We start from the raw sequence: 71,756 nt of genomic DNA, 5'->3' as shown, positions 1-71,756 counted from the left end.
TCATACTAGTATTGTTAGTGTACTAATGTTTAAAAGGTGAGAAGAGAATATGGTTTGGATGTCATTAACGTTTTCCTGCCAACTCCCAATATTGTCCTTAATGGCCAGGATACGATTGTTCCGGTTTCTTTGAATCGCTTGAGAATGGAAATATTTAGTGTTTTTGTCTCCCAGCGTAATGAAATTATTACGCGATTTTTCCTTCCACATACTCTCTTGCAGTTTGTAAAGCTCCTCGAGCCTCATACTAAGGCCAATATATTCTTTGTTGCATTTACATTCCTGCAAACTAGCCACTATCTTATTAATGTCGTTTTCAATATTGCCGAAAACATTCTTATTCCATTTGGTGAGATGTTTACTTAAGTTTGTGAGATTAGCTTGAATATCGATCTGAGGGTAGATGTTAGAATCCCATTTGTCAGAAATGAAATTCTGACACTCCGGATGAGACATCCAAGTACGAATAAACTTAAAGGGTTTCGGTTGCTTGGGATGGGGCTCGAAACTAGAGAGCAGAATCGGAAGATGGTCCGAACCAATACCATCCAGATGAGTGATGCAAGAGTTTTTGTACTTTTGTAGCCAAGGCTGGTTGGCCAGGGCTCTGTCTAAACGTTCTTGAATCAGGTTATGACCGAATTGTTTATTACTCCACGTATACGGGTTACCCTGAAAACCCATATCCAGAAGTTCAAGTTTCGTGATGATATTGTTAACCTTGGGTGTGTTAGAGTTGGAGTTAGAATTACCCCCACTCTAATACTGGGGGTCCAGAATGATGTTAAGATCCCCGATAATCATCCACGGCATATCTGAACCCGGGTTGATATCTAGAAGCTGTTTCCAAGGTTTCATTTTGTTATTATTATATGGGCTACCATAGAAGCCCGTGATAAAAGAGCGATTATTGTTTTGAGTATCATGAAGTTCCATGTGGATCATATTTTTGTCCGAGAAAAGAATATTACCTTGAATATTATGTTTCCAGAACATCGCTAGACCTCCAGCCTTGTTCACCGGGTCTATGAAGTGACTAGCATATTCTTTGCCTATACGAATATTTTTCATGATATTAAACGATTTGTTCTTTGTTTCAGCAAGAAAAATAATATCCGGATGTTTACGGGATATAATATTGAGTAGATGTTTCTTCGTTGTAAACGAAGAGATGCCACGAACGTTCCAACTTAAGATAGTTGGGTTGATTTCTTGGGGGGCCTGGATACCCATGGAATTCTAACGGCACCCTCTCCTTCAACCAAAACACAACAGAGGGCTGACAAGGACAGAAGCAAGCACAATCTCCCTACTATGGCCGGACACCTAAGCTAGCAAGAAAACCACTAAAAGCCAACCAAAACCAGCTAGAGAACAAAACACCCAAAACTAATCTATCTCTAAAAAGGATTAAGATTAACTATTAAAAGATTAGAAGCATAATCCATCAAATTATAAACCCATAAACGTCACAGTCCCAAGTACAAAAAACTACCACTAATCAAAATACCAACAGCTGAGACTTCTCCTATCTTACAACAAATTTTTTTATAGCTAGTGTAAAAAGGACCCCAAATTTTTCTTCGCTTTAGGCCTCCGGACTACTTCGGTCGGCCCTGCTCTAAGGGTATGTAAAATTAACTCTATATCCGGAACAGTAGCATGAGACGGAGAAATGGCATCGGAAATTTCTTTTATCTTACCAACATATTCAGCCATTGATAACTTGTTCTTCTGAATGGTTTGGAGCTGGAGTGTGAGTTGTGATTTCCTAGCAGTATCCTGAGCACTAAAGGTATCTTGTAATTAGTAGGTAAAAACAAGTCTTTAGAAGTTTGGAAGTCTGGAGCCTGACATAAGACTGATGGAGAGAGGGTGGTATGAAGCCAACTTATCAAAGTTTGATCTCTCCTAGTCCAGTGTAGAAAGGCCGGATTAGGGATGTCGAGATTAGTTTATGGATTACGAATGATAGAGGGGGATGGGGTAGAAGATGGTTCAACATAGCTAAACAAATCCTGAGATTGCATGATGGGTACAACTTGCTTTTTCCAAGTAACGAAGTTATTATTATCAAGCTTTATTGAAACTAATAGAACTAGATTTGTGAGGCTAGGGTAGTGGTAAGATGTTTCCAAACATCCCCTATCTGTTCCACGCGACTAATCTGGTCCGTCAAATAGTGATCCGCAATAACCACAAAATGTCCCCAACAATCTGATCTGCAACAATTGGATGATAATCTATCAGGGAAAAAATCCCAAGTGCGAAATGCGCAACTAAAGCGCCCATACCCCAACCCGCGCGTGTGGCTAGTTCAAATCAAGCAAAGTTGTAGATGTTATAAGAAAATTAACTCTCTTTTTTTGGTAGACGTGAGACTATAGCTAAGTCACTTTCAGCTAGATCGCTTCTAATTTTAAATCCCAAATTTCAATTGTTAATATCTAACCATATGAAATCAACTTTTAGCAAAGGGTGCATCTATAGGTGCACCCCAAAAATTTTCTTGGGACCTTCGAATGTAGGCGCACCTCAGAACGGCCCAAGAGGCGCCCCCCGAGCACCGCCCCTCTTCCTCTTCTCGTCTTCGTTTTTTCTTCTTTATTTCTTTATGTTCAAAGATCTTGCACGAAAAACTTAGAGAACTTGATCTGGAGATTTAACCTAGAGTGCTTGATTCGATTCTAGAGAGCTTGAAAGGTGAGAGACGTGGTCAGTCCGAGTGGGAGCCCTATAGGCAGGGCCGTGCGGTGGGGGGTGCGGGCAGGGCGCTCGCACTGGGCCCCCCACCGCAAGGGGCCCAAAACCTATATAGGTCGAACTATTAGTATATATAAATGACACTATGAACTTGAACGTTAACTGAATTTCAGCTCAGTTGGTAAGGTTTTGACCTCCAAATGATTGACTTGGGTTCGAGTCATGACATTTTTTTGTGGTTTTGTTACCTCGAGAGAATAGTTACTAAACAAATCTTTGTTCTTGCTCCATCACACTCTTTTTAATCATTTATTTATTTTAGGTATTTTCTTTCATCATTTAAAGAGTTTTTTAAGCAATAGAATCTAATTACTAACATTCCAACATAAATTATACATGACAATCATGTCAAAGTATTCAAAAAAAATCATTTGGATTTCATGAGAACTTAAATTTCGGTATGTTACTAAACTTATAACTGTATTATGCTTGATAACTGTATTAAGCTTGATAAGTTGCAAAGTGAATTTTCAATATGATTTTATGTTAAGATCCAAACATTCCACGAGAACTTAAATTTCGGTATGTTACTAAACTTATAATCTAAGATAGAATAACCAAATCTCTTTGTCCACAAGCATTTGTGGATTTCTTAGTCTACAGTTTTAAAAAAAAAAAATTTAACGGAAATTTTTTCTTACGTCTATTTTTATAAAAAAAATTATTGTACGGAAAGCCCATAATAAAATTTTGCACGGGGCCCCCGAATTTTCAGGCACGGCCCTGCCTGTAGGTGTTAGGAATTGACTACGGGCGTATAGCAATTTTCTTCAGCAAACTTTGGCAAAGTCAGGAGCTGGATGACACATGATTGTAAACCACTAAAAGAACAAAAAAGGAGGCCCCAACTATCCGATGATTCCAGCCATATACATATTATGTGGAGAGTGAGATTATGTAGCCGACTGAAATGATACATTCTCCTGGCCAGAGAAGTAGTAGTTGCTATCGGTAGAAGTCAGAGGGCGGATTAGTTAGAAAAGGTTAATGTATCTATTATGAGTGAGAGAGAGAGAGAGATGTATTGAGGTGAGGGACCCAATTCTTTGAGGTGGAAGATAGTTTGGTGTTGGAATGTATGTAGTTGAGTCCTTCCTACCACAAGCACATTGATTCCGTGGGGAATCACACCTTTTCTGCTCGCTCACATGTTGCGTGTATGCTTAATTGGGCGGTGGGTTGCTTTTTTGCTTTTTTCCTTCCCTTATCACAATTTCCATCTCTTGGCTTGTCTGCTTCTGCTTGTGATTTTCCATCACCTGACTAACAACAGACTAAAGCCCAACAATCACCTGACATACTCATAGATATATTTATTGCATAGATTACTATATATTATTACAATTACATCAAATACATTGTTGTGAAAAATTATTTTACAACTAACAAGTTACTTATTATAATTCAATCAGTCAACTGGTTACTTTTTTTTTTTTTGTTGAACTCAGTCAACTGGTTACTTGAATTCTTAAAATTGGTTTTTGTTGTTGTTCGCCTTGACTGGAATCAGTTTCATAGAAAATCTTCTAAAATGTAAAAAAAGTAACGGGTAAAAAAAAATTCCCAAAGTACAACAATTTTTGGGTGAAAAATGTGATTTTTTTTCTATGACGTTCCGACTACTTCTGTGCACTCCAACAGATCGACCGGTGTCTTTCAGAAATATTTCTTTTGGAGGACCATCTCCAAAAATAAAAACATGTTTTCCCGAGAGAGAGAGAGAGAGAGAGAGAGAGAGAGAGAGAGAGAGGAGAGAGAGAGAGCAGTCGAAGGTGGCTTAGGTGGGTGGTGATAGGGGATGAGCCAGGAAGAAGATGTGAAATTTCTTTTAAGGGTCTCTTGCATGAAAGGAAGAAATGGTGATGACAGTTTACGAGAGACAAATATTTACGGCCTAAATAAATCATATAGTGTCGTACTAGTGGAGAATCACTTAAGATTTCGGATAAAATGTTTCTATAATTATACTACTTAGTACATACATTAAAACATAACGAGAAACATCACCTAATCTTACAACGAGCAAATGAATCTATCAAATATCAAAATCAAATCGAATATGAAGAGTGTATGCCTTATTAAATAGGATAAGTTTTTTTCAACAAAAAAAAAGAAATAGGATAAGTTTAAGTATATATAACCCCACCATATAGAAATTGTGGAGAAATATAAGTCAACTAGCAATAACTTAATCATGAATGATCACTAGCACGGGCCTACAATAATTCAGGAAATCCAGTTTCCAAATGCCACAAAGTAAGCCCCATCCGCTCAATCATGAACATAATTCAATACCTCACAACTGTTATTTTGTAACTTAATCATCACCTAATTTGTTCATCAGTTACAGCTCTGCCTATACTAGCTGGCTCAAAAGTAGTTGAAATGATTGAGGTTAAAAGTGTTACTAATTAGTGCAGATTTTTTAGGTCTCTGATTTAGTCTTGGATTTGATTAAGTCATCAGTTTATTTAGGAGTCAAGTTGAGTTGTTTGGTCATTGGATCGTTGAGTTAATTTAGGAGCAAGTTAGGTGTTAGCTGGTCATTAGGAGAAATCTTACTATAAATAGTCATAAACTTCAGCAGTTCTCTATACATCTATACTGCGATTTATTTTCTTCTTTTCACTCAATAATAAATCAGCTCTTATCATTTGTTTATTGTTCATTTTTTTTATCTCTTTTACTAAGTTTATATTGTAAAAATTATCTAGTTTGACTGAATTGATTTGTGATATGGTACCAGAGCCAGGTTGCCTACAAAGTGTTTGATTTGATTACTCAATGAATCTGTGTTATTGAGTCTTACGACTTGAAGTGTTTTTCTATCCATTTAAGATGAATGGTGGTAATGGTGTTTCTGAAGCCTCTGTAGATAAGCTTGTTGGTAACAATTATAGTTACTGGAAGCTTTGCATGGAAGCTTACCTACAAGGGCAAGATTTTTGGGATCTTATCTCTGGTGCTGAAACGATAATTCCAGAGGACACTCCCCAAAATGTTGATTTGCGACGAAAGTGGAAGATCAAGTGCGGCAAAGCTTTATTTGCTCTACGAACATCAATCAGTAAAGATTACATTGACCATGTTCGTGATATGAAGACGCCAAAGCAGGTGTGGGAGACGCTTGAAAGGTTGTTCACTCAAAAGAATACGATGTGTTTGCAGTTTCTGGAAAATGAACTTGCTGGGATGACTCAAGGTAATCTCTCCATTTCAGAATACTTTCTGAAAATTGAGAATTTATGTGCTCAAATTTCAAAACTTGACACGGACGAGCCCATTAGCGATGCACGGTTGCGCCGTTATCTCATTCGTGGTTTGAGGATGGAGTTCATGCCATTTATTTCTTCGGTGCATGGGTGGATAAATCAACCTTCAATTATTGAGTTGGAGAATTTGCTCTCAAACCAGGAAGCATTGGTGAAGCAAATGTCCAACCCGCATCTTTCCGAAGTGGATAATGTCCTTTATACTAAGGACCAAGGGAAAGAAAAATTTCAGCATTTTCCAGGTGATAGGAAGCAGTTCAGAACTGAGGGGCAGTCCAAGGGTAGCTCCAGTGCATGCTATAGGTGTGGGAAGATGGGACACCTAAAGCGGGACTGTCGAGTGAAGGTTGTGTGCAATAGATGTGTTTAATCTGGACATATTAAGCAAAACTATCGTGTCAAAATTACGGAAGCAGATGTAGTACATAAAAGTAAGGAACATGTACTCGAGAGCAAAGTGGAAGATCAACCCAAATGGGAGCAGTGTTTTTCTGTTGTGGCTATTAACCAGCCAGGTAATATAGCCGCTGTTGTGCACCAGACCAACGCACATACAGCTGATAGTGGGTCCATAGACTACAAGAAGGAGTGGATTGTTGATTCTGGTTGTTCACATCATGCCACGGGAAATGCATTTTTTACTTTCAAATGTTCGTCCACATAAAGGAAAGCGTGTCATTATTACAGCTGTTAACTCTGTACATCCGGTCTCAAATGAAGGTCAGTTTCCGTTAAGGATGAATGTACGAATGGTGCTAGTGTTGCTCTTAAAGATGTGTATCATGTTCCGGGATCAGCAAAGAACCTCGTTTCAGTTTCACAAATAACAGATTTTGGGAGGTATGTGCTTTTTGGCCCAAAGAATGTTCATGTACTTGAAAATTTAAAGAGTCTTATTGCTGATGTTCTTTTTACTGGCCAAAAGAAGGAGTCCTTATATGTTTTGTCTGCAAGTGAAGCTTATGTAGCAAAGACAAGCCAGAATTCAAGCGCCTCACTTTGGCATGCTAGGTTAGGCCATGTTGGCTATCAATGATTGCAGAAAATCTCTAACAAGAAGCTACTCGATGGTGTTCCTTTTCTTAAGGAGATTCTTCCTGATGTAATTTGTCTAGGTTGCCAATATGGCAAACTTTCTCACTCATAAAAGTGAAGCTTTTTCAAAATTTATCAACTTTCATATGCTTGTTAAACAGGAATTTGGTTCGTTCATCAAGTGATTGCGTACTGATAATGGTGGAGAATACATCGCTGAAGATTTTCTCACATACTGTGAGAAACATGGGACTCAACGACAAATGACATGTCCGGATACACCCCAGCAGAACGGCGTGGCAGAACGGAAGTTGGCACATCTCACTGCAACATGCTTATCATGGTTGCATGATAAGAACCTTCCTAGTGAGTTGTGGGCAGAAGCTATGCAATGCGCAAGCTATGTCATCAATTGATTGCCTCCATGGCCAGAAACAACATCATCTCCTTTCGAAGCTTTATATCATCACAAGCCCAATGTAAGTTTTTTTCGAGTGTTTGGTTCAGTTTGTTATGTCCATGTGTCAAAAAGTAGTAGAACCAAACTTGACCCAAAGGCAAGAAAGTGCATTTTTGTTGGATATGATTCACATAGGAAAGGATGGAGGTGTATGGATCCCGTTACAAAGAAGTATATTGTTTCTCGGGATGTGATTTTTGATGAAGCATCAACATATTTTTCTGCTGCAAATGTGCAAAGTGATTTGGCTGATCTTGAGCCATTCTATAGTGATTCTAGAGAAAGGGGAAGGACAGGTCATTCGTTTGAGGACCTGCAGCAGCACACTGAAGTTAAGGTACGAAGGTCAACAAGACAAAGGTCCCAACCTGGGTATTTATCTGACTATGAAGTTTAATTGAATAATTGTAGTGTTATCTCATGTTTTTTGATGGGAGATACATATGCAGATGAACCTAAATATTACAACGAAGCTAAAAATATTGTTGAATGAGATGGCGCTATGGGTGAAGAAATCGATGCGCTGCATAAAAATTCTACATGAGAGCCTGTAACAAAACAAAGGGATGTTGACTTAGTTACTTGTAAATGAGTTTATAAATTAAAGAAGGCAGATGGCACCATAGACAGGTATAAAGCTCGGCTCGTTGCACGTGGTTTTTCCCAGCAATATGGACTAGATTACGAGGAGACTTTTAGTCCTGTCGCTAAAATTGATGATGCATAAAATGTCCAGACATTGACTAACGTCTGAAGAGTCAAAGGCCAGACCAGAAGTCTCTTGGAACGACTCGGCTTAAGGTAGCAGGACAGCTAAAACCCCTGATGGACCACCACACATTCCCTTAACTGGGAGGTCGCCCAGAAGAAACCAGCTTTGCACAAAACGCCCTCGGCATGGATAGATCGGCCCTGAGATCATCAAAGGAATAAGGGGGGGTATCCACAGGTTCGGCCATATCTTACGCCCAAAACTGGAAAGATATCAACGTTACGCGACCTAATGACCTAATCCTGGACTTTCCAGAAAGATCTCAGTCGGTTACACATCTTGAAGTGTTTAAGTCCGATTGGACTTCACGTATCTAAAAGAAGAAACTTCTCCTTTAGAGTTTATCACTCTTGCAAGATATCAACAAAGTATCCTTGAACTTAGGAACTTTCTCTTATCAAAGATCCGGGATAGACTCGAAGAGAAACCATAGATACGCGAAAGAGGTAACTTCTATTACGATTTAACAGCAACCGCCTCACCACCTCCACTAAGGACAGTCGGCCTACCTTCGCCTATAAAAGGCCCCCCACATCGTCCTTCAAACGACACGATCTCTGGAGAACAAACACAGCCTCTCTCTTAAAATTAGATCTCTTAATACCAGAAGGATCACCCCCAAAAACAGAGTTCTCATAACTCGCCCTCCAAAAGGATCAATCAATATTCATTCTTTTACTGCAAAGAACACCCTGACTGTCTTGAGCGTCGGAGCGGTTTTCGGACCCTTTGCAGGTTTTCCCCCCTTTGGGAACAGACGAACAGGAGCAAGGAATCAGGAGCTAGAGCAAGGAATCAGGAGCTGGAGCAAGGAGTCAGGAGCTGAAGCAAGAAGTAAGGAGTAGAGAAGCAGAGGAGCGAAGCAGAGTAGAGAAACAGAGTTGGACAGAGGAATCTCCCCTCTCTAAACAGAATATACCATCATAACAGAGGTTGTCATGCATCAACTCCCTTTTTCATGCTGATTTTACTGGGAGCCAATTTTCGACATCAACAGTTGGCGCTAGAAGAAGGGGATCTCTACAGCAAATCCGCACATTCGGTAACTCGAATCCTACTTAATACTTTTTCAGAACTAAGTACTCCTCTGAGCTCTTCAGGCAAACATGTTCTCAGACGAGCACACTCCACGTGGAACACCCCGCAGATCTCGGAGCGCAGATGAGCTCGCGGTGGAACTTGAACAACTCAAGACTGATTACCTCCGAAAGGACGAGGATGCAAAACGATTGAAGGAAAGCCTCCACAAAGCGGAAATAGCCAGGAGGGCTACAGCACCCAATAAAAGGAAAGAAGTGCTCAGGACGTTCGCGAGAAGGCTCTTCTCGCCTAGCGACACCTACGCACCCGAGACCCTAACTCTGCAACCAGGCGACCAGATGCGTCTGGAGAGCATCTTGAGGGAACAAGGAGTGCAAAACCCAGACAAACCTTATACCCCCAAGAACGTTGGGATAGGCGAGGGGTGCGTGGAAGACCCCACCCGCGAGTTGCTCATACATCAAGTGGCGGAACTAACGAGAGAAAAAGATAAGGACCAACTCTGGGGAAGGACGATAATTCGGCAGCCACCTCTCTGTCGGGAAATACTAGAATTCGAAAAACCGGCAAACTTCAAGTGCCCCACGCTGGAACACTATCACGGCGTGGAAGACCTGGGAGTATTCATCAACAACTATGTTGCGGGGATGAATCTATGCACGACCAACCGAAATATATGGTGTGTGGTATTCGCCATCATCCTAAAAGGCCCAGCTCAGGCATGGTACCAAGCTCTAGCCCCGGGGTCAATAAAGTCTTTTGACCAGCTCGCCCAAGCTTTCTGCGAAGCTTTCCGAGGAAACACCAGCATCAAGAGAGGGATCGACGAGCTGTTCAATGTGGTACCGAGTAATGACTTGAACTCCCTCCTTTCAGTCAGCTAGGAACTTCTTGAAGGTTGAGATGAAGAACTCCTTCTTCTTGACTAGATACTTGAGAAAACTCCTTTTCTCTCTCTCTCTCTGAGATGTATATACTAAACCTCTTTCAGGCTCTCAGAAAAGCTCTCAAGCTGGCTCTCTCTTTAGGTTGTATAATTAGGTATATATAGAAATCCCTAGAAGAGGTATTAGACTGAAACTAGGATTCCTAAAACCTAATTATAAGGCAACACCTAAAATACCCTCTTTAGGGTTACTTGGAGTGGCCGGCCAACATAGCCCTTTATGGGCTCCCTTGGCCTGCCCACTTAGGGCCTAACCGGCCATCACATGCCCCGCCTTATTGCCTAGGTCGGCCATCACATGGCCGGCCTACCTAAAGCCTTTCCGGGCCTCCCTTTTGGGCCCGGACATGTTTGTATCTCTTCGGACTTCTCCGAATCTATCTGGACTTACCAATAATGGATCCAATCCATTTATTTGCCATTCTCCTTCTAGTCAATTCTCTTCATTCAAATCATTACTCTGATGTGTAACCCTTGTAGGATCCGGTCTATGTTAGCCGCGAATCAACTCCTTGATCCGACGATCGTAGTTGGCTTCTAGCTAAGCATTACGACCCCTAATTGGACCGGACTAATGATCTTCCGAGTAAGGTCATTAAGATCCTATTCGCCAAATTGTTCACATTGCATCCTTGGTCGAAGGACACTCCTTCGAAAGGATACCATTCCTTCAGACCGAGGCAATATATCCTTCAGGAGGTGGCCAATATTCCTTATGAAAGTGAGCGCCACCGAAAAAGAGAACGGGAGGAAGTCAGGTTACCCAGGGAACGAGAGCGAGGCAGGAGGCCCAGGGCTGACTTCGCAGCATACACCTCCCTAATGAAAGGAAGGGAGGAAATCTTGCAGGTACTGATAGCGAAAGGAAAGGCTGAACTGCCCAAACCCAATGACGACCGAGGAGAGTTCGGATCCAAAGATATGACTGCGTGGTGTGCCTTTCACAGAGGCTACGACCACAAGACCGACGACTGTCGGCACCTCAAGAATCTGAATGAAGAGATGGTAAGAAAAGAAGAATTGGATAAATACATCCATAAAGAACAACGACCCTACGGATACCGAAACAAAAAGCCAGTAAACAGGGCAGGAATCAGATCGGGATCTGAAACCAACGGGCAGGGCCCTACTTCTAGAAAAGCAAACAAAGGTTCAGAGGGGTCCACCGGTAATGGGGAATATCAATACCATACTAGGAGGACCTACCCTCGGAGGAGCAACCAAAGGCGAGCAGCACAGATATGCCAACCAAGCAAGGAACCGGCCAGTCTTTCTAATCAAGCCTGCCATGGAAGCTCCACCCATTGTATTTACAGACGACGATCTGGTCGGGGTAATAACTCCGCACGCAGATCCGCTGGTAATAACAGCCGTAATTGCCAATTGGAGGATATGACGCATTCTAGTCTATACGGGGAGCTCACAGAGGTCATGAGCCGCACGTGCTTCCAAAAACTCGGGGTAAGCGAACGCCATCTCAAATCTTATAAATCTTGCTTGACAGGATCCGGAGACAATCAGGTCGAAATAGATGGAATAGCGACCCTGCCAGTACTGATCGGCGAAGGAGAATCAGCAAATGCTAAACTTCGCAATCGTCGATAAAATGTACGCTTATAACATCATATTGGGCAGAAACTTCCTGAGGGAATCAGGAGCAATAGTTTCCATGACCCACCTTATGATGAAGTTCCTAATTCCGGGAACGAATCTCATCAGGACGATCAGAGGAGACCAGAAAATAGCCCGGGAATGCTATTTCATCTCCGCCCGGGGCTGCGAGCAAGAATTAACGAATCCAGCCACCATTGGAGGAGACAAAGTGTTCTGCGATGACCCGACGACAGATATGCAGAGCTGAAAAACTAAGGTCATCAGTACCCCTACTATCTTCCTTTTTTGAATAAAGTCATTAGGCAAAAGAAGTAACATTACTAGCTACATATTTTATCTTATAAAATAAAAATATTTTTTAGCACAAAACGCTATAACAGGAGGAGTCCTAATTAAACTCATCTCGCTCTGAATCGAGCAGGTACCCTTGACAGCGAAAGCCACAACCAGGGGACCTAAAGGCAGCCTTGGTAGGTGAGAGCAGCGACCAAGGGCCCTAATTTAAAACAGCCCTGCTATGCAAAGCCACGATCAGGGACAGGATAGCCTCTGTAGCCACGGCAACAACTGAGGGCCCTAAGGAGCGGTCCTAGTTAAACTGAACTTTGCTCGAGTAAAAACCGACCCCTCACCAAGGTCCCAAGGAGAAGTCCCTAGTTACACAGATCGGCTCAAGCCGGCAAAGGAGGTAGCTCCGGTAGCTACGGCTGCAACCCGAGGCCTCAAAAGGAGGAGTCCTAGCTAAACTCAACTCTTTACTCGAGTGAAACGTGGTCTCTAAGGATCCCCAAGGAGAAATCCTAGATAAAACTACCACCCCGATGAAGGTGACCGAGGGTATAAGGAGAAGTCCTTGCGAAACTATTCATGCTTAAAATGAGGAAGACAGCCCTGGTAGCTAAGGCCACGACCGGAGGCAAGGGAGGAGTCCCGGCAAAAACTAGTCGAGCTCAAGCCGACAAAAACAACCCTGCTAGTGAAAGCCACAACCAGGGAGAAGACAGCCTCGGTAGCTATGGCGACGACCGAGGGCCCTAAGGAGAAGTCCTAGTTAAATTAGCCAAGCTCAAGCTGGCAATATCAGCTCTGGTAGCGAAAACCACGACCAGAGGTCTAAGGAGAAGTCCTAGCGAAACTTGCCGAGCTCAAGCTAACGATATCAGCTCTAGTAGCGAAAGCCCTGACCAGAGGTCTAAGGAGGAGTCCTGGTAAAACTAGTTATGCGAAGACTCCGCTGGTATAAACAACCGGGGACAGAGCTAAAAACTGTAAGACTATTCAAAACTTTTTACGCAGGGCTAATTCGGGTTTTATTTTGCAGAAGGAAATAGTAAGCTTAGGGCATGCTAGACTAGATCTGAAATTATTTCTTTTGCAGGAGCGATCGTTCGTAGCATGCTTACTAAGCCTAAGAAAAATTGCATTAATAAGTATAGGGTTAATTACATTAACTTTTCGATTACATATTTAAGAAAACAGGAAAATACAGTTTGGCGGCAAGCTCTTATTCGCCAGAAGAAGAAGAAGATTACGAAGGACCACCTATATCCACCGAAGCCCTAATCAATGACGGCCAGAAGGCGACCACCCCCACCGTGACGAACCAGAAAACCCACAGTAGAAAAAAGAGCAGGTTCGGAAGTGCTGGTAGTACCAGTCAAAGAATAAACCAAAGGATAAAGTGGCCTGGAAGAACTGAGGCTCGAAAGGTGATCGTCATTCATAAGATCGTGCGGACGAAGGACGTCAACAAAACCCTCGCCAGCCACTTCCATGCAGAAATGCTCAATGGAAAAATCATCACTGTTCAGAACCATGTAGAAGGCAACTCTAACATCACCACCAGGGAGAGTTCCGTTAACCATTAAAAAAGGCATGGTGAGATTTAGAAAAGTTATTTCTGCCTTAAACATCTATTTATAGGGCAAAAAGGCCATGATGAGGGAACTATTACAGAAGAAATTACAAAAAGGACACCCAAACCACCACAGGCGCTTGGGTCTATTACAGAAGAAATTACAAAAAGCCCTAATCGTCGAGGGAAAGGAAAACAGATCAAAAAACATGAGCGACTGGAAAAGAATCGTCATGGAGTTTGAGAGAAGAAAAGCGGAAAGGCTGACCGGAACCACCATTAAGAGGTGCAGTTAAGGACGAAGAAGCCCTCTGGGCATCATCACCCTGTCCTAAGCACCTAGGCGGAAGGCAGTGCCGACAAGCCTCACCCTCCTCCAGGCTCAAACATAACAGCGCGTGAAATTATCACGGCCATTATGAAGAAACCCATCCTTTATCACGGTCATTATGAAGAAACATCCATCAAAGCGAACGCTTGGCATGAACTCAAACAGAGGCCTCATCCCGAACCTTTCGGAAGTAAACAGGAAGAAATAACGAAACAACAACAGAAGGAAAAAAATCTCAAAATGTTTCTCAAGCTTTTTCATAGTGAAGAATTGGGAGGCCAAAGCAAGCTATTTATAGTGACAAGAATAACCAAAAGACCTCTCGGAAATAGATAAGAAGCATTAAAGGCGATAGACCAGACGCGCCTCGAAAACACTCAATGGGATAATGACTAGGAAGTGTAAACGGCTCAAGAACTGCGGTTACCAAAGAGGCTTCCGCGGGTTTCAAGGAGACGTGCTTCATTCACCAGTCATGACGCTCCACGCGTCCACAAATCGCAGAGCAGGTTGCCATGTGAAAAGATCTAAAAGGTTAGTGCCAGAAGCACATATTCAGAGAATCAAATCTGTGACGTCATAAAATCACGCGTGGAGATGAATAAATTACTTGCGCAGAAGACAAAACGTGTCTTGGAATAATAAACCACGTGTCAGAACGCAGCCGGATCAGCCCTAGCAAAGATAACACTTAGTGAAAGAAAATCTCCAATTCATGAACATCAATCAGCTCTCGAATACTGACAGGAAGATAGAACTCCACCAAACAGCCATGGTCTAGGTAAGGCCTAAAGAGCTTCACGATACAACTCTGGGACAGGTAATACTTTTGACTTCTGGCCTTCAAAGTAAAACACCCGAGTTACTTCTACTCCTTAGTCTCTCTACTTTCAACTAAGGAGTGGCGGGACTCGTGATGATGCATAAAATGTCCAGACGTTGACTAACGTCTGAAGAGTCAAAGGCCAGACCAGAAGTCTCTTGGAACGACTCGGCTTAAGGCAGCAGGACAGCTAAAATCCCTGATGGTCCACCACACATTCCCCTAACTGGGAGGTCGGCCAGAAGAAACCAGCTTTGCACAAAACGCCATCGGCATGGATAGATCAGCCCTAAGATCTCCAAAGGAATAAGGGGGGTCTCCACAGGTTCGGCAAATATCTTACACCCAGAACTGGGAAGATATCAGCGCTACGCGACCTAATGACCTAATCCCGGACTTTCCAGAAAGATCTCAGTCGGTTACACATCTTGAAGTGTTTAAGCCCGATTAGGCTCCACGTATCTAAAAGAGGAAACTTCTCCTTTAGAGTTTATCACTCCGGCAAGATATCAACAAAGTACCCTTGAACTTAGGAACTTTCCCTTATCAAAGATCCGGGATAGACTCGAAGAGAAACCCTAGATACGCGAAAGAGGTAACTTCTATTACGATTTAACAGCAATCGCCTCATCACCGCCACTAAGGACAGTCGGCCTACCTTCGCCTATAAAAGGCCTCCCACATCGTCCTTCAAAGGACACGATCTCTGGAGAACAAACACACCCTCTCTCCTAAAATATAAGATATCTTCATACCAGAAGGATCACCTCCAAAAACAGAGTTCTCATAACTCGCCCTCCAAAAGGATCAATCAATATTCAATCTTTTACTACAAAGAGCACCCAGACTGTCTTGGGCGTCGGAGCGGTTTTCCAACCCTTTGCAGGTTTTCCCCCCTTTGGGAACAGACGAACAGGAGCAAGAAATCAGGAGCTGGAGCAAGGAATCAGGAGCTAGAGCAAGGAGTCAGGAGCTGAAGCAAGAAACGCGGAGTAGAGGAGCGGAGCAGAGTAGAGAAACAGAGCTGAACAGAGGAATCTCCCCTATCTAAACAAAATATACCATCATAACGGAGGCTGTCATGCATCAACTCCCCTTTTCATGTTGATTTAACCGGGAGCCAATTTTCGACATCAACAAAAATGATAACAGTTCGAACAATAATTTCTTTGGCTGCGCATAAAGCTTTGAACCTGTGGCAGCTTGATGTAAAGAATGCATTCCTATATGGAGAGTTAGATCGTGATATCTTCATGCAACAACCACCAGGTTTTGTTTTCAAGGAGTTTCCTGATTACGTGTGTCGACTTAAAAAGGCTCTATATGGCCTCAAGCAAGCTCTGCGAGCCTGGTATGGTAAGATCGCTCAGTATCTTTCTTTTTGCGATTTCAAACCTTCAAATTCAGACCGAAGCTTATTTATTAAGAGCACATCCAAAATGTACATAATGCTTCTTTTATATGTAGATGACATGATAATAACTGGCAACGACAATGCTGAAATTTCTCGTTTTTAAAGATGAATTATCTATCTGTTTTGACATGAAAAGTTTGGGTGAAGTTAGTCATTTTCTTGGTCTAGAAGTTGAGAAGTCAGATGGTTAATTTGCATCTCAAAAAGGGTATGCCACTAGCCTATTGAGTTGTTTTGATATGACAGAGTCTAAAGGAATGTCCACTCTAATGGAACCATCTCTCAAGTTAACAAAGGATGAAGGACACGTATTGGAAGATGCAACACCTTTTCGTCAACTTGTCGGTAGCTTGTTTTACTTAACCATCACAAGGCCTGACATTGCATATTCTGTAGGGGTTATATCTCAGTTCATGGAAAGGCCTTGTGCTGGTCATTTAGTTGCAGCAAAGAGGATTCTCCGATATATAAAAGATACTCTAACTTTTAGGCTAATATACAAGCATTTATTACCATTCTCTTTAAGTGGTTTTATAGATACAGATTGGGCCAGTGACGTAAATGACAGACGATCCACAACAGGCTATTGTTTCAACACAGGTTCAGCTGCAGTCTCATGGTGCAGTAAAAAGCAAACTACTGTTGCTCTTTCAAGTTGTGAAGCTGAGTATGTGTTAGCCACTATGGCCACTCAAGAGTGTCTCTGGCTTAAGAGGCTCCTTCAAGAAATAACCTTTGTCATCGACCATCCAGTTCCCATCTATTGAGACAATAAAAGTGCGATCAAGCTCGCTTGAAATCCAGTGTTTCATGCACACACGAAACACATCGAAACCCACTTTCATTTTGTACGAGAAAAGGTGTTAACTCAAGAAATTGAGCTCCAGAAAGTACGAACTAAAAACAAAGTTGCGGACATCTTTACCAAAGCGCTTGCCAAAGCCAAATTTGAAATGTTTCGAAGTGCGCTTGGTGTTGTTAACCGTACATCTGCACTAAGGGGGAGTGTTACAAATTAGTGCAAATGTTTTAGGTCTCTGATGCAGTCCTTGGTTTGATTAAGTCATCAGTTTATTTAGGAGTCAAGTTGAGCTGTTTGGTCATTGGTTCGTTGAGTTAATTTAGGAGCAAGTTAGGTTTTAGCTGAGTTATTAGGAGAAAGCTTACTATAAATAGTCATAAACTTCAGCAGTTCTCTATACATCTATACTGCGGTTTATTTTCTTCTTTTCACTCAATAATAAATCAGCTCTTATCATTTGTTTATTGTTCATTATTTGTTATCTCTTTTACTAAGTTTATATTGTTAAAATTATCTAGTTTGACTGAATTGATTTGTGATATAACCAGGGTTTGAGAAACCAAGGTTAATTTAATAAAAGTCATTTATTTGACCCAACTTATTTAAGGAAACAGGAGTCCTCGCGAAAAATAGAAGTTCAAGTGAGAAGCTAATCATACACTATTCAGCCATCTGAAACAAAAAACGATTAATATGCCGACATAATCCCGATCAGGATACTTGGACCGGTCAGATCTAGTGAGAGAAAGTCAAACACTTTCTCTCACTAGATCTGAACCGGCCAAGTACCCCAACAGGTTCGGTCGGGATATTTATCGAGCACAACATTACGGTCACAAAAGATGTACTTAAATCTACACGAGCCAATACTAAATTTTGTTAGCTACGCATAACGAATTTGAAGAAATGGAACCCATCGACTTCCGAATTTGATTGGAAAACGACTCTTCACAAAAAGAAATCAGAGGGAATATTAGAAGAGAGATTGGGCAAAACGCCCAAAACCAGCCCAACAATATGTATCAGGCCCACTGCAGATAAACAGTGAGGGGAAGGTCTAACAAGTCAGGCTGGGGAGTGGAATTTCCGAAACACCCTTCTTCTTTTCGAAATTTACGAAACGGTCATCGAAAAATTCCCGGGAAAAATTAGAAAATTTCTGAAAAATAATTTGACACGCCTCCCATCAGACTGTCTACTTTGCATAAATGTACAAAATTGCCACCGAAAAATTCCCGGGAAATGCGAAAATTTTTGAAAAATAGTCTGACGCACCTGACATCAAACCTTGTACTTTCCACAAATTTACAGAATTGCCATTACAAATTTACCAACTTGCCATTTTCGTTCTTTTTTCCAGATTTATTTCTTTTTTCTTTTTTCTTGTTTATTTTCTTCCACACATATTTCTCTCTCCAATCTTTTTAAATTTCTCTCTCCAATCTCAACAAATTTTGTTCTTTTTTCCAGATTTATTTCTTATCTCTTTCCAATCTCAACAAATTTCTTCATTTTCGGTAGTTTTTCATTGATTTGTACAAGGAAATTTTCTTGTGTACCGGGAATTATTTAGAGTACTGGCCATTTTTTGGATATGTACTACACATTTTTGTACTCGGAATTTTCTTGTGTACCGAGATTGTTCTGTGTGCTGGCCATTTGGTTATGTACTAGACATTTTTGTTCTGGAAATTTTCTTGCGTACCGGGAGTCGTTCTGTGTACTCGCCATTTGGTTATGTACTAGACATTTTTGTACTGGGAATTTTCTTGTGCACCGGGAATTGTTCTGTGTACTGGACACTTTTGAACTGGGAATTTTCTTCTGTACCGAGAATGGTTCTGTGCACTGGCCATTTGGTTATGTACTTTGATGTTTTTAGACATGAAGAAGATAAAATGTGAAACAAATAAGAATGATGAAGAAGAAAAATAACAACATAAAACTTGTAGAGAGAGAGAAAGAACATAAAACTTTGATGTTTTTAGAGATTGAAAGAGATGAAGAAGATAAAATGTGAAACAAAATAAGAATGATGAACATCCAAAAATAAGAACATAAAACTTTTAGAGAGAGAAAGAACAGAAATTTTATGTTTTTAGAGATTGAAAGAGATAAAATGTGAAACAAAATAAGAATGATGAAGAAGATTTTTGGATGTATGAATAAAAAGAAAGAAGGAGTTGAAAGAAAATATAATGTGCGGGATCCAAAAAAATTGACTAAAATTTCGTCAAAAAATAGCGCCAATTTTGAATGTTCAAAAAAACTGAATGTTTCTCTGACATTACGTCATGTACGGGGAATTAATTGCTTCGCTGTCGTCCGTCATATTGTCAATAAAGACGGAAATTTCCCGTAGAGGGGTAAAAGAGGGATAAATAAAATGAAAACCCGAAAAGTGTGAGTTGTCCTGACACTTCGGACCGGAAACGCATTTATGTCCAAGTTTAGACTGAACGCGCATTGAACCCCCAAAATTTGGACCAAATGCTCATTTTTCCATATTAGAACTCCACCTACCATACCAACCTTGGATGCATGCATGGATACCCAATATTGGTAGTTATATTCATCTGCACTACACAAATGAAAGTTACTATGGAACGCATAGCGTCGCCGACAAAAAATAAAAACCTCCGAGAAAAGATACTGCCACGATCCAAAAGGGTCGGCAATATGTTGGTTTCATGACAGTCGTCAGTAAAGTGCTGTTAACACAAAACTGTCGACAATTCTTTTTGTTGACTACAAGGTATTTCCCACAATCGTCGATTGTTACGCCAATCGGGGTTTAATGTGAACAATTCGAGTAATCGAAGACAAGCAATAGGAATAGAAAAGAACAATCAAGAACATAACACAGAGATTTACGTGGTTCGGTTGGTGAAACCTACTCCACGGCGACAACGGAGCGATGATTTCCACTATGATAAGCAAACAAGTTTACACAAGAGATTCGTGAGATTGTGGTACTGATATCTCCTTAGGGTTTAGTTTATATAACCACTAACCCCTAATCCCACCGCCTCACCAACTCTCTACAACCGACTCTCTCTATAACCAACATTATACACGGATAACACTAATCACCGACATAAGCCTAGCTTCCGCATTCCAGCTCTGTGTCGGAGTCCAGCTCTGCCTCACAGCCCTGCTTCGCATACCAGCACTGCCTCAGCAATCAGCTCCGCTAACGGGTCCAAAATTGTAAACGGTTAGCGGGTCGTAAATCGGGTTCGATACCCATCCATATTCGAGTCACTTCTAACAATTCTCCACCTTGACTTGAATATGCTCCTCTTGACTTAGATTCGCCACCATCATAGCTCAGCGCCTCTGAGCCATCGTCGCTCCAACCCTGGTAAGGCTAACATTTGGAAATCCCAATCAAGTCTAAGCAATGCATAAACTTGAAAGTTGTAACTGCCTTGATTAGCATATCCGCTGGATTCTCTGCCGTAAAAACCTTCTTCATCGTGATCTTCTCATGTTCAATCACATATGCTGATGTCGAAAATTGGTCTCCCGTTAAATCAGCATGAAAAAGGGAGTTGATGTATGACATCCTCCGTTATGATGGTATATTCTGTTGTGAGAGGAGAGATTCCTCTGTTCAGTCTTGGTTCTCTGCTCTGCTTCTCTAGTCCAGCTCCTCGCTCCCTGCTCCAGATCCTCGCTCCTTGATCCTTGCTCCTTGCTTCCTGTTCGCCTGTTCCCGAGGGGGGAAAACCTGCAAAGGGTTCGAAAACCGCTCCGACGCTCAAGACAGTCAGGGTGCTCTTTGCAATAAAAGAATGAATATTGATCGATCCTTTTGGGGGGCGAGTTATGGGAACTCTGAGTATTGGGAGATCTTTTCGGGTTGAAGAGATCGTGTCCTGTGAAGGGCGATGTGGGGGGCCTTTTATAGGTGAAGTTGGGCCGACTGTAATTAGTGGCGGTGGTGAGGCGGTTGTCGTAAGGGAAGTTTCCTCTTTAGCGTATCTAGGGTTTCTCTTTGAATCTATCCCGGATCTTTGATAAGCGAAAGTTCCTAAGTTTAAGGATACTTTGTATGTATCTTGCCGGAGTGATAGACTCTAAAGGAGAAGTTTCCTCCTTTAGATACGTGGAGTTCAATCGGGCTTAAACACTTCAAGATGTGCGGCCGACCGAGATCTTTCTAGAAAGTTCGGGATTAAGTCTTTAGGTCGCGCAGCGCTGATATCTCCTCAGTTCTGGGCCTAAGATATGGACCGAACCTGTAGAGACCCCTTTTTTCCTTTCGAGACCTCAGGGCTGATCTATCCATGTCAATGGCGTTTTGTGCAGAGCTGGTTTCTTCTGGCCGACCTCTCAGTTAGGGGAAAATGTGGTGGATCATCAGGTATTTAGCTGTCCTGCTGCCTTAAGTCGAGTCGATCCAAGAGACTTCGGGTCTGATCTTGACTTTTCAGACATTAGTCAACGTCTGGACAGTTTGTGCATCATCATGAGTCCCGCCACTCCTTAGTTGAAAGTAAAGAGACTAAGGAGTAGAAGTATCTCGTGTGTTTTTACTTTATTTGAAGACCTGAAGTCGAGAGTAATATCTGTCCCAGAGTTGTTTCGTGAAACTCTTTGGGTCTTACCTGGACCTGGGTCATTTCGTAGTGCACGGCCTTTTTCTTGATATTCCAGAGGTGATTGGTATCTGCTAAGTGGAGCTCCTTTCTCATTAAGCGTTGTTTTTGCCAGAGCCATCCCAGTTATGTTTTGTCTTGACATGTGGTTTGTTCTCCCAAGACACGTCTCATCTTCTGCTTGAGTAATTAATCTTTTCCATGCGTGATTTTGTGACGTCATAGATTTGATCCTCTGATCATGCGCTTTCTGTGTTGATCTTTTGGGTTACTGCACACGACAGTTCGTTCCCTCATGCGAAGATGCGTGGAGCCTTGCTATTGGGGGATAGAATGCGTCACCTTGAAATCCGTTGTTATTCTATCAAACCTGATCGATCTCGAGCCGTGTGTATCCCTTGGTCATCATTCCTTCGTGTGTTCCCGAGATATGTTTGGTCTTTGTCTTAAATGACACTTGTTTGTTTTTAAGAAGTCTCTTGGATATCTTCTTCCACTATAAATAACTTGCTTTGGTTATTTAATTCCTTATCACCGAAAGTTCGAGAGGGAATTTAAGAGAGCCCCTCTTTTGAGGTTGTTTTCTGATTGTTCCTATTTCTGCCAAAGATCCGAGATGCGGCCTCTGTCTGAGAATAGAGTATTGAAAAAGATTATTCGAACTAAAGAAAATCTTGAAAATAAATATATTCTGAAATACTGAAAAGCTCAAAGCTCCAAAGCAACTCATATTGTCTCAATTTATCATATGTCTTGGAAATTCAGGTCCAGAAGTACCTAATGTAGTATAGACAATATACTATGCATATGCAATGTGGTTTCAGAAAAGTGACAATAATTCATATATTCATGTAAAAGGAATAATTCCCTATTAATACTTTATCAGAGGGAGTATGATATAAAATGTCAACATTAAACTTTTACGCGTTATACTCTTTTTCCTTCGTCAAGGTTTTGTCCCACAAGATTTTCCTTGTCAAGATTTTGATGAGTTAATCAGGCGTACTTGAAAATTCTTTTAATTTTATCAAAGTTATAGTTTTTTCTTTCGTTCAGGTTTCGTCCCATTGGATTTTCTTGAGAAAGTTTTGGCGAGACAACTAGTCATCGAATGATGAGTTTAACACCTATTATGTGTGTAAGGTGGATCGTGCATAAAATATATAATGGCACATTGAAATGTGATTTGTACATCTGTTTCACAAAATATGAGAATTATCTTATCGGTTTCACAAAATATGAGAATTATCTTATCGATGCATAAACTTTAAAGAATTATATGAATGCAACTTGAAATATCAAATGCTACTTATTATATTTTTGTGTATATATACCAAAAGGAAGCTGACAATAAAAAGTTGAACAACACCCTCAACCTTCACGAGGGGGATCAAGTTTATGAAGACATTGTATACTGCATTTTGATACTGTAATCTTTTTCCTTCGTTAAAATTTTTTCCCACAGGATTTTTCAAGGTTTTAATGAGGCAGATTATGCGGGCATCAAAGATGAACAGATAGAAAGAATTTGTAATCATTTCCCTTCACTTTAGTTTTGTCCCATTGGATTTTCCTAGTAAGGTTTTAATGAGGCAATTTCTGATGTGGTGGACATCCAGGTGGAGTGTTATAAATATTTGATTTATGGTGGATGACCACCACACTTTGTAACTTCCACCACCATAAGTTCTCCACCATCATTTGTATTCAAGCACCATTGGTTATATGTAACTGTTGTATTAGATATGTAACTCTTCAAGGCCTATATAAAGAGGTCTCTAGCTAATGGACCAATGTATCAATGTACCATTCTACCAAAGTAGAGAATTCTCTACAAACATGAATACCAATCAAGTTCTTGTCTCTATCTCTTGGCTCATATTTTCATTGTCTTTCTTCTTCACTCCTTTATTTTTCACAACATTTTTTACTATTTTAATTTATGGTCAGCCGTGTCTAATGTGAAATCTTGACTCCGTCCTTGATTTAATATACATTCATAAAAATCTATATTATGTAAAGTATTCATGTTGATATCTTTTCTTTCGTTAAATATTGTGTTTGGAGTAGTTTTCGTTTGGGTATATAATTTTGCTCTTCCTACGTCCAAATCCTTGACCCCCCACTGAAAGTATTCGTAATATTTTGGTGTATGTGGTTCAAAGCTCTTGGTGGACGGACCCAAAAAGTAAAACATACACCCACACCTTGAATACAAAAGTGAGATAAATGAAGATGCAATGGCCAATGGCAATTATGGCATGCTCTAGATTCCTTTGTTTCCTTCTTTCTTCTCTATCAGATCTTCTCCAATATCAATTCCATATCACTAATTTTAATGAATATTCGGAAAAAAAAACCTAAAATAAAGAGCTAGAACCTTCCATTTGTTTTGATAAACATAATATATCACTCATCACCACAATGGCCTGACAACTTTATTAAAACAAGTAGTTTTTAAATCAGTTTAAATTTGATAGTGGAGGTCACTATAGGGGTGAAAATGTCTCATCCCTCTCCACTATAAAATGAGAAGTTCCCTAACACAAACCAACTTGTGAGAACACGTCCTACTAATTAGGAGAAGAGTGTCTTTGTTAGTTAACACTCCCTTAGCTATTTTTTGAAGCTCCTTCTTCATTTTCTGAGCTGCAAATCAAAAGAAATGGTTTGTGATTTCTATTCTTTTTCTCTATTGTTCTAAGTTAAGATTATTTATTCATCTATTATTCATATACTTGAGCTGCATTTATATTATTTTATCAGGAGGGAAAGATGGGTTGGGCCGTGGCCGATTCAGTGGACTACAAAGGTTTTCCTGCTGATAGGTCGAAAACTGGAGGATGGGTGCCTGCTGCCCTAACATTAGGTTTGCAATTTCTCTATTGCTTCCACCTCATTCATATTTATTCATACTATTCAAATCTTGAACTTATAATTTCCAACTTTCAAGGGTTTATGTTTTTCACTATATGCATCTATGAATTTAATTTGAGTGTTTAAGAAATTGATTAAAAGTTGAGAAGAAGGGTTGGTTTGGAATCTTAGTTTTATTACTAATTATTAGTACTTTTAGTACAATAAAGGTGATTGTAGAAACTCGAGAACGAATTATGTTTTCTTTAGGAAATGAAAAGAGAATGTTCTTTCCATTATTTGATTTACTTTTAGTGTTAAGACGACACGAGTTACATAGAAAAAGACATTAAAATAAAAATTACATACTTCCCGTTCAAATGGTATTATAACCAAGAGAGATCTCTAAAACATGTGAATGAAGCTCCCCGTGCATAAAGAAGTAACGTCTTCCACTTAATTATCGGAGTCAGACTCATCTCAATACCATGTAACATACTATTATTTCATTTCTTCCAAATTGTCCACTAAAGAAAAGGCAAAGCAATAGAATGATACCTTCTAAATGTATTCGGTTAATCAATTTTCTAGTCTGGTAGACTTTGAGTTAGAGAAATATACTGGGCACCTAAATCAGATGAAGAAATTAGACAAGTAACTTTAAGTAGCATGATTTGAAAGGAAATAGTTAAATTAGCTAAGAGTTGGTATTGGACGGAACTCAATTCTTACATCCGATTGAACCACAACACGAATATGAAAGAGAATAAACTATTTTTAGCATTAGACGTGGAAACTCGTTTTAAAGACATTTTAACTAAACTTAAGATTGTAAGTCCTTTATTAAATTGTAATAGAAAGCAAGATCTTAATCATAAATGAGATTATTAATTTTCTTTTGTGCCAAGAATTAGGGTTTAAAGTCAACCTTAGTGTTTTAAGTGAGATTATTAATTTTTTATTCTCTTCTCAGAGAATACTAACACAAAACTGGGCCCTCTGTCACTCTGTGTATGGAATAGGAAAAGAAATATTCCAATCTTCTCATTACTTTTTGAAAAAGGTGTTAGATTCTTATTCTGTCTGTGTGGAAACTGTAGTCCCCCATGTCCCAACTTTCATTTGGCACCTTACTTGTCCTAGTTTTCTGCACCATATTAATCTTGTGGGCATCACCCATGGTAGACGACCTTCATTAACTCTCTTTTTGTCTTACCTTTTTCTTTTTTCATCTTAAGTCACATCTGAAATCTATCTTGAGTTTAAGAGAATCTAGAATCCAAGTCTCTTGTTGAAAAATCTAAAGTGCTGCCTATAATTCTTTTGAGCTTTTACAAAAAAACACTCTTGAATACAAGACTCAATTTGGGTTTTAGGATGATGTGACAATATTTAATTCTTAGATATATGTATTGAGAAGAAATTCAATACTCCATTTGAAATTTTTTTTTGATGACTTCCATTTGCGACTCATTCTTAAAAGCAAAACTATCCATCTAGGATGATACCTAAGTTATTTGGGAGTGTTGCATTGGAGGTGGCTTTTGAATTGAGCATCTCAATAGTCAAATAGTGTCGTCAACAGTTGATAGCCCAAGTGGTTCCAAGGTGTTGACATATACTCCAGAAAGTCCTGGAGATCCCAGGTTCAAATCCTAGAGAAGGTTGAATCTTTGGTTTATTTGAATTGCGATTATTAGGACGACATGCGTTGATCGTAGTCAATAGTGTCATCTAGGAGAGAGAATCTCAACCGAGACTTGACAGAAAGGACAATTTGAATTTCTTTTGAGATTTGCATTGGAGATGCTCTTAAGTTAGAGTTTAGGTTGTTTTTGATGAGTGCTTTGATTAATTTTGAGTCGATTTGGTTCAGACTCTTCAAATTCAGACTGATTTCATTTTAATAATTTGGAATTCCTATTTATTACTCAATCAATTCATATATTTGAATCTTCATTATCTAGCAATTTTGACATGATAGGGACAAACAAAATTACTTCCAAACAAGAAAATTCTTTGTTTGCCAAATTGAAATATTAGTAACTACTCTATGATATAGGGAAATTAAGTAGAAAGTATTTTTTGCAACTCTAAACATGATTATCTATTACAATTTTTTTCTAATTCAAGTGCTATAAGTAAAAATTAATTAGTACATATTTGTATTTGAGAATAAACCACGAAATTGTAACTCAGGGTACGAATAATAAAGAAAACACAATTTTTCAAGTGAAGCTTTAGTCTTTTCATCAAACTATTAAAACTGGAAATGGCAAGATATTCAAAAAGATAAACGTTAGTTCTAGATGTTCTCTACACTACCACATTAAGTGAAAGATTTTGTCGAACTAGTGTACAACTGAAAAGAAAACGAGGCGAAGAAGAAGCTTACATCACCGTTACCTAACACCGTTAACCGGTTTAACAGAAAAAACACAATATTGAACCTCTCCTCTCTAACATTACACTTTTAAGTAGTCAATGTTATATTTTAGAATTTGCTAATCAATGCGAATGTTCACAGGGATTGAAATATGCGAGAGACTATCGACAATGGGAATAGCAGTGAACCTTGTGACGTACTTGGTTGGAACAATGCATCTCCCTAGTACTACATCGGCCAATATCGTGACTGATTTTATGGGCACATCATTTCTACTTTGTCTTCTTGGTGGCTTTCTTGCTGATTCTTTCTTAGGAAGATACAATACTATTGCCATTTTTGCCTTAGTTCAAACACTGGTATATATATGAACAACTATTGTTTTCTAAGTATAATATGAACATACAAATTTATAGTTGTCTAAAATGTTGGGTTTTCTGAATTTCAGGGTACAGGCATCTTAGCGATGTCGACAAAACTACCACAACTCCGACCACCTCCATGTGATTTGGTTCGGGGAAAATGTCAACAAGCAAATGGACTTCAAATGGGTGTTCTTTACTTATCTTTATACTTAATTGCATTAGGCACAGGAGGCTTAAAATCGAGTGTTTCGGGCTTTGGAACCGATCAATTTGATGAAAAAGATGAAAAGGAGAAATCTCAAATGGCTTATTTCTTTAACAGATTTTTCTTCCTCATAAGTACAGGAACTTTATTGGCAGTAACAGTTCTTGTTTATATTCAAGATGAAGTTAGTAGAGGTTGGGCTTATGGGATTTGTTCAGTTTCCATGTTTGTAGCTGTATTGATATTCTTATCAGGAACTAAGAGATATAGGTACAAGAAAAGCTTAGGAAGTCCTATTGTTCATATTTCTCAAGTTGTTGCTTCTGCCATTAAGAAAAGAAGGCTCAATTTACCTTCTTACTACAATCTATATGAAGATTCGCCTGAGACAACCAGAATCCATCACACCGATCAGTTCCGGTAACTACGATAAACCTTTTATTCCAACATCTCACAGATATCACGTGTTAAGTTTGTGGTCACCAACCTCAAAACTAATCAGCAATGAGTGGGGAGGACCTAGAAACTATAATCTTAGTTGCAAGATCGCCCTTCTCCCATGTGGGACTATTGGTTGCTAGATTGTCCTTCGATGTGAGACTATTCTCACATCACATACATGCATCATGAATATATAATATAAAGATACATATTGATTTGCGCTTTAATAGTGTATCTCTGATTCATGCATGAACAAGGAATGAGGAGTTTACTCCCATCTTTGAAGTTATGTTTATCCATTAATTATCATTTGAGATCTAAAACTATAATTTCATGATTCACATTGTTAACAAGTTCTTGATTATCTTTGTGTTGTAGTTGCTTGGACAAGGCAGCCATTATAACAGAAGGAGACTTTGACACAATTGGTTCAATATCTACTCCAAACCCATGGAAGTTATGTTCAGTAACTAAAATAGAGGAAGTGAAAATGATGGTTAGTTTATTGCCAATTTGGGCAACTACTATCATATTTTGGACTACTTACGCTCAAATGATTACATTTTCGGTTGAACAAGCATCAACCATGAAGAGATCGATTGGAAGTTTCCAGATTCCGGCCGGTTCGCTTACTGTCTTCTTTGTTGGGGCCATTTTAATCACCCTTGCTGTCAATGACCGCGTAATCATGCCTCTATGGAAGAAATGGAAAGGAGACCAAGGTACCCAACATATAAATTTTATTTTATGATAATTATCTTCCATTATCATCGCTTCTCCGTTATTTCACTTTTGCTAAATGGTTCTTACAATGACTATTTTTTACCCTTTAAACAAGATATAGATATTTGAGATAAAACGATTAAAAAGATAGACTATTTGAGATGTGGTGATGTGGTGCACAAGGGTGTAGACAAGGGTGTAATTTGAACATTTTTAAATTTTCTTAGAACACATAGATACTAATTAACCGTTTACAATTTTGGTAATTACACTTTACGTAATTCTTGAATAGATTATAGGTTACTAACTATAATTTTATTTCATTGTGAAATGTAGGTTTTACAAACCTTCAAAGAATGTCAATAGGACTCATCTTATCGATCCTAGGAATGGCGGTGGCAGCACTGGTTGAGGTCAAACGTTTATCGGTAGCAAAATCCACCAAAAACCCTAATTCGACAGAAGACCTACCGATATCTGTTTTCCTTTTGATCCCACAATTCTTCTTAGTAGGTTCAGGAGAAGCATTTATTTACACAGGCCAACTTGATTTCTTCATAACACAATCACCAAAGGGAATGAAGACAATGAGTACTGGTCTATTTCTCACAACACTCTCATTTGGGTTCTTTCTTAGTAGCTTTTTGGTATCAGTGGTACAAAAGGTAACAGGAAGCAACAATGAAGATGGATGGTTGACTGATAATATCAACAATGGCAGACTTGATTGCTTTTATGGTCTTTTAGCTGTTTTAAGCTTCATTAACTTTGGATTCTTCCTTGTTTGTTCAATGTGGTTTAAGTCTAATGTTGATAAGCAAAAACGTTTGGTGCAGATGGAGAATGTTGGTGAAGAAAAGTGTTAGTTCTTTGATCAATAATGTCTCTACTTGTACTAGTATTGATAATGCATGCATGCATGTGTGCATGGATGGTTTTCAACGTTTTTTTTTGCTTCTATTTTGTTTCTGTTTCTTTACTTTTGTATGTAATTAAGTTGGGATTAACCCGTTAAGTAGTTTTGGTTAATTTTTGCACTTGTTTGAGAGATTCGACAGATCAATAAGTTGATTATTTTCTTAGCTGTTTTGCAATGGTCGTAGGATGTTCGTTATCAATGAATGAATGAATTAATGTTCTACTAAATATATTTTTAATTACTATTGGGATCGGGGCCGATTTTGAATCAGTTTGAGTAGTCAAACTCAAGAAATAGATGTGTCATTGCCTGAATCAAATCGGTTAAAGTAACCAAAATCTGTTAAAGTAGGGATTAAATCAGAAAGAGTAAAAGTTAGGTTGGGGGTTAGTTTACAGTAAGAGAGCGTCCAAATCAAATGGTTTACTTTAATCCCGCAAAAGGATCAGACGATCTGCGCTGGCGTTGGGCTCTCTTGTGGCTTTCGGGCACCCACCAAGGTCGGACGCATGACGTTCTTCTCGAATTGATCTTAATGGTCTAACGTCTACAATTGCAACTGATCAAACTAATGACAGATCAATTATACATCTTTGACAAACGGACTAGTCTTTTGGATGAACCATTACTATAAAAGCGTCCTTAATAAAACAATCATATTCCTAATGCGCATACCTATTCGTTTTATGTAAATTGAACCCATTTCAACTTCAAATTCCATTCGGTTTTTCTAATGTGTGAAGGCTTAGAAGAAGAACAATATAGAGGATTCTCAAGGACATATAGTAGAAGAAACTCATGAAGGAGGCAAGGGCGGAACCAGGATTTTAATCCCGGGGGGACTGACCTTTGAGTTGAAGTAAGCAGATTTTTTGCGTATGAAAGTTATTATGTATTTAACTTCTACTAAATATGCATCAACTACTTGCAAAACTAAAATGTGAAGGCATTGTTAATAGACTGCTTAAGCTTTTAAGTTCATTCAGAAAATAAAAAGAAATTAATACCCGATGGGATGCACAATAGTTTTCTCCTTTGTCTATATGCTCATGTACTAAATTATGGTATTTGTTCACTTCAGTACCTGTCAAAATAACATATTTCGTAAGATATAAACCAATTAAAGCTAGATTTGAAAAAGTAAAACTGGAAAGGAAGATAACTGACTAAATTGAGATCATCGTATAAGAATAAGCAAAATCGAACTAACATTTGCATTCACTATTGTCTTTATGTAAACCAATTTCATTATATATTCAATAAAGACGACTTGAATACCGACAAACAATAAAAAGAGTCACTATCTGATCAAAAGATATAAGAATCACTCAAAGATATGAAAAAACTCAAAAATATAAAAATTACTATGGCCAATCATAAGAATCATTTGTTCCTCGCGATCATTTAAAGAATAAAACCTATGTTACTTGAGTTGTGCCCTACGATCTTTCAAAGAACAAAACTCATCAATTATCGAATCAGAATCAATCTTTTCAGCAAGCTCTCTCTCAATATGAATAATCATACAATCTCTAAGAAAATCATCTTCCATTTTGGTGCGAAGTTTTGTCTTGACGAGTTTCATGGCTGAAAATGCTCGTTCAGTAGTTGTTGTAGAAACTGGTAAAGTTAATACTAGACAAATCAATCTATGAATTAGATAATAATCCTCTGACTTTCTTGTTTCAACCAACTTTTTACTCAACTCCAAAATAGTTGACATATTTTAAAATTCAAGATGTTTGGTAACATCAACCTCATAATGTAACAACTGACACCTCAAAATAATTATCTCTTGACTGCTGAAATCTTGTGGATAATACTTTTCAGCGAGTCTGCAAATATCATCGACCTTAAAGGACTTATAAGCGCCTCTCGGGTCCAAAGCTGAACTAAGAATAAGAAGTTCCATAGTATTCTCATTAAACCTTGTGTTCAACTCTACTAACTGAAAATATATTGCAGCATTAAACAAATCCACACGATAATGATGTGATACAGTAATAAAGTCACGTTGTTGAGAAGAACGAAGTGTGCCTACGAGATAACGAGAGTTCATATCCGGAATTACGATGTCGTGCTTGTTACAAAATGATTCAACATGTTGAATGAAATCATCCCAACCATCTTCTCTCAACTTCTGAAGAAGTATTTTTGTATTTATAACTAAGTTCATTGCATTGACAATATCTTGAAACTTTTGTTGAAGAGCTTAACAAAGCATATCTGTGATTTCCATAACTTTACTCATCAACTGTAATATAAAGACGAACTCAAATGATGTCATTGCAAGATAAAGACCATGAGATTCCCCACGTAAAGCAATATTTGTTGTGGTTTCCATAATTTCTCTAAGAACTGCACATGTTGCACCAAACATAGTAATCAAACTCCTAACGGAACCAAAATGAGAACTCCAACGGGTAGCTCCAGGACGATGCAAGTTACTCATTTGGTTGCCTCCTTTACCTGTCTCGAGTTCACCGATAGCTAACATTTTTGAGATTTCATCTAAACGAGAAGATTGTAACACATCTTGACATAGAGGAGAGGCACAGACAAAATTAACAATTGCATTTAACTTAGAGTAAAATCGCCAAATATCACCTACTTCTTTAGAAGCTCCAACTAATGCTAGTTGTAGTCTGTGTGCAAAACAGTGCACATAATATGCTGTTGGGCAATCTTTAAGAAATAAGGCTTGCAGTCCATTAAAGGCACCCCGCATATTGCTAGCACCATCATACCCTTGACCTCGCATGTTGTCAATCTGAAGGTTGTTATGAGCAAGGACATCAGATATAGCTTGTTTAAGAGTCAACGCAGTAGTGTTTTTAACATGCAACACGTCAAAAAATCGCTCTTTGATAACACCGTCATCATCAACAAATCGCAAAACAATGGCCATTTGCTCTTTAAATGACTCGTCTTGTGCTTCATCAACAAGAACGCAATATTTTGAATTCCCAACTTCTTCACGAATCTTTTTTCTCACTTTGCTAGCAAGAATGGACAATATTTCTTTCTGAATCTTAGGAGATGTATACTTGGCATTTCCTGAAGCATTTTCTAAGACTACTTTTGCAATTTTATCACTTACTGAGGCCAAAAGCTTTATCAATTCAATGAAGTTCCCACGATTTGATGAATTTATAGATTCATCATGACCTCTAAATGCGCATGTTTGATATGCAAGATACCGCAAACAATCAATTGTCGTTTTGAGCCTTAGCCGATTTTTCTCAATATCTTCCTTAGATTGTATATTGATTAATTTGTCGATGTGACGAGATGTGTCTCCTAAATCTTTGCAAGATCTTACTGCCTTCATGTGCACAGAATCATGTTCCCCCATATGTGTTAGGAACGCACATTTGCTTCCGTCGTTAACTCGTTTCCATTTCCTAAACCCTTCAACCGTAAATACTGAACGCTTTGGTGGATTTGATTCAAAAATGAAGCATGGAAGACAAAATGCAGCATCTTTTGCAGGAGAATACTCGAGCCAAGGAAACCGAGTAAACCACGAACCCTGGAATCTGCGGAGTTGTTTCCCAGATTTAGTTTGTGGATACTCTTGAAGGACAGGTTGGTACGGTTCGGCATTAAGATATGCCCTTCGAACCTCGTCTTGTTTATTAACCGGATGTTACCATACTTGAAGACGTAATCCTGGATCACGTTGAAAAAAAGAAGCTTCAACATTTCCTAAAGGTACAACTCGTTGTGTACCACTTCCCCTGTCTTCGACCCTTTGAATATCAAATAATGGAGAGTTAAGAGGTTGCTCATCAGGTAATGAAGTGCCAGCTTTAGATCGGCTTCTTCTTTTGTCTTGTTGTGTTCTCGAGGTTTAAAATACGAATCTATAGTCTTCCTTCGCTTAGTTACTTGAGGAACTTCTGACATCCTATTAGAATGCTAAAAAGTATAAATTTAGAGTTAAATTGGATCAAACTATTAAATAAACAAGTGTATATAAATATAAAATAAATCAAGATATATGTATATATAACAACCTAAGACACATTTACTTACATATCACCATATAAACATAAAATAAATCAAGATATATGTATATATAACAATCCAAGACATATCTACTTACATATCAACATAAAATAAATCGAGATATATGTATATAACAATCTAAGACATATCTACTTACATATCAACATAAAAGAAATCAAGATATATGTATATATAACAATCAAAGATGTATGTACGTACATATCAACATATGACATATCAAAAACAATTAATGAAATCTAAATATTACAAACATAGTCAAAACTATAGACAATCAAATAAACAAAATTAGCTATGTTTAATAGATGCCTATTAGTCATATTATCAAACATTTCATGTGCAGAAGTAAATTGACCAAATTATTGTATGAGTTTGAATACCTAAACTCAATTCTTTTTACAAAAAAGTATAACACATAAAACACATTCAAAATCATATACAAACAACTTGTCAGATTAATAAGTAATTTGATTTTGAATTTGAAATTCCTAAGAAATCTTCAAATTTGAACACAAAATCAGCAAACTATATTCTTAAATCAAGCCTTAAAAAATACATAGAATGATAGAATGGAGTGATAACTTACTAGTATTTGATTTTGAAGTTGAAGTTGAACCCCCAATTTATTGAATTTAAACTTGATCAAACCCTATAAACAAAATAAAATTCATGAAAACCTTCAAAGAATTGTTTGGATAGATAAGAATTTTCAACCCAATACTAATTACTAACCTTCAATTGCATGAACAACAAAGATTGGTCCTGACTCCTGAAATTTATAGCATTAGCAATGAGCCAATGAAGATTTAGTGGAGTTATTCGTTTCTATCCGGCAGCAGTTTCTAATAGTTCATCAAGTCCGTAACCCTCTAAAACTCCAACCCCTAAGAATTAGACAATAGGTTGAAAATACTAAATTAGCCCTCTTTAATATAAATATTACGAAATTGCCACCGGGCAGCAGCCGGATTTAGCCTCTTAGTAGTTTCGCCCTAGGAAGGAGATGCCCTTTGAACAAGATGGCAATGTGATCAAGGATAAGGTGATGAAGATCATTAAGTTCCATCACTTTGTATCATAAAGTTAGCTAGAAACAAACTATGATTCGTAGTTCAAATGGTTGAATTGCGGCTAACCGTGATCAATCCTACAACGAATTACACTAAGAGCATGGGGCTTGATTAGTAGCGGTTAGAAGTGGAAAGGTGCAAGTCTCGACCATGTGGCTGAGAGAACACGCCCTGGTAAAGTACCGAGCATGGGGTCGGTGCACTAGGCCTACTACAGGACCAGGCCTAGGGACGCCATGAAGGGTCGGATAGTGTGCCACGACCATCACAAGACCAACCCCGGCTGCTCTTAGGACAGGTTGGGGCCATGGTCGAGGCCTGAAAGTACTAGTCCTTATCCTACCCGATTAAGAGTCCTCAGGCCATGGGACTTGGGTCAGCTGGATAAGGGTGATCCTTGTACTAGCAGGTAGTGGTGAGAAAAAGATCCGGAAGACCGCTACCCGATCCGTTCGACCGAGACAAAAAGTGTCCATGGGCACCCGATGGCCATAACGGTCAGTAACCGACCGGCCCGAAAGAATTGGCGGACGGTCACAATCAAAATTCTATGTCGGCTGACCGCCCGCTAACCGACCCACTAATAAGGCCCGTCCAAATACCCGACTGGTACTAGTGACCGAATAAACTCGTCTTCATTTTCAGAGGTTGTAGAACATCGGATTTTATAGACTTATGATGGTTGTTCTCTCTCTAAATGTCTCCATTTATATCATTCTCTCTGAATCTCTCAATCCATCTGAACTTTTGCACCGAGCATCGTACTACAAAGGTCTGTATAACTTTGTGTTATGTATTTCTCTGAATCTTTTGTCCTCACTAGTTTCATTCATACTTAATTATATATTGGTTTCTTTCATACTTAATGGTTCGATTCATATTTGTTGTTTGAGGGTTGTTTAATGTGGATGAAAATGAAGTTTACAATTCTTGAAAGTGACCGTCCGAGACCGCCCAAATAAATAGGTGGTCACCAACATTTTGTGTCTGAGTCGATCGATCCGATGAAGTTAGAGTCCGGTATCGACCGGTCTGAACCGATTCCAACCCCTACTAGCAGGCCAAGAAACTCCACAACATGAATAAGTAGCCTAGACCCAAAGCCAAAAATACACAGAGATTTTTCAAACGATCTTGTTCCAACTGAATAAAGGACAGATAGAAAATTACTTTTTCTCTAACCTCTAAGGGAGAAAGTGTACCTCTTCTAGTTGTCTATTAGAAGGTGTTTCGATCTTAAAAGATTTTTTTTTTTGTTATTTGAATTATCAACGTCTATCGAACCCTTGACATCTAAGGTGTAAGACTAATTAAACCTCTTATAACTCCAACCAATAGTTGTAGACAGAAGAACTAATCATAAGAAAAATAAGTGGCTCTTACTTGTGGTTCTAGCAAACCGTTATCAACTGGTATTTGTTTTGGGAACTTGGGCTTATGCGTGAAAAAAGAATATGATAAAGATAAAAGAGTAGAATGATAGAAAGAAGTGAAAGAGTAATATATAGTATTGTTGGAAATAATTACCAAAATAAAAACTATTGTCAAGTATAAGAAAATACAAGAGTTGCACCAAATTCTTTCTATTATATTAAAGATCTTATCTTTTTCTCTATCCAAAAAGTTACTACAAATGGGGTATAAATACCCAAGAAAGATGACCAACAAAGGCAACACGTAACCCCATCCAGGTGTACACCATATGGGTGTTAGCTTTGTAGGAACAACACCTCATCCTTGCATGTAGAATTTGGATAAAATCCTTCTTCTATTAGACACCTCATATCTTAAATCTTAAGTGTATTATGTGGGCCACCACATCATACCTATAGCAACTTGTGGAGAGTTTATGGGCAACTATCAAATCCCTTTATAACAAAATATATGGGCAGCCACTACTCACACTCCCTCTTGGATGACCATCATATAGAGTTTCTGAATGGCACTGGATATACAAAATGCTGCCTCGTTAAAACCTTGCCAGAAAAACCCATTGGGACAAAAACTGGACGAAGGAAAAAGAGTACAGAGTGTAGATATCTAGTATTAGTGATTTGTAAATCTTGACACGATAATATTCTCCCTCTGACGAATATCATACCGTGGACGGTGTAGTATTACGTCATTTGATTATTCAAGCGTCGCATTCCGATACCTTCTACTAGTTTTTCTGAACGTTGTAGTAGGCAGAGACTTTGTAAACAAGTCAGCATAATTCTCACATGACTGTATCTTCTGAATATCAATTTCACCATTTTTCTGTAGATGGTGTGAGAAAAATAACTTTGGCGAAATGTGTTTCGTTCTGTCACCTTTGATATATCCTTCTTTGATTTGGGCAATGCAAGCCGCATTGTCTTCATAAATAATGGTAGGTGACTTTGTAATTTCAGAGAGTTCACATGAAATTCTAATATGCTGATAATAAACCTTAACCATACACATTCTCTAGTAGCTTCATGAAGAGCAATAATCTCTAAATGGTTGGAAGATGTCGCGGGATACTTTGCTTACTTGATCGCCAAGAGAAAGTTGTACCACCACTAGTAAAAACATAACCTGTTTGTGAAACTCCCTTATGTGGATTAGAGAGATATCCTGCGTCAGTATATCCTGTTACTTGTGAACTATCGGATGAATTTGTCGAATAGAATAACCCCATGTCAGTAGTTCCCCGAAGGTATCGAAGGATATGTTTTATTCCCATCCAATGTCGCTTTGTAGGTGCCGAACTGAACCTGGCTAATAAATTTACTGCAAAAGAGATGTCAGGTCTAGTACATTGAGCCAAATATAATAAAGCACCGATTGCACTTAAATATGGTACTTCAGGACCAAGTAGTGCTTCATTATCTTCTTTAGGACGATAAGGATCTTTTATAGTATCTAGAGATCTGACAACCATTGGAGTACTAAGAGGATATGAAGTGTCCATGTGAAATCTTTTCAAGATTTTTTCAGTATATAAATTTTGATGAACAAGTATGCCACTTGTGCTCCTCTCAATTTGTAAACCAATGCAGAATTTTGTTTTTCCAAGATCTTTCATCTCAAATTCTTTCTTCAAATATTCTGCAGCTTTTGAGACATCTTCAACTGTCCCAATTAAGTTTATATCATCAACGTATATTGCAATGATAGCAAATCCAATATTTGATTTCTTGATGAACACACATGGACAAATCGGATCATTTGCATAACCTTCCTTGGTCAAGTATTCACTGAGACGATTGTACCACATTCGCCCTGATTGCTTTAAACCATATAAAGCTCTATTAAGTTTAAGTGAATACATGACACGTGGTTTTCCTTCAAGTAACTTGAATCCTTCAGGTACCTTCATATAAATATCAGTATCTAGATTGCCATATAGATATGCAGTAACGACATCTAGTAGATGCATATCGAGTCCTTTTTGAGCGGTTAGACTGATTAAATATCTAAATGTAATGGAATTCATAACAAGAGAATATGTTTCCTCATAATCTATCCCAAGTTTTTGTAGAAAACCCTGTGCCACAAGTCGTGCTTTGTAGCGAACAATTTCATTATTTTCATTTCGTTTTCTTAGAAAAACCCATTTGAACCCAACTGGATTTACATCCTTGGGTGTAAGGACCACTGGTCCAAAAACACTACCCTTATTGAGTGAATCTAATTCTGCCTGAATTGCATCTTTCCATTTCGACCAATCAGGTCTTTGTCGACATTCCTCAATAGAGCGTGGTTCATAATCATCATTCTCTTTCAGAATTGAGGTTGCCACTGCAAAAGAGAATACCTCGTCGATAATTGTTTCATTTCGGTCCCATACTTCCTTTGACCATTCATAATTTATAGAGACTTCCTCATTGTTTTGTAACACTGCCTCATCAAAGGCTTTACCCTCTTCAAGGGGTATTTGTTCAGAAAGTGTTGGTGTATCATTTATAGTCTCTTCTAGAGAACTATTATTTTGTGATTGGTTCTTCCTCTTTCTGGGAATAGTATCTTTAGAACCAATTGGTCGTCCACGTTTCTGACGTGGCTTAGACGACTCATTTGCTATAACAGTTTCTCCTGGTCCTTCAGGAATATTAATTCGTGCACGAGCATTAGCAGCAGGGATATATGATTCTGTTACCCTTGCAACATCATTAAACGCATCCGGTAGTTTATTTGCAATGCCTTGCAAATGTATTATCCTTTCTACTTATAGTTCTGACTGACTAGTTCGAGGGTCTAGGTAAGACAAAATCTCTGTATGCCAACATAAATCATTTTTTTTGTTATCCGATGTAGACGGATTTTCTCCCCCTAATGGTGGGAAAATTGTCTCATCAAAATGACAATCTGCAAAACGTGCGGTAAAAGTATCACCTGTCATAGGTTCGAGATATCTTATAATAGATGGTGAGTTAAAACCAACATATATACCCAGCCGCCGCTGAGGTCCAAATTTAGTACGTTTTGGAGGTGAAATAGGGATATGCACCGCACACCCAAACACACGTAAATGTGTAATATTTGGTTGATGACCCAAAAGATGTTGTAACGGAGAATAACCATTTGCTCTGGGCCGAAGACGGATCAAAGCTGCAGCATGTAATATTGCAGATCCCCATGCCGAAATAGGCAATTTAGTTTTCATCAACATTGGTCTTGCAATTAATTGTAGATGTTTTATGAATGATTCTGCTAAACCATTCTGGGTATGAACATATGCTACAGGATGTTCAAGATCAATACCAGCTGCCTGACAGTAAGTATCAAAAGCCTTTGATGTAAATTCTCCTGCCCCATCAAGACGTATCTTTTTTATAGGAAAATCTGAAAAATGAGCACGTAGTCTAATAATCTGAGCTAGTAATCGTGCAAAAGCATTATTACGTGTTGATAACAGATTAACGTAAGACCATTTGGTAGATGCATCAATTAATACCATAAAATATCTAAATGGTCCACATGATGGGTGAATAGGACCACAAATATCTCCTTGAATCCTTTCCAAAAATTTAGGAGATTCTATATGAACTTTTGTGAAAGATGGTTTTACAATCAATTTACCAAGAGAGCAGGATTTACAATTAAAATCCATAGTTATAAGAAACTTCTGGTTCTGTAATGGGTGTCCTTGAGAATTTTGGATTATTCTACTCATCATGGTAGATCCAGGATGTCCCAAACGATCATGCCAAAGTGTCACCACACTAGGGTCGTAAAGCTTCTGGTTTACGACAATTATGATTCAATCGTTTTTATCCTTACAAGATACAATCCAGAAGAAATAGTCGACAGTCTCTCTAAATCATGCTTCTTGCCGGAAGTATTTGAAGTAATATATAAATATTTTTCATTATTTTCATCTCTAGTCTCAATGTGGTAACCATTTCGACGAATGTCTTTAAAGCTTAATAAATTTTTCAAAGACTTGGTTGAAAACAATGCGTCATCAATGGTTATTTTCGTACCATGCGGTAATATTATAGTTGCTCTACCAGAGCCTTCAATGAGACTAGATGAACCTGCGATTGTTATCGTATTAGCCTTGTATAACTTCAAGGTCCCAAAATATTTATTGTTTCGAAAGATAGAGTTTGTAGTTCCGCTATCAACTACACATATATCTTCATCATCCTTTGATATTGTCTTTCTGTAATCCATACCTTATGTACACAAAAATAAGACATAAGATTATAACATATTTGTGTTATTTGAACATGACAATATATTACATTAATTATTTAAGAAACAAAGTAATATATACAAATATAACACTATTCTGGGAAAATTTTGTCAAACTCTTCATCAAGTAGTTTGTCAAATTCAGTGGGAGGTAGATGATCAAAGCTACCATCGTATATATCTCTTTCGACTGCTGGGACACAATCTTTTGGAATTTCAATTACTGCCGTAATCAATAGGAAATAACTCAGTTTGTGATTCAGTATGATGAATTTCCACTTCATCAACTAGAAAATCAGACACATCTAATCCAGTGTTATAGGAGGAACCACCTATCTCCATCTGGTTCATTTCTGTATTGGTCGTTGATTTCTTTAACGACGCTTGATAAATATCTACAAGATGTTTTGCAGTTTTACAGGTCCTTTGCCAATGACCTGTCATACCACATCTATAACATGACTTATTTTGCATTTCAGAAGGTTCATTTAATGCCCCTCTTCCTTTGTCTTGTCGGCTAAATGGATGAGGTCTACTACTCGAGTTATTGTAACGTCCTCGACGACCACGGCCGTAACCGCGACCACGTCCACCAGAGTGGTAGCCACCATCTCTGTTATTCCAATTTTGAGCATTCCCACGTCCTCGTCCTCCAGAGTGGTAGCCACCATCTCTGATATCTATTTGGTGATCGTTACCACGACCACGTCCTCTAGAGTGGTAGCCACCACCTCTATTATTTTTGTTGTGATCGTTGCCACGACCACTTCGTCCATAAGATGTCACATAGGTTTCAGATACTTCTGAATAACCTATTGAACGAGTCTCTTGATTTTCATAATAACTTCTCTATTTTGTTCCGCAACAAGTAGACAAGAAATTAAATCAGAATGATATTTAAAATTCATATTTCTATACTGTTCTTGCAGGTTCATGTTAGATACATGAAAAGTAGAAAATGTTTTCTCCAGCATTTGTTCTTCACTAACAGAAAAACCACAATGTGCCAATTTTGTCGTTATTTTAAACAGAACAGAACTATACTCAGAAACAGTTTTATAATCCTGCAGTCTCAGATGCAGCCAGTCATTTAAAGCCTTAGGAAGGATAACTCTTTTTAAATGGTCAAAACGTTTCTTTAAACCGATCCATAACAATAAAGGGTCTCTCATATTTAAATATTCCGACTTCAGATCTTCACATAGATGGTGTCGGATAAAATTCAGTCCAACCGCACGATTCTGAGAAGTTTCATTATTTCCCTCTGCTATGGTTTTCTTTATATTCCTTTCCTCTATGAGATTCAACATCAGGAGCTCAATTCAGATAGTTACTTTCTGTTAGGTCAAGAACTGCAAAATTTATATTAGTTAGATTCGACATTTGGAAAGTAATAACACAACTTACTTTGATCTTCAAACGGTCTTCAAGACAACCCTTCGTCTATAACTGGAATTATTTACCCACTTGTAGAAACGATCGTGCTGGTAACGTAGTATGTAGTATTGTTGGAAATAATTACCAAAATAAAAACTGTTGTCAAGTATAAGAAAATACAAGAGTTGCACCAAATTCTTTCTATTATATTAAAGATCTTATCTTTTTCTCTATCCAAAAAGTTACTACAAATGGGGTATAAATACCCAAGAAAGATGACCAACAAAGGCAACACGTAACCCCATCCAGGTGTACACCATATGGGTGTTAGCTTTGTAGGAACAACACCTCATCCTTGCATGTAGAATTTGGATAAAATCCTTTTTCTATTAGACACCTCATATCTTAAATCTTAAGTGTATTATGTGGGCCACCACATCATACCTATAGCAACTTGTGGAGAGTTTATGGGCAACTATCAAATCCCTTTATAACAAAATATATGGGCAGCCACTACTTATAACAAGGTGGCCAATACGTGGACAACCGTTTTTCTTATACGGACAATTATTTTTAGGGTCGCTGCGAGTCAACTTTGTTTGACTTAGTTGACTTTGATTTAATAAGGGGACAACTCCATAAAGCCTTAAATATTATCCGTTACTAATTTGTGGACCATTAACAAAAACAATTAGTAAAAAATCGAAAACCTAATTGTCTTCTTCTAGTATTAAATTCTTTCAATTTCTAATTCTTGAAACCCTAGTTTGGCCAATTTCTTGAAACCCTAGTTTCTAATTCTTTCAATTTTTTTCTCATTAAATTCTTGAGTCTTTTCGATTGATGTTCTATTTTTCTTGTTTTATGAGAATTTACATATGATGCTAGGGAAGTAAAATTATATACTTAGAATTTATGAATGGATGGCTTATGTGGTTGTAGGGGGCAAATCCTCCTGTCAACTATTCAAGACCATCATCAGTTGAGGTCTGGGAGGAGTATTCTTCTACTCAATGGAATCTAAATAACTTGCCCAAGTTGCAAAGATCATGCTTCCGGCAGTTCATGATAATATTGGTGGCATGATGGTTCCTTGGTTGTATCTTGGAATGATGTTTTCTCTTTGGTGGCAAGATTCAAGTGTAATTTCTAGATAATAGCGATCTAGTTTCAAGAGTATGTCTTCAAACATTTAACTTGAAAGATTTTTTTTTTGTGGAATAACTTGAAAGGTTAAACATGATAGCCCCATAATGTCTGCTTTCCAATGACTCTCAAAAATTTTCTCTCTCTAGAAATTTGGGTGTTGGTGATGAAGAAGTAGTAGAAGAAGAAGACCAAATTTAGGGTTTATGAAAAAAAAGAGTTAAAATAATACATCTAATTTTAAGAGGACTTGAATGAAAATAATAGAGAGTTGTCCACTTAAAAATTGTTGTCCATATAAAATTTTAAATTTTTCTGGTTGTCCACATAAAATAGTTGTCCATATAAGAAAAACGGTTGTCCACGTATTGGCCACCTATAACAAAGAGAAGATTGAGTCAAAAAGAAAAACGAACAAGGGTAGGTGCTAATAGATTGTCGAGCGCATATAGATTCTCGAATTTTTGGGCCACCTAGTAATTAATAACCTCGCCCGTTTAATAGGAGAAAGCACCCGCCCTTCTGTACCTGTCCATAGATAGTGGATTGATGGAGACTGGCCAGTGAGTAAGATCATCTATTTATTACAAGTCACTTTCCATCAAGTTCCAATTGATCTCTCTTCTCTCACTCTCTCTCTCCTCTTCCTAAAGGATGATGAAGATAAGAAGGTTTTCTTCTTACAAGATTCATTTTATTATTCTTATAATTCATCTATTTGGATGTCTCATTTACACAAACGGAGATATATTTGAGCCCCTGATTCGACTTCCTCGTTTAAATCCTGTCCGCTCTACCAAGGTTTTCAATTTGAAGGATTTTGGAGCTAAAGGAGATGGCTTCAACAATGATACTCAGGTATTATGTGATCAAACAGTTTCAAGTTCTCTTTTTCGTACTCAGCTAAATTTCTTTGTTATTATGTGAATTATTAGCTTAATTTTCATTATTATCGGGAACCCATGTTCCATAAAACTGAGTTATTTCAAACTTGAGGACAGACATTGATGTCGAGAAGAAACCCTATTTCACATTTGTAGATATCTGATGGGCCATCAGTTAAAATTCAGAAAAAAACTTTTTTTCTTATTTAATACCTATTAGGTGGAATGGTACAACAATTCTATTTATGTTTGTTGTGTCTTGGAACCCATTTTTTTGAGTCACTAAATGATGGGAAAACTAGATGTTAGTGGGTTCAATTTCAAGTATGTATTATGTAATCCATTTGCCAAATTGTGTCTGAATTCAAGCAGCGGTAATGGAGTTGGTTTAGAGCGCCCAGGCCCCACTCCATTCGCTTTGCTCATGGTGGCCTGACTTAATGCCCGTAAAAGGAACTTTGCGCTAACACTTGCAACCACAAGACAAAAGTATTTTGGCATACATAATAAGGGTAGCGCATTATACCATAAGTATAAGCCGGCTGATAGCTGCTTACTAGCTGATACTAATACGGCTGCTAATAGTGGCTGCCTAGGTCCTGTTAGCTGCTTAAGCCGGCAAAAGGAACGTTCCGCTGACACTTGCAACTATAAGCAAAGACAGTTCTTCTAACTAATAAGGCTAATGCACTATGCCATTAAAGCCGTAGTTGGAGATCATTAACTGTTCCAATTCTAGATTTTACAACATCCCCGTTAGACATGAATATGTGTTTGAGATTGGGACTGAGTGCCATTTTTTTCCTTTCAATTCGACACTCAAATTATATCATGTTGATTTATGCTACATACACTTTGAAGTTTTCTCATTTTAAATCTTTTACATTGCATGTATGGTCGGAAAAAGTAAATGACTTGAACATATAACGTATATTGTACATTTCCGAAAATGTCTATCACTTCACTGACAAATATCTCTCTTAACATTTTTGTCATTTGGTTGACTAATCGTAGGCTTTTAAAGATGCTTGGGAGCTAGTTTGTTCTTTTCCATCACGACCAGTACTTGACATACCAATGGGAACTTATATGGTTGGGCCAATTGATTTAGGTGGCCCTTGTCTATCCAAGGTGACTTTGAGGGTATGTTCCAAGCATTTTACTCCCAATTTTTTGTCTAGTCGACATTTTTTAAGTACTTCCGTATCGTTTTGGATAGACACGTTTGCATAAAAGTTATTGCGTATCACATTATATTTCTGTTTGTTTTCCAAAGGGTTACTTCCCACTTAGACCCTAAAATTTTACCAGCTCACCCATTTTGCTGTTAACATTTGACCTGAAGTTCGTTCGCTCCTCTAGTTAACAGTTATATTAAGAAAATCGTATTTTTAAATATTTCATTCTACATTTACCCTTTGTTTCTTTTTGTAATTTCTTTCTCCCTTCGCTTACCTCCACTCTGTTTGTCTATGATTTTCTTCTTCTTTCTCTTTCCTCCCGTTGACAATAAAATATCCGCTAAAGCAGAAGCCCAGTTTGCTGTGAAGGGGGTTTGTTCGCTACGGATAGAAGAGGACCTATTTCTATGTGAAGGGGATCCGGCGAAAGGGGCTTCTACTCTACCAAATTTTTCGTGTTTTTGATTCTCAATATTATTTCTTGTTGAATACCTCCGCTGACGGAGGTTTTCGGTGGAGAAAGAGACAGAGAAATTAGAAAAAAGACACAGGATATTTGGAAATCATACAATAAACTTAGACTGAGTAGGCCAAATTTTGACGACCAAATGGGATTTAACTTTTTCCAATTATTAACAGATCTCTGGTACTATAACCGCTCCCAAAGATCCTGATGTTTGGCGTGGTTTAAACCCCCGGAAATGGATATACTTTCATGGACTGAAGTATCTTACTATTAAAGGAGGATTATTTGATGGGAAGGGGGAGGAATGGTGGAAGCGCTCATGCAAGATCAACATTACAAATGTACATGCCTTTGGAATTCTATTTTCTTTATTTACAAATGTCCTTTTCTTTGCCTTTTTTATCTTTGTTTTTGATAGTTTTTTGTTTTCTGAAAATGTTTCCAATTTATCTTTGCAGCCATGTAGACATGCTCCAACGGTTAGTGCAACGTTATTCTCCGAGCAAGTCTATTAAGTTGCTCTGAACTCTCGTTATCTCCACCCATTTTTTTTTCTTCCCATTTTGTGTGTCTTTCAGGCTTGGGAACCATAATCACATCGGGATGATTTTTTTCTAATATTAGATAATGATTAATGTGACGCAGGCAATTACTTTTCACCGATGTAAGCATTTGCGTGTCAATAACCTGATGATGGTTAACAGTCAACAAATGCATATGGCTTTCACAAACTGTGCCCGGGTAAGAGCATCATATCTTAAAGTAATGGCACCTGTCAGAAGCCCTAACACTGATGCAATCCACATTAGTCATTCTACTTTTGTTGATGTCAAGAGCACTACAATTGAAACAGGTATTAAACTCATTGACTTAGAACAGCTTTTATGTTTGTACTCTGTTAAAAGCTATAGTATTCACAACCTATTGCTAAATTCATGTGCGCTAACAATAAATTGGTTCACGTGCTCTGTTTAAAAGTCAATAAGCTCATAAGGTTGCACTTAAATAAATTGAGAGATAATGAAGAAGAAAAGGTTTTTGAATTTGTAGTGAATGAGTCAAAACAGAAACTCCTCTCTCTTATTCATAGTTTATTACAAATCAAAGCTCATTGAGCTTAAGACTCCTTATTCTCTTAAGCTTCTAAACTTCCAATTCTCTCCTAAGTAAATTAATCAATCAAAAAGAAAATACTTCTTCATTATTACACATAGATAACACTCCTTATTCTCTTACACTCCCCCAGGAACTAATACTGCAGATCAGGCATGAGTTTGTCCTTAAAACCCTCAAGAACATAATAGGAGAGTCCCTTCGTAAATGCATAGGCAACTGATCAGAGGAAGGAACATAGGCAAGAGTAAGAGTACCACCAGTAACTAGATTCTTTATGAAATGGTAGTCAATTTCAATATGTTTAGTCCTGGCATGAAACACATGATTAGTGGCTAAAAGCTGGCCACTTAGTTTGTCATAAAGCAAATGAAAATGAGAGGATAGAGCAACACCCAATTCAGTGAGCAAATATGACAGCCAAAGACGCTCAACAGCTGCTATTACCAAGTCTTCTATACTATGTCGGAAAAGTCGGCAAGGGGGACTAGTCGGCGGACTCGGGACAAGGCTTAGTCGCTACTAGTCGTATTTACACGGGACTAGTCGTAGAATATAAATATATAATTATATATAGGTATAAATATAAGTATTTGGCTTTAATGAAGTATAAACACTGAAAATTCATCCCTAAGAAGCACACATCTAATTATCAACAAGTTCTACAACATTAATGAAGTATAACACACTAAAAACTAACATTTATTTGTGTTTTTAAAGAAAAAGAATAAAACCTGGATTCTAGAGAGAAAGTTGCAATCCAACAAATCATGTTTAGCAAGACCTCGAAACAGTACGTTTTTTGGGTTAAAAAACAGAGTAGACTGAGAAGAGTCTCTCACGACCTCTATTCCCAGAAAATAGTGTAAACCATCCAAGTTTTTCATGGGTAATTCCTTGCCCAAAGCAGCATTCAAGGAGGTCATTAGAGAGGAAGAACTACCAGTCAATAGAAAATCATCTAGATACAGTAGAAGAATAAGCTCATCACCATCTAACCTGTAGACAAACATAGAAGCATCAGTAGAGCTCTTCTCAAAGCCACGGGTAAGAAAAAAGCCACTAAACCTGTTGAAAGTGTCTTGAATATGGGTCGATATCCAACCAGGTTTGCGACCCAGGCATCTTGGCCTTAGTTAGAGTTGTGTTTGTATTTCTAAGATCTATTATGAGAAGATTTAGAATGAGTGCTGCGTTATCAGAGGATTCCTCAGAATCAGAATGAGGTGCAATCAGTTGATCAATGATTCATAGTAATAACAAACTGATAGTACTCCTTATTTAAGCCATTCAAAATAATCCAAAACAAGTTCTGATTCACTTACCTTGTCATTAATAGCATTCAGAGAATTGGCCACTCCTCTGATGAGACAAAGATATTCAGCTATGGACGAAGCTCCTTTCTGGATTCGTTGAAGTGGATCACGTAGCTTAGTTTTCTTGGCTTCAAATTCTTCAAGAAATGTAAGATCAAGATAGTTCCAGATATCAAGCGAGGTTTTCAACAAGAAATCAAATTTCGAAATATTTCGGTCGAAATGACTGACATATTTCCATTTCCATGCCTATTGCCTACTACTTCTTTATTATACTTAGACGATACTCCTTATTCTGTTACATAAGCACTAAAGAGGCATGAACCACGACCTGAATATATCAGAAGTTCACAGGACACTCCTACTGCCATTATATTTTCAATTCAGGAAGCAAAAAGAGGCTGGGTCAGCTTGTGTCAATAAATAGACATCCACAGTTAGGGAGTACAAATAGTACCTTGTACTAGAGGACTTCTCCAGATACAGTCTGAACACTTAAAACGGCATAAATCCTAAAAAATAAAATAATTCAGTACTTTGAGTCCTTCCAGTTAACCTAACCTAACTCTCCTTCAATATGTTTGATGGTAGTGCTTAATTAATCTCGATTTATGTATTCTACTTTTGCATATGACTTCATACTTCAGATATCTTAGTCGTCTACATTTTTAAAATTTTTTGTCTTAAACTGAATCTAGGAGACGACTGCGTATCTATAGTTGGCAATTCTTCTAGGATTCGAATAAGAGATATTTCATGCAAGGCTGGCCATGGTATAAGGTACTAGTACCCTATAAATTCAATGGTAAATTATCTGACGCATCAAGATTGCGTCTAATTCTACCTTCTATCCTTGTAGTATTGGAAGTCTGGGAAAATATAAATCAAGGTCCCAAGTGTATGATGTGTTTGTTAATAGGGCTTTTCTGTCCAACACTGAGAATGGTGTGAGGATCAAGACATGGCAGGTATCATTTTCTCTTTTGAACTATCATCTTATACTGTAATATCAAAACTTCATCGTTACTAAATCGCTTGACGTCGCTTAGGGAGGTTCAGGTGTTGCTGAAAGGATCATTTTCCAGAATGTGCTAATGGAAAATGTATCAAACCCGATAATCATTGACCAATATTATTGTGATTCTCGCATGCCGTGCCAAAACCAGGTAAGGCACGTGTATTTTCTTGTATTTTTTCCTTCATTTTGGGGTTTGAAGAAAGATTTACCATCGGTTAGTTTAACAAACATGGAGTTTTTAAATATTTTCCCTCTGCTTTGCTCTCCATAACTTGAAATGTTCTTTGTCTACTTTTTGATTAAGCTTACTCTATCAATTAAAAATTGATTGACAAGAAGGGTTTTTATCATGAGTATTGGTTTCGAGAACGATACAACGTATGGGTTCGGCAGACCAAGAAACCCCATAGCGAAGATGCGACGTTACTGCTACTAACTTGTTGTCTTAGTTATTAGGTCATGTATAATTTACTTAGAACTATTTTACTTTTTCATCAACCATTGTTACATTATATAGAAATGTTGATTTACTTGCACCGGTCTTCTATGCTCGTAACACCTTATGCAAGTATGCCCAAGATACATACGTATGGTGTAAACGGCAGACTATCAGATAGAATACAACTATATCCATATCCAAACCTGAATTAGCAAATCCTATAAGCTATCTGATACCCGAATCATATAAGCTATTCGAGGTACCGAATTGTCCTCCCGATTTCAAGTTCGGTATCTGATTGAGAAAGTTCATTACTACAGATCTTTTGTTTATAAACTATGTTAATCTCTATCTCTAACATACCAACAGTATCCATGTTAGTGAACTTAAACAAACTCGTGGTTCCTTAAAATTGATTTTTACTGATGATCGCTGAGGAGACGATTTTGTATCTTTCCCAAGATTGCTTTGTACAGTTCTTATTCTTACTGCCAATGCACTTTGATACAGACATCGGCAGTGAAGGTACGAGATATCTCTTTCGTTGGCATTAAAGGAACTTCAGCTACTATGGAAGCAATGAGATTTGCTTGCAGCGATAGTTCTCCATGTGAAGGCATATTCTTAAAAGATATTGAGCTATCATCATACTCTGGTGGTATTACGAGTGCTTCTTGCTGGGCAGCTAATGGTTCATGTTCGGGTAAAGTATTTCCCCCTCCATGTTTCTCCTGGAACCAAAGCTTTATCGAACAAAAGGTTGCTTGGAATGTTGACATGGATATCTTATAATACCTTTTGATATATATATATTACATATACACACTTACGTGAAGTTAATCCATGTAAATGCAATGTATAATTTGTTGTCACAATGAACTTATATATAGAAGCAATTCTTTAATTTTGAGGAGAAACGACACATATTTGCCTCATTTACCGTCCCTAAAGTCATAGTTTGGTAAAAATTGTTCCCAACTTTTCCGAATTTGCCGACCCATCATATGTTTCCAAAAATGTCAATTTGCAGATCTAGCTTAGATTGGCTTCCACGGTCGAGTTCTTCATCTTTTTGTCGTCATTATCCGGTCATTCCTAGTGATGAAGATTTCTTAATTGTGCTCGATTTTGAGCTCTCTGCTTTTTCCAGTTGTCTTTTCTGCCTTTTGGATTTGCTCTCTAACCTTAGCCTTTCCATATCTTCCAATTATGGGTAACGACTGAACCTAGAAGAAGATGGTTGTGACATTTTCATACTGAATAAATTTCGTGTAATTGATTGGATTTGAGGTTAATTTTGGACCATTACCTCTTGGTTCTTCCTCATCGCCCCAATTTTGTGATGCACCTTTTGGAGCGTAAAAGACATCAACGTCGTGAGTTCGATGTATTCCGCTTTTCTGTTTCTAACCGGACTACTCTTCCAACCATGGTATTTTCGCCGCTTATGACAGTTTTGATTCAGGTTAGGATCTCAGGGTTGTAGATTCAAGCTTTTGGACGGGTTTGCCAAAGTGACAGCCTTACCTGTATGGCAAACATGATGATATCGAAAATTCGTTATCTTAATTATCACACAATGATGATTAAATTTCTGATTGCTTTACCTCCTAGCCCTGATTGCTCCGATGAAGACTCGGTGGGGGGTGGGGTGAGGGGGTACTGAGGAGTCATGATTGTTTTGTTTGATCAGGTGCCTTTTAAGTATTTCAGTGCGAAAAACGGAAGAAAGACAAATGAGGGGCATTTCGGTCATTTAGTGTTGAGGGTATTCTGGTAATTTGGTCAAGAACAATATGCGGATGAAAAGTATAGGCAAAGGTGAACTCAGAGGCGAAAACAAAAGTAGAATCGGAGTCCAGACTAGAAATTTATCGAACGGAGAAGATCATATGGAAGGGAAGACTAGAACCAGGCATCTCAGGGACGTATTTGGGCACGACGTGTACCGGTAGACGACGTAGTGGGTGTCTCACCTTAATTTCTTACGTCGTGAAGCAGTGAAATAGATCTATTGGGCGCGCGATTAAGTATACGACTCAAGTTTGTCTGGTAGTCCCAATTCCAGATCCGCGTCCAGATACGCATACCTTTGATCCGACTGCTAGATTACCATGCTTAGTGATGCACTGAAAACTACGAAAAGAAACCCTACTCGCTTAAAAGTCATTTTTTTTAAGTAAACCTTTCAATAGATAGATAAACTTTCGTCCAATACAAACAGGAAGGCAATACAGGGACTAAAAGTAGATAAAAGTTAACCAAAAGGTGTTTTCCGACTTGAGATTCAAATCGGAGCAGATGTAGCTGTCGCGATCCTGTGGGCCACCTTATTGCAACTCCTGGGGCAAAACTGCAATTCAACCTGGTCGCTTGGATAAATCCACGTATTTCATTTATTTGGTCTTGTAGTCTCCACATGGCGACGGCGTCTAGCTGATTGTTCGATATCAATCCGACGAGAGTGACTGGATCACTCTCTGTTATAGTTTCACTTAATCCTAGAGATGAGGCCACATGAAACCCTAGAAAAACCCTTGTAGCTCGCTGTGCAGAACAAACTTTGGTTCAAAGTCTTACTTCGAGGTGAAGATGATTTCTTCATCAGATTTTCGTGCCACTGTTGCGGTCGATCCTCTTACCGGAGTGTGTGCACCATCTATATTTATTTTCAGTTTTCCTGGAGAGGGAGGGAGCTACTCTTCGAACTCCACAGTAGTGGGGTGGGTAGAAATATCCAAATAGTTGGAGTTATACTTTTTTTTTTTTTATGAGAGTTGGAGTTATACTTGAGATGTTGACTTGATGTATGTTGATGGTAACATTGTTGAATTGGAGATCATTTGTAACCTTCCACCAGATCCAAAGCAAATAAGTGTATCTTACCAGGCTCTTGTTTGTTTATTCTTCCCGATTAAGTAGGAACTTCAGATTATTAATAGGATCTCATGTTGTAAACCCAAAAGATTCTTGAATATGGTGCATTCACTATATAAACGAGTTATCGTTTCCACTTCCAAGTTGCATATCAAACATGTTTGATTAATTGTTTGTTTGTTCTTCCTGATTGAGTTGAACCTTCGGGTCCATGTCTTTCTTGTGCCATAATTTTGATCAGGGTATTTTATTGAGATTATTCTATAGAATGGGTCTGATCTTGATTGTGGTATAGAATGATTTTGCTACAATTTTTGCATGTGGTTGTATTGCACCAAATTAGTTTGTCCTTCCTCCTTGTGGTGGGAATTTGAATCTCTGAAATGGCTTGCACAATATTAACATCAAAGTATTGTTGGAATATGTTGAAGTTCCAAATAGTGGTACTGTTATCAATAAGATCCGACCCCCAATAAATATTGGTCAGGTAAAAGAATATGTGTGATAGGAGTGTGGAATTGTTGATTAGGCACCCAAGGATCAAATTTTATTTTGATATCACTGCCATCTCCAACCGACCACAAAATATTGGACCTCATTATATCTCTTGTCTTGGTATTGATTTCCAAAATGGGGTAGATGGTGATAGTGATGGTTACTTTCCTAGAAGTTATCATTGAGAAAGTATTTACTTTTAAGAAGTTTTACCCACATAGCTTTTGGGATGGGAAACATGCGTGAGACTATCTAAGCAGCAAGTGAGTCCTTTACTTGTTCTAGGGATCTAATTCCCAGACCTCCATATTTCTTAGAAATGCTAATAATCTCCCATATGATGAAGGATATTTTTGGATCTTCCTGGCTATGACCCCAACAAAAATCCTTTCATACTGTTCTAATTTGTTGATTATGAATTGTGGTATTTTCTGGATACTAAAAGGATATGTACAATATGAGTTTTGGACTGATTTGATCAGAACAGTCATACCTGCTTGAGATACCAATCTATTTTTCCATCCAGCCAGTGATTTGTTAAATTTATCCATAAGCCAATCATAACTACGTGTTTTATTACCAGGCTTACGGATTAGAGGTCCTAGATACTTGGATTCATCATTCATTATAGGAGTACCAAGCTCATGAGTGAAGAGTCGTCTCATTGTAAGAGGGATATGGGATCGGAAGATGATTTATCAAAATTAATGGCCTCACTAGAAAAATCCGCGTAACAAGCTAGAATTTCTCTTATAGCATTTGCTAATGTCAAAAAATGGCTTTCCGTTATATCAGCATGAAAAAAGGAGTTGATACATGACAGCCTCCGTTATGTTTGATTGTTCTGTTTGATTGAGTGTTGCTCAGCCTGAAGTTCCTGCTTCCAGCTCCACTTCCTGCTCTGCTTCTCCTTATATCAGCTCCTCGTCCTTGCTCCCTGCTCTTGCTCCTTTCTCCTTGCTCCTGCTCCTGTTTGTCTGTTCCCGAGGGGGGAAAACCTGCAAAGGGTTCGAAAACCACTCCGAAGCTCAAGCCAGTCAGGGTGCTCTTTGTAGTAAAAGAATGAATGTTGATTGATCATTTTGGGGGGCGAGTTATGAGAACTCTGAGTTTCTTGTGATCTTTTTGGGGTAAGAGATCGTGTCCTCTGAAGGACGATGTGGGGGGCCTTTTCTAGGCAATGTTAGGCCGACTGTTATTAGCGGCGGTGATGAGGCGGTTGCCATCAATACGAAGGGAAAGTTTCCTCCCTTGAGTATCTAGGATTTTCCTTAGAGTCTATCTCGGATCTTTGATAAGTGGAAGTTCCTAAGTTCAAGGATCCTTCGTAGATATCTTGCCGATTTGATAGATTCTAGGAGAGAAGTTTCATCCTTTAGTTACGTGGAGTTCAAGCTGACTTAAAAACTTCGAGATGTGTAGCCGACTGAGATTTTTCTAAAAGATTCGGGATTAAGTCGATAGATCGCTTAGCGCTGCTGCCTTCCAAGTTCTGGGCATAAGACATTGACCGGACCTGTTTAGACCCCCTTTACTCCTCTGAAGACCCCAGGGCTGATCTTTCGGTGCCAAGGTTGAGGGATATATTCCCTCGGTCAGAAGGAATGGCATCCTTCCGAAGGAATGTCCTTCAACCAAGGTGTCAATGCGTACGGTTTGGCCAATAGGGTCATGATGACCTTACTCGGAAGATCATTAGTCCGGTCGAATTAGGGGTCGTAATGCTTAGCTAGAAGCCGCTCACGATCGTCGGATAACTTCGGTAATCCGCGGCTAACATAAACCGGATCCTACAAGGGTTACACATAAGAGTAATGGTTTGAACGGAGAGAATTGACTAGAAATAGAATGGCAAATAAGTGGATTGGATCCATTATTAGTAAGTCCAATTAGTTCGGAGGAGTCCGAATAGAGATAAACACATCCGGGCCTTAAAGGAAGACCCGGGGAGGCTTTAGGTGGGCCCAGGGGCGTGGGTAAAGGGGTGCATCCGGTGCGGTCGCACCGGGCCCCACTTTACCCAGGGGCCCCTTTATACCCAATAGGTAATGCTAAGTATTCCAAAAAAAAAAAATTTACTATCCTCATTGGGAATGTACATCTAGCAGCAGCTTTATACTGGTTAGGACTTTAATTGTGTAACTTTCTAACTTTTTCTTTACCTCATTATTAAATGTTTTTCTCTCTCTCTCTCTCTCACTTTTGTCCTTTTTTTTATCTAATGACCGTTGGACATTCCTTTTCTTTGACTCTTTCTATCTTTCTAACTCACTTCTCTATTATTTGCCGACGATTGCATTATTTTTGGCCAAAATTCTCTTGAAAACGTCCACAATCTCAAACAAATTCTCAAAGAATTCAGCGAGGCCTCTGGCCAAATGATCAACTATGCCAAATTCAATATTTTCTTTACCAAAAATTCTCACCCCAAATTCAAAAGAATGATGATCCGCAATCTCAAAGTCCACCAATCTACCACCGGGGATAAGTACCTTGGAACCAATCTTTTCATCGAGAAAAATAAAAAACAAGCTTTTAACTCACTCCTCACCCAAATTAAGAACAAACTCTCCAAGTGGCAAACAAATCTTCTCTCTCAAGCTGGTCGCTCAATTGTTATCTCAACGATTGCAGCGGCCGTTCCTCGATACCAGATGCAGTGTTTTGCCATTCCCAAAGGAATTTGCAACAGCATCGAGTCCATCCAAAGGACTTTCTGGTGGGGAAAATCCAAAACCTTTCACACCATCAACTGGTCCGCTATTTGCAAGCCACGCAAATTTGGCGGTTTAGGTATTCGTCTTCCGCTTCTGGACAACCAAGCCTTCCTCGTCAAACTTAATTGGCGGCTTCTCAACAATCCCCAATCCATCTAGGTCAAAGTTTTCAAAGCTAAGTATTTCCCAAAATCTACTAAACCTCTCCCCCCTAAAGCTAATCATTCTTGGCCTTAGAAAGCTATAAGTAAACAGTTCAGTCAAATGGATAGTTTAGTCTTCTGGGACATCAATAAAGGTACTAAGATAAGTATCTGGCATGATTTCTGGATCCCGAACCACCCCCCTCCCATAAACAATCAGCAAAACTCGAGACTTGAATGGGTCGCCCAACTAATTACCAACAACAAATGGAACATTGAAATGCTTAACAATTGTTTTAATCATGATATATGCAATGCTATCCTTAGTATTAATTTGCAGAATGATAAGGAAGACACTGCTAAATGAACGCTCACTAAATCAGGTAATTTTTCTATTAAATCTATGTATAACTATTTGAGAAATGGGAACAATAGTGATATGAATTTTACAACGGACTGGTTCTTCATATGGAACATGAACACGATACCTCGTATAAAACTATTTCTATGGAAATGTTGTACCAACAGTCTACCAGTGAGGGACAAAATTGGTAGGTACATTGGTAATATATACAATTGTACTAACTGTGAAGCTAATGAAACACTAGACCATGTGTGTTACACTGTAACTATGCCAGGGCAATATGGTTTCATTTTCAGGTCAGAACAGAACAACTTACTACGGTCAACCAATGGATTCAGCAATGGAAACAACTAGATGAGGAAACCACGACTTTATATGCAAAAATTTTATGGTTCATATGGAAAGCGAGATGCGAAAATTGCTTTACCGAATCTAAACAAACCCCAAAACAAATGATCATCCGAATCAATAATACATCCACAACACCACTCAAAGTTGAATCTTTACTAACAAAGAAATGCAGCAAAAAACCAAGAGAACAAAAATGGAGACCTCCATTGACACCATTTCTTAAAATCAACGTAGACGCTTCGTTCATGCAATTGACGGAACCTGCGGGAATAGGGTGCATTATTCATGACGAAGAAGCAAGATTTATCATTGCTGTCGCAGATAAGGTGAGAGGGCAAAATTCTGAAGAATGTGAAAGCTTGGCTATCTATCACGGCATTTTATGGGCAAAGCAACTTCAAATCCCTTATGTTCAAATCGAAAGTGATAATCTAAACATCATCAACTACATCAACGACCAGAAGGAAGGTTTACACTGGCAATCCAGACAGATCATAGTTAAGTCTCTAGAGCTCAAGAACCAGTTCTCAGATATCATCTTCACTCATGTCACTAGAGAAAGCAACACCAAAGCAGATGCACTAGCTAAATGGGGTAGAATTCATGGTCAGAATAGAGTGTGGAATGTCGAGACGTCTTTTATTTCCTCTTTCAGTTAGTTTGACTTTGTAAGACTTTGTCAGTTTGCTTTTAATATATTTTTATCATCAAAAAAAAAAAAAACTTACTTCTCTATTAATTCTCTCAAACTAGTTACATCCCATTAAATGTGGTGTACTATTTATATATCTTCCATGTTTGTTCTTTCCTTATCTTTTTTTTATCTCATCTCATCAGAGAACTCAAGTAAAGTAGATCATCTCATATCCATATTTTATTGATTTTCTTTTTCCTAAATTTCAATTTCAAGTGATCAAGTCAAGACAATTTTCTTATTTCTTTAGAATTGACAAAGTAGTGAATCATAAGTCTTCCATCGCAAAGGTACTCCCGTAATCCCTCACTTATTTTTTATTTTATATATTTGATTCATTGTTTGTTTAATACTTAAAAGCATTTTTAATTGTTAATTTACCATAATGTGGGTTAGAACTTAGAAGTTAGAAGATAGATTACAAATATTGCATATTTTTTTTTATCTTGTAACTACGATTCTATGTTTATTGTCTTGTTGGATAGATAAAAGTTACTTTTTTATATGGTAATTTTGTATTAATATACTTATTTTATATTATTCTTTGTATAGTTATTTAGTTAAAGTCAATGGCACCAAGGAAATACAAGTCTGGAAGTTTGAAGAGGCGGGAGAAATCAAAAGAAAATCAATTTATCCAAACACAAAAAGGGGCTCTTGACAAGTTCATTGTTAGAGAACAACCATCTTCAAATGAAGATTTATTAAATGAAGATAAAGAATTGATTGAAACTCATATACAAGATGAAAATAATATTGTTGATCATCAAAATCATGAATTTCATTATATTGGTAATTCTAGTAATAGTTCCGCGAGTGAAGACCTTGATAATGATATTTCCGAAGATGTTTTTAATGACTCTGAAGAAGAACCTTGTGATCCAATTCCGGATAATATATACGATCCTAGAAGTTGGGATAATCTTGAGGGAAAATGGAGAGATTTAGTAATTGAAAAAGGTCCGATAAGAGATCTATCAATGAAAAGTGGGCCCAATGATCGGAATAATAGACATTTTTCTTCCGAATTCTATACTCGATATTTATCAAACGGAGAAAAGCATGATAGAAATTGACTTGTGTATTCAAAAGATGCCGATAAAGTATTTTGTTTTTGTTGTAAACTATTTAAGAAGAGGTTTTTGAAAACTCAATTAGCAAATGACGGGTACGGAGATTGGCAACATCTTGGTGTGAGACTTACAGAACATGAGATTACCACTGAGCATATTGCTAACATGGCTACATGGATTGAGACGCAAATTAGATTGGGAAAAAAGTCAAACAATTGATAAAACTGTGCAAGAATGTATTAAAAAGGAGAAAGAACATTGGAGATTATTGTTACGAAGATTAATTTCAATAGTAAAATATCTTTCCAAGTACACTTTGGCTTTCCATGGAAGAAAACACAAGATTGGGCAGGAAAGCAATGGAAACTTCGTTGGGCTTGTTGAAATGTTAGCAGAACATGACCCAGTTATGGAAGAACACCTCCGTCGGATTCGAAATAATGAGATTTGATGCCATTACTTAAGTAATGTAATTCAAAATAAGTTGATACAATTGTTATCAGCCGAAGTCAGAAGTGCAATACTTAAAAAAGTTAGAGAAGCTAAGTATTTTTCAATTATACTTGATTGTACACCTGATGTGAATCACGAAGAACAAATGACATTGATTTTAAGATGTGTAGATATGTCTGCTACTCCTGTGAAAGTAGAAGAATATTTTGTTGAATTTGTTAATGTGAATGACACAACTGGACTTGGATTGTTCGGACAAGGGAGATTTGCTGTTTGGACCCCCTTTCATATAATCGACTTGCTGTTTGGACTCCCTTTTTCCAGAGTTGCAATTTGGACTCCCTTTTGACAGAATCTCAAAGGAATATTCCGTCTAAGAAGTCACACTTCAGATAATTCCACAATTACCCTTGTATAATTGATATTGCACTTAGGACTCCTTAGTTTATTTAACTAGGCAACCCGATTTCTGCCAGAGTGATCAACGGTCCAAAAGTTCAGTCCCTTGCCTGGTTAGTAAGCTCTACATCTCTATTTGGGAAAGGGAAAATTCCCATTACCATCACCATCACCATCACCATCGTGAAGTTCTTCTCCATTTTCACGATATAGTGGAAGAAGACGATGTTTGGATTTTCATTATATGAAGGCTGGATTTTTGGGTTCTTCAAGTTCCTTTTCATTCTGTATTTTTGTTTACTCCATTAATGAAGCTGGTAATTTTAATCTTGAGCTTTTGATGATGATTGATAATGGGTTTTAGTGAATTTAGGTTATTTTTCCTTCATTTTACAACACTCTTGTTCGTGTTTTGATCTTTTTCTGTCTATAATTGACATGTTTTTATATTCTTGTTTGAACAGTTGGAGATTTGGACCATTGGATGAATTTAGGTTATTTTTCCTTCATTTAACAACACTCTTGTCTGTGTTTTGATCTTTTTCTGTTTATAATTGACATGTTTTTATATTTTTGTTTGAACAGTTGGAGATTTTGGACCATTTGATATCTGCAACTATGTCTGGGGTTACTTGTTGTTTGAGGTTTCCTGGTCAATTGAACTCTGACCTTCGAAAGCTCGCCGTGAACCTTATCCCCTTCCTCGTCTCCACTTTTTCATGGTGGGTTTCGCTCCTCTTACGTCTCGTGGTTCTAAGCAATGCAGATCGTTGACAGTTCCCGAGCTGACCCAACAAATGTGGGATTCCGAGAACATGATGTGTGATGCTGACCCACGCCGTGGTCGATACTTGACAGCTTCGACTATGTTTCGTGGTAAAATGATTGCTAAAGAAGTTGATGAACAGATGATAAATGTTCAGAACAAGAACTCTTCATACTTTGTTGAATGAATTCCCAATAATGTCAAATCGACAGTCTGTGACATCCCAACAACGGGTCTTAAAATGGCTTCAACATTCATTGGGAATTCGACATCGATTCAGGAGATGTTTAGGAGGGTTAGTGTACAATTCACAACTATGTTTAGGGGAAAAGCTTTCTTTCATTGGTATACTGGAGAAGGTATGGATGAAATGGAGTTCACTGAAGCTGAAAGCAACATGAATGATTTGGTTTCCGAGTATCAACAGTACCAAGATGCAACCGCCGAGGAAGAAGGTGACTACGAGGAAGAAGAAGAAGAAGAGTGTGCTCTAAATGACTAATTTTGGTTTGCTTTTAAGACGCCGTAACTCCCAATTGCCGGTGTCTGTCTGCAGATCGATAATTCGTTCTGCCTTAAGTGCTTATGTAGAATCATGTTTTAGGTTTATGTCTTGTATTTCATGTCATTTCTAAATTTTTTTTAAGGTGCTTTGTACTAAGTGGGTTAAGATTTAAGAACAAACTATTTTATTTCTGTCAACTAGTTACAATTTTATTTAATATATTTCACTTTCAAGTTTGATTAGTAGACCCACAGATTAGAAGTAGAGAAAGAGCATCTTATGAACATCCAGAAAGAGGCTTAGATCAAAATAAACATTTCATTCGATTACAGAGAAAATGAAACAGAAGACACATTTGTTCTTCAACTTACATTTCACAAGAACACCAGAAAATACAGAAAGACCACAAATTTACAACACATTCTCCTTCCTCCACCACCACCACCACCACCTGAGCGGCTCCCTTTCTCCTTACACCACCACCACCCGAGCGGCTCCCGTTCTCCTCACACCACCACACTTCCGCCGCTATCACCACCACCCACCTCCACCAAAAATCCCCCATTCTCCTCCTGCCACCACCACCACCCAAAAGGCTCTATTTTTTGCCATCATTAGTTGTTTTTTCAGTAACCACTTTGATCTTCTCATACCCAAATTCGACAGAGTGAACGGGATACTCAGCTGGTATCACCGTCACTGCTCTTAGATTAATGAATACTGTCCAAAAGAATAACACGATCGATGCAGCCAACGCTCCAAACCCAGTCCCAAGAAGTAACAAAGTGATAATCCTCAAAATGTGGGATTCATATGCAGGTTGCAAATTTGTGGGATTTCAACCTGAACTGCAATGCTTCATTACTACCTGTAACAAAAAAAGCTGCAATACTACCATTACAACCTTCATCCTTCTCTACAACTCCACTCCCCAATTCTCTACTCATCATAAAACCATATAATCTACCCAATCAAACATGAAATTTGCCAAATTTGCTTGTGAAATTGAAATCAAAGCTCCAGATGAAGAACTTCTTTGGGCTGCTATTGAGAGATTACCTACTAGAAGAAGATCTAGTAGGTGACCATGAAGAAGAACCCATTTGCTTGTGAGAGATGTAATTGCTTGGGAAATTAGGAATTATGTTTCTAATTCTTCTTTTTCTGATCACAAGTGATGATGACCATGAAAAACAACCCATTTGAACTTTCTATCTCTCTTTAGAAAATCGCAATCACTTCCTCTCTTATTTTACTCTCTAAAAATCTATTAGTGAGGAAATTGAATTGTTCTCACATAAGGGTAGTGTTTATGCGAAAAGATTTGATTTTCATATGAAATTGAATTCTCAAACAAATGAAGTTAGGGTCTTGTTTATTAGAACAAAACCAACAAAGAACAGAGAGAAACCTTGTGCTTACCTCAAATAGCACTCTTCAAACTGCATGGAACCAAATCTAGAGTAAGGTATAGACTATAGAGAGAGAGTGGAAGAAGACGATGTTTGGTCGATAGGTTTTGCTGCTAGGGTCAGGTCGCGGGTCGACTAGTCAGGTTTAGTTAACATTAGGGTTAAGAAATAAGTTGGGTTAGGTTAGGTTGAGGGTAAAATAGTATTTCTCATTTCCTTAGGGTAAAATAGTATTTTTATCTCAAAATTTTTGTTTTACTGTTATATTTAACTATTTTTTGTCAAAAGGGAGTCCAAATTGCAACTCTGGAAAAAGGGAGTCCAAACAGCAAGTCGATTTTATGAAAGGGGGTCCAAACAGCAAATCTCCCTTCGGAGAACTACAAACAACTTTAAAGAATTTGGGTCTAGAGATTGATGATGTGAGAGGACAAGGATACGATAATGGTTCGAATATGAAAGGGTGCAAACAAGGAGTACAAAAAAGAATTTTAGATATAAATCCAAGAGCATTTTACACACCTTGTGGTAGTCATAGTCTTAATTTGACTCTTTGTGACATAGCAAATTGTCATGGTAAGGCTAAAGACTTCTTTGGAGTAGTACAACGACTTTATTCTTTATTCGCAAATTCTACAAAGCGGTGGCATATTTTAAAAGAGAATCTGAAAGGAGTTACTTTGAAACCACTATCAACCACACGTTGGGAAAGTCGTGTTGAAAGTGTCAAAGCGATTATATCGCAACCTCTACAAATTAGAGAAGCTTTACTTCAATTAGCAGAAAGTGACACCGAGGCAACAACAAGACGTGAAGCACAATCTATAGCAAGACATGAGCTTGGTGATTTCGAGTTTTTATTAGGCATTTGTATTTGGTACAAGATATTGGTGATGGTTAATAAGGTCAGCAAATGTTTGCAATCAAAGGATATTCACATAGATGTTGCTATGACACTTGTAAAAGGTTTAATTACTTCGTTCAAGAAGTATAGAGAAACTGGATTTGAAGAGGCAATGATCGATGCCACGAGAATGGCTGATGAGTTAGATGTTGATCCAGTGTTTCCGGAGAGGCGTGTAATTCGTCGAAAAAGACATTTTGATGAGACCGCTGAGAGCTCATCGCAAATATTTCCACAATTTGGTAAGGAATATTTTAAAGTTCATTATTTCATTTTATTAGTTGATCAAGCTATTGGTTCATTGGAGAGAAGGTTCGAACAATATCAAGTATATGAGAAAATATTTGGTTTTTTGTTGAGACCGGAAAAGTTAAGTGGATATCATGATGAAGAATTAAAAGTTTCTTGTGAGAATCTTGCAAATAGTCTAAAAAAAGATGATCATTTTGACGTTGAAGGGGACGAATTATTTGTCGAGTTAAAACTCTTGCAAGATGTTTTGCCAACTGAGATTACAAAAGCCGATGAGATATTGAATTTCTTGAAGAAAATGAATTGTTTTCTTGCTGCTAGCATTGCGTACAGGATTTTGTTAACTATACCAGTGACTGCTTCATCAGCAGAAAGAAGCTTCTCAAAATAAAAAATTTTAAAATCATACTTGAGATCGATTATGTTACAAGACAGACTAAATGGGTTAGCTTTGCTCACTATCGAGAGTGGATTTTTGGACAATATCAATTATGAAGATTTGATAGATGATTTTGCTTCAAAAAATGCAAGAAGAAAATTTTTTAAGTAAAGATTGTTACATGGAGTCAAGGGATTACAGAGTTGAATAGATGATGAAGATACAAAGTTGTTAATTTTGTTTTTCTATCAATTTTTTGCTATGTTTGCTTTGTAGTTTGAATTTATCTAAAATCCGATTTTTCGTTTAATTAAAATGTTTAAAAATTTCTTTTCAATTTTTACTTGTGGATTTATTCGATTTGTCGATTATAGAAAGGAGGGCCCCATACTGCAGTTTCGCACCGGGCCCCCAAATTCTCAGCCACGCCACTGGGTGGGCCGGCCATGTGATGGCGATCTTAGCAAGGGGCCGGCCATCTCATGGCCGGTTAGGCCCTAAGTGGGCTAGCCAAGGAAGCCCATAAAGAGCTATGTTGGTCGGCCACACCAAAGGGACCCAAAAAGGGTGTTTTGGGTAAATACCTTATAATTAGGTTTTAAGAATCCTAGTTTGGGTCAAACACCTATTCTAGGGATTTCTACATAAGGACCTAATTAGACAACCTAAAGAAAAAGAGGGACAACCAACTTCCAAGCAAAACAAGTAAGTTTTTCTCAGAGAGAGAGAAGAGCTGTCTGAGAGAGAGAAAAGGAGTTTCTCTCAATTATCTAGTCAAGAAGAAGGAGTTCTTCATCTCAACCTTCAAGAAGGTCCTAGCTGACTCGAAGGAGGGAGTTCAAGTCATATACTCGGTGTCTCAAGTAGAGGAGCTACAATTAGAGCTCTTATCTTCCGAATACTGGTCGGGATTTAGTTCGTGGGAAAGCGATTAAAGGTAATCATCTTTCTATTCCAGTTCATTGATATGTTCATGTATAGATCCCGGTAATCTAGTGTTAAACATATAGATGTTTGAGATTCCGCTTAAAACACTAGTTAATTAGTTGTATTAGATACATCCAAATCCCTACAGTGGCATCATGAGCCATTTGCATGAACTATCTTTGACTAGACGAATTAGATTCAAACTTGAATAACTAGATAATAGTGTTAATGGTGTTTAAATGAACATTTAAACATGTTTTGATTAGATCAATTAGGGTTTTAAATATGATTCAATGACCTAAAACACTAAGAACTTAGTTTTTTGGAAAGGGTTTTCATAAACTAGCTTTAGGTTCTAAAGTTTTTGATAAAAATCATCAAAACCATTAATTTTAGATGATGAAATCATCAAAATCAGGACCAAACAGCAGCTAGAACAGTAAAGAAACGTAAAAGAAGCAGTTGGAACACTAGGGTTTCAAAATTTTTTGGAAACCCAGCTGGCCGGACCGACCAGGACGCGTCTGGGCCGGACCGACCAGGACGCGTCTGGGCCGGACCGACCAGGACGCGTCTGGGCCGGACCAACACGTCTCGGACTGGGAGTCCGAGACCGGGTGGGACACAGATTGGATATCCCAGTCCGTGAAGGACCGGGACTCCTAGTCCTGACTAGGAGTCTGAGACTCTTAGGTCTCGGACATCCCAGCGCGTCTAGGACGCGTCTGGGATATCCAAGTCCAACTCGGACTAGGAGTCCGAGACTCATAGGTCTCGGACATCCCAGCGCGTCCAGGACGCGTCTGGGATATCCCAACTCGAAACGGACTAGGAGTCCGAGATAGACGGGTCTCGAAGGTCCCTCACGCGTCCAGGACGCGCTTTTGGGAATCCTAGTTGGTCTCGGTCTAGGACCGAGACCCTGGACACAGGTCCGGACGCATCTAGGACGCGGCTGGAGCAACCAGACGCATCTGGGATGCGACGGGAAGCTTCCAGACGCACCTAGGATGCAACTGGAGCATCCAGATGCGTCTAGGACGCATCTGGACGCGTCCAGAAGACATCCCATGCAGGATGCCCGTGCCGACCGTGCACAGAAGCGTCTAGGACGCGACTGTGAGTGCACCAAGGCATCTCGGACCTTGCATCCGAGATGGCCTATGTACCGTCCCGACCCGAGACACGCCTAGGACGCGTCTCACTGCTCCAACACCTCTCGGGCTTAGCATCCGAGAGGTTACACAAGAGACCCGATGGTCTGGACGCATCTAAGACGCGTCAAGGACCCATCCTAGGCATCCCATCCGAGATGCCTATGGTCTATCCTAGGTCAGAAGCGTCTAGGACGCATCAGCCCCGGTAAAGACGCGTCTGACAGACGCGTCTTTACCGAGGGAAAGAGCACGACAGGTTCGTGCTGTCCCTTGGTCCGACCTATGACTAGGCTGATCCGAGACAAAGTCTAGGGTTGACCCGAGACCAGTCAAGGGACTTTGACCAGGGTTGACTTAGGTCTTTTCGAGTTTGATTCGAGGGCTTTTGGGCCTTGACCTAAGTGGGAGTTTTTTCAAACCTTTTTTTCTCGGTTCCAAGCATATTTTTCCGACATTGACCCAGGTCATAGGAGAGCCCAAACGGAGTTTTTCCTTGAGTCGATTTTGGAAATCTTTAAGGAAGAAACATAATGTGCTTTTAGTGCGAATTTTACGAAAATAAACTTTAGAGCTCAATAGACATAGAGATGTCATTATTTCCCACGATTAGCTATACGGAACGTAGTGAACCTAGAAATGAATCTAGGATACATACTTTGTTTTAATAATGAATGTCATATTATTGTATGTATGGAAATATGTGATTGCGTAGAATTGTATACCTTAGATTATAGGGTCTAAGAATCTATTGACGAACCAAACGATGAGATCATGGTTGAAGTGAGAGTAGTCAATGGAGGTTCAAGGATATGAATCCGAATGAACCATAGGCGAACAGGAAATAACCTTTACGTAATAAATCATTACGCAAACCCACATAAACTTTTACGTAATAAATCATGTATAGTTATGCTAGAGTTCACATTAACACAACTTGATAAATTACGTAATAAGTCCCAAAAAGAATTTTGAGTAGAGCCTACCCATATTAAGACACCTGTTGAGCCCTTGTTCATCGGTGGTGGGTCTGCCAAAGCAGGGTGCCATCTTTTATCTCGGGACAATACGGGTAGATCAATGAAGAGGTCTACATGTCTAAATGGTTATTCTCAACGAGTCAGCAAAAGAGTTTTGGATTTCGATGCTAAAGGACAATTTGACACTCAAGTGTTAAATTTGTCAACCAAGAATCATAAGGGTATGATCAGTAAAATGTTACTCACCCAAGACAACGAGTTAAGGGCAGTGCCAAAGTAAGCTTAATCTCGAAGGAATGGGATCTTGGAATTATATTATTCTTAGGGGACAATGAATATAGAATAATATAGGCAAATTAAGAATTATGCCAGGATAACAAGTTTAAATCACTTTCGCATTTCTTACATGTAGTTTAATTATGACATCAAAAGACTCCAGCAACATATGTTGGCTTTTAGAGAAAAAAAAGTTAAATGGAGACAACTTATTGTTTGGGAACGGAATCTGGGACTCGTCCTCAGATCCGAACACAAGGCAAACGTCTTAGACACACATATTGCGATTATCACTGAAGATTCGACAGATCAAGAAAAGGAGCAAGAGAAAAATATTCGGAAAAAGTCCGAACCCGTGACATGCCTCATGTTAGCAACCATGGAACCTAACCTTCAGGATAGGTTCATAGAAATGGATGCTTATACCATGATACGACAACTTAGGAATTTGTTTCAAAAGAAGTCGAGAATGGAAAGGTATGAGACTTCAAGGGCAATATTGGATATGCGCTTTGAAAAGGGAAAGTATGTAGGGCCACACGTTTTCAATATGATTAGTCTTTTTGAGAAACTACATATACTTGGAGTCGACAATGGCCGGGATTTCGCTACTGATATTATCCTGCATTCACTTCATAATGGGTTCAATCAATTTAGAATGCACTACAATATGAATGGATGGGATAAATCTCTGGAGGAACTACATGCTATGCTCCAGACAACCGAAGAGAATATCCCAGTAGCTGAACCCAAGAAAGAAGTTCTGATGGTTCATAAGGACAAGGGATTTAAGAAGGACGGAAAACAGAAATTCAAGAAGAAGAAAATGGGCAAAGGGAAAGGCAAACAAGTTTCCAAGACCAAAAGTGCCTAATCTGATTCCAAATGTTTCTATTGCGATGACATAGGCCATTGGAAGAGAAACTGTCCCAAATTCCTGGAAGACAAAAATAACGGAACCGTGGTTTTCGCTCAAGGTAAAAATTATTAAAAGTTGATTCAATTAAATACTACCTTCCTCCCAAATTAAGAGTCCCATATTGGTAATCCAACTTATTTTCATATTTTTTTCTTCTTCCATGTTTACCCTTATTTATTAGACAACTTTTCTTGAAGTAATTCAAGGATTATAATTTTCATTCTAGAAAAACATGTAACTTTTCTTGAAGTAATTGAAGGATTAAAAAGAAAAACCAACTTTTGTATTGGAAAATGCCAAATATCTTAATTAGCTTAATTATTGCACCCTATATTAAGAATATCAAAGAAAGGGTATTCATGGAAAAGTAAGGGATTTTATATGATATATTAGGAATGAGACTCTTAATTTGGGACATCCAAAAAAGGAATAGTGGACTCTTAATTTGGGACGGATGGAGTACTATTTCCTTCTAAGGTATGGGATACCTAAAAAAAGTTTTTTTCGTTATGAATGACAGGAGCAAGTTGGAGCTGAGTATTTATTGAAGAGGAGATGAACCTATGAAAAGCTAAGGAAGCAAAAGTTGCTAGAAAAGCTCAAGAAGGATCATAGACTCCATAGGTATTACCTTAATTAGTTTAAGTTTTCTTTTTCGAACATTGACTCTATAATGAGATTCTGGAAGTTAATAAAGTATTTAGTATTTTATGATGTTCTTAAAAGAGTCTATTTAACTTTTAAATAATTATACCAAACGATTCAACTTAGTCATTCTAAAGTCAAATAAACTTGAAAGAACATGGATGAAGCTAAACTTGTTTGATCATGTATCTCTCAACGGTAGTTAATCATGGTCTAGACAAACAAATTTGACAAGATCTCTTATGACAAAACAAAGGTCAATTAATCATAGAAATTCATATTAGACATGAAACTATGATTAATGTGACTAGAATAGACTAAAAACTAGATTATAGGAAAAGTTTTGGAAACTGAACCAAAATCAAGTAAAGGATCAATTTGACTAAAGAATATGATGAGATCATATGTCTAAAAGTCATAAATCTTCCAAAAACATAAAGGTCTAATACAAATCTGCCGACCCACTACAACCTAGAATAGTTACAGTGAATAAATGATTTCATACAAGTATGGATTTTAGAAAGAGTTCTAAAACCAGTCTTTTATTCAAAGTCTACAACATTTTAGACATAGGTTCTTCGAAAGAAGAATAACGGGGGTTTCTCACAAAACATCGGAACGCAATTGGATTGTTGCTCTTGATGGTGTCTTACTTGAAAGAAGGGATCTTCCAAAGAAGACAAGTGGGAGAAAAATAAATATTCGAATGTTTTCGAATAGAGCAACAAATAGGAGCAAAGAAGTTACTCGCTATATTGGAAGTAAGGAATTACTCGTCGTGAAATTCCTTAAGGAGTTAAGGAGATTTATCGAAATTTGCTCAAAAAACCCGGATGAGTTTTAGGAAAACTCAAACATACTATAGCAGAACCACTCCGAAATTGGACTGAGAGTCCAAAGAGATAAGAGTAAGAATGGTTAAATCCTATTCGACAAGAAGGTAAGTGGAGTGAAACAAGTTCGTTTCAAGTCCTGTATGTAGGAAACCTACTGGGGTTGAGAAGACAAGAAATGTCAAAACAGTTTGAGAACTGACTCAATAGGACAATAGACGAGGGTAAATTAATTTGGGCATCAAAATCTATAACGATAGATCAAAGAGATGATAAGACTCGTTCGAAAGGAGTTTTGAAGAGATCTGAATAGAAGAACTCTTAGAGAGGGATTTTACCCATCTCGCATGATAAATTGCCAAGTAAAATTCTGAATTTGGAAATTCTGATGAGCGAAAGCAAACATGAGAGAAACACTTATGTCTAAAAACATAAGAACGATCATGAAGATGATTGATATTTACCCGCACATCTGAGAAATACTTGGAATATAAAAGATGTCGTCACCCATATATGTCAGAGAACAGCCTAGAATGCTAGGAACATCCAGGATTGAGTCTCTGAAATCAAGGATTGAAGAAAATCATAAAAGCAATCTTCCGAAAATAAAGATATGAATCTTTTAGGGGTACAAACAGATGAAAAAGAGTATTAATGCTGGGAGTCGTTGCTAACTCAACTGGATAAGAAAGTAAAATTAGAACTTAAGAAGTACTGATTTCAGTTTAAGAAACTGATATTGTCATAAAGGCTTGCGAAGGAGTTCTAAAGCAAGATAATAATAAGCAAAGTGAAAACGTAACTAAACTGTCACCTTAGAATGAACATTTAGAATGTACGGATCTAAGGAATTAGGATCAAGGTATAGAATCCTAAGAGACTTGTAAAATTGAGAACGTAAAGGAGTTTACGCGGTGCTCAAATTTTACAAGCTTTTGTTATTCGAAATAAACTCAGTTTATTTCGTCATTTAAATTGTTGTTTTAGAATTTAGACAACAATCCAAAATAATGGAGTGTTCCAGGTAGGTTTATTAGATACGTGATCCAATGAAAGAGACCCTACTAAGTGAACGTGGAAGCACACCATTATACTATCCCTAGTCCAGGTCATTGGTTGGACAACAATGACTTAAGAAGACTAGCATGAGTGATTGACAAGATAGCGCTGTTTCATCGGCTATGAGAATAGGAGTATTCAAAGTCAACTTCATGGGTCTATAGATAATACACTGGAAACCCGCCAAAATGAGAGTACATTAAAAGATTGAAGTTACGAATTGTCATAACTCTCATTTAAGTAAATCGGAGAAATTCCTCAAAACATGAGTACTCACTCAGTTTATGTAAGGAATGTCGAACTTTGGTATTGTTAAACGCCAGCCGTAAAAAGAGGTTATAAAGGCGGATTACTAGGGAAGACAGGATAAACATGAAATTGAGTGGGAGTACAAGAATGAAATATGTCTTCCCGAGTAAAATCAGGATAAAATATCTCCGAGCCACTTGATGAGAAACAAATGAAAGTGTATGGCCATGCTAAAATGGATTAATAGTTAATCATTTGAATTGAAAGTTTGTTTTCGAGATCAAGAGAGTCTGATAAATATGACATATCAGATGAGGTACGTAAAGACATGGGAATCAAGCATTGCACTTGTTCTAAGTACCAATGGGAGACTGAAGGATATATTCCCTCAGTCTGAAGGAATGGTATCTTTCCGAAGGAATGTCCTTCGACCAAGGTGTCAATGCGTACGATTTCGCGAATAAGATCATGATGACCTTACTCGGAAGATCATTAGTCCGGTCGAATTAGGGGTCGTAATGCTTAGCTAGAAGCCGCTTACGATCGTCGGATAACTTCGGTAATCCGCGGCTAACATAGACCGGATCCTACAAGGGTTACACATAAGAGTAATGATTTGAATGGAGAGAATTGACTAGAAATAGAATGGCAAATAAGTGGATTGGATCCATTATTAGTAAGTCCAATTAGTTCGGAGGAGTCCGAATAGAGATAAACACATCCGGGCCTTAAAAGAAGACCCGGGAAGGCTTTAGGTGGGCCGGCCATGTGATGGCCGATTAGGCCCTAAGTGGGCTGGCCAAAGAAGCCCATAAAGGGCTATGTTGGCCGGCCACACCAAAGGGACCCTAAAAGGGTGTTTTGAGAAATTACTTTATAATTAGGTTTTAGGAATCCTAGTTTGGGTCAAACACCTATTGTAGGGATTTCTATATAAGGACCTAATTAGACAACCTAAAGAAAAAGAGGGACAATCAACTTGCAAGCAAAACAAGTAAGTTTTTCTCAGAGAGAGAGAGAGAGAGAGAGAGAGAGTTGTCTGAGAGAGAGAAAATGAGTTTCTCTCAATTATCTAGTCAAGAAGAAGGAGTTCCTCATCTCAACTTTCAAGAAGGCCCTAGCTGACTCGAAGGAGGGAGTTCAAGTCATATACTCGGTGTCTCAAGTAGAGGAGCTACAATTGGAGCTCTTATCTTCCGAACACTGGTCGGGATTTAGTTTGTGGGAGAGATTAAAGGTAATCATCTTTCTATGCTAGTTCATTGATATGTTCATGTATAGATCCTAATAATCTAGTGTTAAACATATAGATGTTTGAGATTCCTCTTTGAGCACTAGTTAATTAGTTGTATTAGATACATCTAAATCCCTACAAAGGGCTCTTTGCAGGGTTGGTTTCTTCAGGTTGACCTCCCAGTTAGGGGAATATTTGGTGGACTATCAGGGGCTCAGCTGTCCTGCTGCCTTAAGCTGGGCTGACCCAGTAGACTTCAGGTGTGATTTTGACTTTTCAGACGTTAGTCAACGTCTGGACATTTTGTACATCATCATGAGTCCCCCTACTCCTTAGTCGAAAGTAATGAGACTGAGGAGTAGAAGT

The 71,756-nt window shown here is 38.3% G+C and overlaps 6 protein-coding genes and 2 pseudogenes across 6 annotated transcripts; 6 read left to right on the top strand and 2 right to left on the bottom strand.

Annotated features, from left to right (window-relative positions):
• Window positions 1-16,054: 16,054 nt before the first annotated feature.
• On the top strand, window positions 16,055-17,093 carry LOC147543955 (secreted RxLR effector protein 161 pseudogene; annotated as a pseudogene).
• A 6,434-nt stretch (window positions 17,094-23,527) lies between these two features.
• On the top strand, window positions 23,528-29,854 carry LOC147543954 (protein NRT1/ PTR FAMILY 6.2-like). The gene is made up of 6 exons (XM_086634876.1): window positions 23,528-24,400; window positions 24,499-24,601; window positions 27,116-27,333; window positions 27,423-27,964; window positions 28,364-28,707; window positions 29,045-29,854. Exons 1-6 carry the CDS (start codon window positions 24,398-24,400, stop codon window positions 29,572-29,574), a joined length of 1,740 nt encoding a protein of 579 aa, XP_086491002.1. The 5' UTR covers window positions 23,528-24,397; the 3' UTR covers window positions 29,575-29,854.
• A 641-nt stretch (window positions 29,855-30,495) lies between these two features.
• Window positions 30,496-34,519, bottom strand: LOC147543953 (uncharacterized). Its single transcript, XM_086634877.1, has 3 exons — window positions 34,389-34,519; window positions 34,243-34,305; window positions 30,496-33,548 (listed from the first exon to the last, which is right to left on the bottom strand). Exon 3 carries the CDS (start codon window positions 32,980-32,982, stop codon window positions 31,840-31,842), a length of 1,143 nt encoding a protein of 380 aa, XP_086491003.1. The 5' UTR covers window positions 32,983-33,548; window positions 34,243-34,305; window positions 34,389-34,519; the 3' UTR covers window positions 30,496-31,839.
• A 6,087-nt stretch (window positions 34,520-40,606) lies between these two features.
• On the bottom strand, window positions 40,607-41,562 carry LOC147543952 (uncharacterized). Its single transcript, XM_086635551.1, has 2 exons — window positions 41,309-41,562; window positions 40,607-41,123 (listed from the first exon to the last, which is right to left on the bottom strand). The coding sequence occupies exons 1-2, from the start codon at window positions 41,560-41,562 to the stop codon at window positions 40,607-40,609; spliced, it is 771 nt and encodes a 256-aa protein (XP_086491677.1).
• A 1,863-nt stretch (window positions 41,563-43,425) lies between these two features.
• LOC147543951 (Pectin lyase-like superfamily protein) lies at window positions 43,426-50,247 on the top strand. The gene is made up of 9 exons (XM_086637388.1): window positions 43,426-43,771; window positions 44,812-44,940; window positions 45,618-45,785; window positions 45,903-45,923; window positions 46,090-46,297; window positions 48,572-48,653; window positions 48,733-48,841; window positions 48,923-49,039; window positions 49,841-50,247. The coding sequence occupies exons 1-9, from the start codon at window positions 43,568-43,570 to the stop codon at window positions 50,120-50,122; spliced, it is 1,320 nt and encodes a 439-aa protein (XP_086493514.1). The 5' UTR covers window positions 43,426-43,567; the 3' UTR covers window positions 50,123-50,247.
• Window positions 50,248-56,378: 6,131 nt separating this feature from the next.
• Window positions 56,379-56,936, top strand: LOC147543950 (uncharacterized). The gene has a single exon (XM_086635550.1). It carries the CDS (start codon window positions 56,379-56,381, stop codon window positions 56,934-56,936), a length of 558 nt encoding a protein of 185 aa, XP_086491676.1.
• Window positions 56,937-59,496: 2,560 nt separating this feature from the next.
• Window positions 59,497-60,186, top strand: LOC147543949 (tubulin beta-2 chain pseudogene; annotated as a pseudogene).
• A 1,848-nt stretch (window positions 60,187-62,034) lies between these two features.
• On the top strand, window positions 62,035-63,126 carry LOC147543948 (uncharacterized). The gene has a single exon (XM_086635548.1). The coding sequence runs from the start codon at window positions 62,035-62,037 to the stop codon at window positions 63,124-63,126; it is 1,092 nt and encodes a 363-aa protein (XP_086491674.1).
• Window positions 63,127-71,756: the final 8,630 nt, after the last annotated feature.

Source organism: Eschscholzia californica, unplaced genomic scaffold (genome assembly GCF_041429995.1).
Source record: "Eschscholzia californica isolate CP2 unplaced genomic scaffold, dmEscCali1.0.p SCAF_4, whole genome shotgun sequence".
Classification (NCBI taxonomy): Eukaryota; Viridiplantae; Streptophyta; class Magnoliopsida; order Ranunculales; family Papaveraceae; genus Eschscholzia; species Eschscholzia californica.
This window is presented reverse-complemented; position numbering and strand designations above follow the sequence as displayed.

Excerpts from the sequence above, each read along its gene's own strand:
- LOC147543954 (XM_086634876.1), top strand. Across the intron at positions 27,965-28,363 it reads CATCACACCGATCAGTTCCG|TTGCTTGGACAAGGCAGCCA; the intron begins GTAACTACGATA and ends TTTGTGTTGTAG. Across the intron at positions 28,708-29,044 it reads GAAATGGAAAGGAGACCAAG|GTTTTACAAACCTTCAAAGA; the intron begins GTACCCAACATA and ends TGTGAAATGTAG.
- LOC147543953 (XM_086634877.1), bottom strand. The coding sequence starts at position 32,982 with ATGGGGGAACATGATTCTGTGCACATGAAGGCAGTAAGATCTTGCAAA.
- LOC147543952 (XM_086635551.1), bottom strand. The coding sequence starts at position 41,562 with ATGAGAGACCCTTTATTGTTATGGATCGGTTTAAAGAAACGTTTTGAC. Across the intron at positions 41,124-41,308 it reads AACATGAACCTGCAAGAACA|AGGTGGTGGCTACCACTCTA; the intron begins GTATAGAAATAT and ends CAAAAATAATAG.
- LOC147543951 (XM_086637388.1), top strand. The coding sequence starts at position 43,568 with ATGATGAAGATAAGAAGGTTTTCTTCTTACAAGATTCATTTTATTATT. Across the intron at positions 43,772-44,811 it reads GCTTCAACAATGATACTCAG|GCTTTTAAAGATGCTTGGGA; the intron begins GTATTATGTGAT and ends GACTAATCGTAG. Across the intron at positions 46,298-48,571 it reads GAGCACTACAATTGAAACAG|GAGACGACTGCGTATCTATA; the intron begins GTATTAAACTCA and ends AACTGAATCTAG.
- LOC147543950 (XM_086635550.1), top strand. The coding sequence starts at position 56,379 with ATGATCATCCGAATCAATAATACATCCACAACACCACTCAAAGTTGAA.
- LOC147543948 (XM_086635548.1), top strand. The coding sequence starts at position 62,035 with ATGAAAGGGTGCAAACAAGGAGTACAAAAAAGAATTTTAGATATAAAT.